General features: G+C 54.9%; 3 protein-coding genes and 1 pseudogene across 11 annotated transcripts; 1 reads left to right on the forward strand and 3 right to left on the reverse strand.

Annotated features, from left to right (window-relative positions):
* The first annotated feature begins 2,754 nt into the window (after positions 1-2,754).
* Positions 2,755-5,590, forward strand: Prxl2b (peroxiredoxin like 2B). Its single transcript, XM_021656401.2, has 7 exons — positions 2,755-3,001; positions 3,265-3,469; positions 3,789-3,840; positions 4,347-4,410; positions 4,507-4,582; positions 4,829-4,947; positions 5,418-5,590. The coding sequence occupies exons 1-7, from the start codon at positions 2,852-2,854 to the stop codon at positions 5,442-5,444; spliced, it is 693 nt and encodes a 230-aa protein (XP_021512076.1). The 5' UTR covers positions 2,755-2,851; the 3' UTR covers positions 5,445-5,590.
* Positions 5,591-6,470: 880 nt separating this feature from the next.
* On the reverse strand, positions 6,471-34,544 carry Mmel1 (membrane metalloendopeptidase like 1). 9 transcript variants are annotated; one of them, XM_060378931.1, is made up of 24 exons: positions 33,857-34,544; positions 31,655-31,814; positions 19,321-19,389; positions 18,646-18,705; positions 17,661-17,822; positions 17,318-17,398; positions 16,475-16,570; positions 15,879-15,997; positions 15,248-15,313; positions 13,953-14,087; positions 13,785-13,874; positions 12,339-12,475; positions 11,857-11,950; positions 10,849-10,977; positions 10,265-10,363; positions 9,901-9,984; positions 9,435-9,538; positions 9,113-9,171; positions 8,607-8,726; positions 8,036-8,169; positions 7,867-7,932; positions 7,354-7,449; positions 6,982-7,058; positions 6,471-6,887 (listed from the first exon to the last, which is right to left on the reverse strand). In XM_060378931.1, exons 2-24 carry the CDS (start codon positions 31,803-31,805, stop codon positions 6,788-6,790), a joined length of 2,328 nt encoding a protein of 775 aa, XP_060234914.1. In that variant the 5' UTR covers positions 31,806-31,814; positions 33,857-34,544; the 3' UTR covers positions 6,471-6,787. The 9 variants fall into 9 exon arrangements, with proteins under 9 accessions (XP_060234914.1, XP_060234915.1, XP_060234916.1 ...); XM_060378932.1 differs by lacking the exon at positions 33,857-34,544 and adding an exon at positions 31,965-32,236; XM_060378933.1 differs by lacking the exon at positions 33,857-34,544 and having other exon boundaries at positions 14,004-14,087; positions 31,655-32,241.
* Positions 34,545-34,689: 145 nt separating this feature from the next.
* Positions 34,690-49,850, reverse strand: Ttc34 (tetratricopeptide repeat domain 34). The gene is made up of 8 exons (XM_021655402.2): positions 48,409-49,850; positions 44,426-45,254; positions 42,717-42,942; positions 41,439-41,643; positions 40,448-40,614; positions 39,783-40,053; positions 38,964-39,178; positions 34,690-37,285 (listed from the first exon to the last, which is right to left on the reverse strand). Exons 1-8 carry the CDS (start codon positions 49,187-49,189, stop codon positions 36,758-36,760), a joined length of 3,222 nt encoding a protein of 1,073 aa, XP_021511077.2. The 5' UTR covers positions 49,190-49,850; the 3' UTR covers positions 34,690-36,757.
* Positions 49,851-65,591: 15,741 nt separating this feature from the next.
* LOC132653240 (peptidyl-prolyl cis-trans isomerase A-like) lies at positions 65,592-67,325 on the reverse strand (annotated as a pseudogene).
* Positions 67,326-67,993: the final 668 nt, after the last annotated feature.

Genomic DNA, 67,993 nt, shown 5'->3' on the forward strand with positions numbered 1-67,993 from the left:
ATGACTAAAAACAGACAAGGATTGTTTAACTCAGATAAGACTGGTAGATACTAGCCCTCAAGGCTGTCAGAGCTCTGCTGAATATGGAATTTAAGATGTTTAAACTTACCTATGACAGATAGAGATGCCCAGAACCAGCAATGACCCCCAATGTCTCCGATTAAAAAAATGGACTCAGTGACAAAGGGCTTCACCTGGATTATGGTAACCACCAACCCCTGAGCAGCACTACCCAATGCCTCACTCACTGCTGGGCCCACCCCGACTGTGGACAAGCAGGACACCAGAGGGTCACTTGCCCCACTCAGCCTAGACAAAGGTCAGCCTCTCCCATGCTCCTCCTCCACAGAAATGCCTCTCATTCTCTGGGCCTGATGGCTAAAGACTGGTGCCTCTCTCCCAGTGCCACCTCCCTCGCCTCCCTGTGGGACAGCCAGGAGGCGGCTCTCAGATTCTGCGGCAGTACCTGCCTGCATGCTGCTATGCTCACCGCCAGGCTGATATGGACGAACCTTTGAGACTGTAAGCACACCCGCCATCAAATGCTTTTTTCATAATAGTTGCCTTGGTCATGGTGCTGTCTTTTTACAGCCACTGAGCAGCGACTAAGACAAAATCTCCTTCTTCTACCCAGCTACTCTTCGAGGTCATAGCTCAGGGTTGTGCTTGCCCTGGTAACCCGTAAGGAACCTTTGCATCGCCCTGTTTGTGGGCAACACACACAGTCTTCTCCGGTCTGCTGTGCCACAAGGGATTACATTCCATGTAATTGTTAGGCTGGAGGTCTGGGGATGACGACGAGATCCCCACCAGAAGCCCACACTAGGAAAAGCCCTGAAAATAGCCCATGCAAAACACTGGACAGAGCCAGACATAAGACCACTCTAAAAACTCAGATAAGGCTATAACTGCAGTACCTCACCATCACTTCTCTGCCTCCCTCTGCTTCCTCACAAAAAAACTGCAGCCCAGCCCTAAGATCGGTCAGCTCACTCCAGAGCCGTTCTCAAATAAACCTGCCTTTTTACTCTCGGCTTGAACTGGTTTGTCAGTGCAGGAACCCAGCAGCAGTCATTCCCGTTCATGCCCAAACCCTCATATTTTCTGGTAACCGTAACAAGTGATAGTTAGCTTATTTCCAGGCTAGAAAATGCTTTGTGGAAGACATACGTTTCCCTGTCCCCAGAATCTACTGGGACATTGCTGGCCTCTGGCCAGTGGCATGTGGGCCAACAATGTGCCCGGGTTCCACTCTGCCAGGAGAAAGACGCACTCTAGAGTGCCATGGCTCCCTCAGCCTGGATCCCAGAATGAAGCAAGCACCAGGAGCAGAACCCACATGAGCAGGAGGTTAAACTTAGTTGCTGTGACCAGCTGAGGTTTGAGGTTGTTACTGTGGCACAGCCCAATGAAAGCCACCCGAGCTGGGTTAAAGTTAAACCCAGCTGTCCTCTGAGGTTGGCACTTCTCTGCTTCAATGTTCAGTTCGGCGTGTGTCTTGGCCCGTGTTCTACTGCTGTGAAGAGACAACAGAACACAGCAACTCTTATAAAAGGAAACACGTCATCGGGGCTGGCTTACAGTTTCAGAGTTTAGTCCATCATGGCAGGAAACAAGGCGGCATGCCGGCGGATGTGGTGCAGGAGACAGAGCTGAGGGTTCATCTTGATCTGCAGGTAGCAGAGCAAGGCCACACCTACTCCAACAGCACCACAACGTCTAACTGTAGAGAACACCTCGTGTCAATCAAAAGCTGATGGCTTCTCCACTTGTCTGTCGCTTTAACTGATTCAGCATCAAAGCCCTACTCTTGAGTGTTTTGCCTGCATATATGTCAGTGTGTCTGCCTGGTGCCTAAAGAGGCCATAAGAGGGCATCAGATGCCCTCAAACTGGAGTTGCAGAGGGTTGTGGGGAGGCTGGGAACCAAACTCTGGGTCCTCTGGAAGAGGAGCTAGTGCTCTAACTGCTGAACCACCTCTCCAGCCCCTCACCTGTACCCCTTTTGACATAGTGGCATGGTTCCTGACTTCCTGCCTGGATGGTCAGCCTCAGCTGGGAACCTTGTGGCCACTCTCTTCCTTTTCCAACCTCTGCATCTGTCTGTGGGCCTCAATATAGTGCCAATTCCAGGGGCAAAAGACTGCCCAAGTGGTAGCCAACTCCAGTCAAGCAGGGCCTGAACTTGGCACGAGGGAGCATCACAGGGCTTAGTGAAGAAAGGACAGGTAAGCAGATTCCCGGGCCCTCTGTTCTTCCAAGGGCCGACTGCTGGGAGCTGTTCTGTTCCTCTGGGTGGCTTTACTCTGAGTCCGTGGTTTAAGAGCTGACACGAACACTGCAGGGAATGGTAATTTATGACGGAAGTCAACAGATTTTGACACTCTGGGAATTTGCAAGGCAGGAACCCATGCTTGGAAAGGCTGCTCCTTCTCTCCCGTAGGTGCCGCTGTTCCTCACACTAGTGACTGAGTTTGGTTCGCAGCTTCAACTTTTGACGCAAACACCAACACTCCCCCCCCCCCCCCGCACTGGAAGGCACCACCCGACGCTAGCCGAGAGCCATGCAAACGCAATCCGCGCAAGCGCGTCGCTTGCAGAAGGCCGTTGAGCTTCACCTGCCTCGCCACTGGCCAACGAGCTTAGGCATATGCAAATAAAATCTCAGTACTTTCTCCGCTAAGTGGGTGAGAGGGGAGGGGGATCCGCCGCGAGGTGGGGAGGGAGGATGTGTATGTGATTAGTATCCGGGGCGGAGTCTGGGGCGGGACAAGCGCGTGGCCCCGAGATCCGCATCCCAGGAGGTGGTGCAGTCCCCCCGCCCAGGACTGGGGCGGGGTTATGGGCTGGGTATGGGCAGAGCGAAGAGGCCGCGCCGGACAGAGCGAACCTCCCTCGGCTCGAGTGTGGGTTCCCGAACCGAAGGGATCCAGGAGACCATGAGTGCGGTGGACCTTGGTCGCGTAGGAGCGTGTGTCTTAAAGCATGCAGTGACCGGGGAGGTGAGGCCTGGCCGACGCAGGTTGGAGAACGCCTCCTAGCACCGGGCCGGGTGCCCTGGCAGCTCACACGGGCTGGATGGATCGGAGGTCCTGAGGAGCCCCGTGGGTTTGCACGCTGGGCGTGGGTACAGCTGATGGTCCACAGATGGACCATCAGGAGGACCAGTTCGGCCATGAATCCTGGAGCAGCACGCTGCAGGACATGGGGCTGCCCAGCGTAGCGGGGTGCTGAGTCCACGTCCCCTGACCCATCCGTTTTGCAGGCGGTAGAGCTGAGGAGCCTGTGGCAGGACAAAGCTTGTGTGGTGGCCGGTCTGCGGCGCTTCGGCTGCATGGTGTGCCGTTGGATCGCCCAGGACCTCAGCAACCTCCGGGCCCTCCTGGACCAACACGACGTGCGCCTAGTAGGCGTGGGGCCTGAGGCCCTGGGCCTGCAGGAGTTTCTGGATGGTGGTTACTTCTCCGGAGGTTCGACTCTCCCCGGACTCGGCCTGGGCTGACCTCTCTGCCCAACCCTTGCCATCCCTTTCCAGGCCCAACAGGAACGAATTCATGTGTCAGCACCTTCAGCTCTCCCCTGCCCTGTCTCCAGCCTGTGCGCCGGCTGGCACTTAGACCTAGTGGCAAAGTCCCAATGAGTCCTGCCCTTCCGGTTTAAGCAGTGGTGACATTCAATCCGGCCTTGCTCCTCCTGCCTTGGGTGGGCTGAGCTGGGCACAGTAAGTGGAGGAGACAGAGTGCAGAATGTAGGAAGTCTGGGGCACATACCTGTGGCTTTCCTTTCTAGAACTCTATCTTGATGAGAGCAAGCAATTCTATAAGGAGCTGGGCTTCAAGCGGTAAGTGTGCCTGTGTGGGAGCATGGGTCTGGACAGGACAGAGTGGCCACTGGTCTCTTATGTATCTTTTTGCTGCCACCCTCGACTCTGCGTTTCAGTTTGTCCCGTGGAAACTGACTCTGGTGGCATGGACTCAGCTAGCCCTTCTGTGGGGTCTGCTCTTGGGTGTTGGTCCAACCCTCTGCAGTTTCATAAACAGGAGGGACCTTGCAGCCCATTTCAGCCCTCTGTTGCCACAGACTGCCTGTCATGATGGGCAGTGCCAGCTGAGCCAGATCCCTGGGCACACTCAGCTTGGAGCTCAGTCCCCGCAAGGTGGGGTGGGCTGCTCCACTACCTCTCCAGGGCCCCAGGCCAGCTGTATTCAGCCTGGGGGTTCCCAGGGCTTCTATATGTCCTCTTGGTTAGGGTGCTTGCTGAGCTGCCTGGGACTGGGGTAAGACAGAAGTGGGTATGGTCACTTCTGCACCACCAGAATCTAGACTAGGGATCCTATGTCTTTGTAGGTACAACAGCTTAAGCATCCTGCCAGCTGCCCTGGGGAAACCTGTGCGTGATGTAGCCTCCAAGGTCTGTGCTGGCCAACGCCATAGAAGATGAAATCGTGGTGGGAATTCCTGGGGACTTCCTTCAGGGACTGACCTGGGTCCTGTCCCATCTTCCTAGGCTAAGGCCATTGGCATCCAGGGGAATCTGTCCGGTGACCTACTGCAGAGTGGAGGGCTGCTGGTGGTCAGCAAAGGTGGGTCAGGGAAGGGCATAGGGCCCCATCTTGCTCATCTTGGTGGTCCTGGTCCATGTCCTCATAGCTCTTCCTCTGGGCTTGGGTGCCTGGGGGGTAGGGGTGGGCTGCTTGGCTTGGTTAGTGGATTACTCTCTCTCTCTCTGGTACATGGGGTAGGGTGGGCTGCTTGGCTTGGTTAGTGGATTACTCTCTCTCTGGTACATGGATGCAAGTTACAAGCAGACTCCCTGCCTGTGGCTACAGGTGGTGACAAAGTATTGCTACACTTCATCCAGAAGTCCCCAGGTGACTATGTTCTGCAGGAGAACATCTTGCAGGCCCTGGGCATCTCTGCAGAGGTTTGCTCCAGCAAGCCATCCCAGGTGAGCAGAGGCCTTGGGGAGCACTGCTTGTTACCCACCCCTAAGGATGTAAAATTCCCTTTGGGACAGTGGTTGGCATGGCCGGGAACTGAGCTACAGCCTTTTGGGATTTACAGTTTTCTCTGTTGCCAGCTTTGGGATGTAGCTGTGTCTCTAACTCTGCTTGTAGAGGGAAACAGGCTGAAAAGATGGGACAGCAGTGAGGCCAGTGGGCAGGCAAAGCAGGGCCCCACTGTGGGTAGGAACTGCAGGACAGAGACAAGGCTGTGGGTTGAAGGAGGCGGGGCTGTGTCCTGGGTGTCTCTGTCAGGCATCAGTGTGGATCTGGTGTCCTCTGCTCCCAGTAGAAGGGAGTGCTGTGTGGCTGAGGCCACTTCCCGTAGCTAGCCTTTCTCTATTTGTGTGGTGGGTGCCACTGCTCTTGGTCCCTGAGGAGTGTCTGGACTGACAGGGCCCTGTTGTCCCCACAGTGTGATGAAGAGGTGTGTGGGAGGTGACAGCGGCCTCTGAGGACCTGGAGGCATCCGCAACCTTGCATGGGTTTGGAATAGAAAGAATCACTGTGGAGCCTCATCCCGGCTGGGACACTGGACCTTGTTTGTCTTTGAACAGCATTGAGCCATTAAAGCGCAGGCCCTGGGCAGCGAGTGTCTTCACTGTTTCCACCCTTTGCGTCTTCTGCAGTCCCTACCACACTGTGCGTCCCTTCAGAAGGAGGGATGTCGAAGGTTCATCTTCCCAGAGGACAGACTTCAGGCCTTGGTTATGGGACCCTGGGGGCAACTGTGTCATTTCCCTCCAAGGTGACCTAACACTGTAGCCCTTTGCTTGAGGACATGGAGGCAGGCTGAGGAGAGAAGAATTTGGTAGGACTCTGCCATAGCCCCCAGATGGAACCCAGTTGTGGGGACTGGGAGGCAGGTGTCTGCTGTGTCTACGGCGGAAGCCAACTTAATGCGGGGCCGAGATGGCAGACGGAGACCGGGGAACCTTTTGCTGATGCTGTCCTGGGAGAAGCCTGGGTCAGGCTGATCATGTCTGTTTCCCCAGGTTCCTGAGGTCCAAGCGGAAGTCCAGACACCCTACCATTCCCTTTGCAAGGGATCTTCCCTCTAGGTGGGCTGTGGTGACCAGCTTAGCACCTTCCCCGGGTGACTGTAGTGTCCACCTTGAGGTCTCCCCTCTATCCAGTGACCATCTGTAAACAGTGGGTACTGCCCCCTTTGTATTCTAGACCATCTCCGGCTTCCGGATTCTACCTGTTCTTCCCATGTCCCAGGACCCCCTGCCAGGTACTGACATGTGTCCACAGGGGCAGGGTCTAGATCAGGTCCAGTCCTGGAAGCCCAGTCCACTGACCTGTGGTCCTGGAGGTGCTCTCTAGGGGCATCCTGGTCTCTTCAGGGCTCCTAGCGCCAGGGTTCCGGGAGGCTGGTCTTGAGTCCCTCCTCCCAGCAGCTGTGGCTCCTCCCCACCCCCCACTGGGCTTGCCTGGCCTTCCACCTGACCACCCACTGGGCTCCTTCATGACCAATGCAAAGTCTTCTTTGAAGCGTTTACTTAGCTCAAGTCTGAAGCTCCAGACATTTAGCCACAGGCTATGGAGAGGGCGGAAGACAGCCGACAGCTCCTGCAGGGCTCCTGACCCTCACTGGCCTGAAGGGGCACGGGACCACTCATCCCAGATGTGGGCGGGTGGCTGCACTCTGGGCTGGGCGCGGAGGGCTGGCTGGTGGGCGGCTCCGGTGGCCTTCAGGCGAGGACTTGCGTGTCTGCCAGCTGCACGTTTCACGAAGCCTCTGGGTGGCGGGGCGTGGGCCACAGCGTAGCCCAGCCTTGGTTACCAGATGCGACACCGCTTCTTGGGGTGCATGGGGCTGCCTCGTGGGCAGCGGAATGCCTCCGAGAAGGCTGCCAGGTTCTGTAGTGAGCCCAGCACCCTGTGGACCAGCAAGCCCGAGGAGGTCTGAGATATGGGGAGGGGCCCAAGCCAGGGGTGGGGTAAGTGTGCTTGCTTGAGTACTAGACACTTGCCTGTACTTCAGAGGGCTGTGGACATCTGTCTTGATGGATTGGGTGGCAAACTCAGGCCTGTAGGACCCACACCACACCTAGGGGTGCACGGGTGGCCTGGTTACCGGCCTGAGGGCTAGAGCTGTGTGCTTTGTAATAGGGAGGCCTCGCAGGCCCAAACTGTTAACGTAGGATGCAGACAGGGAGGCCAACAGGCTCCTTCCCTCCCTCTCCCTCTGTCTTCTCCCCAGCTGGCTCCCAATCACTAGCTTTATCTTTATGCAGTAAGCCCACAGGTTCCGGTTTTGGGGTGTAGCAAGCTCACGGTGCTCTTGGAGGCACCCCGTCATCGGCCCTCCAAACCTGTTAGATTAGATCCCCAATGGGGGTTACCTGGGCATAGTTGACAAAGAAAAGCTGGGCATAGGTCAGGTTCAGTCCTGGCAGTTGCTGATCTTTGCCACCTTCAGACAACCACTGTACGTAAGCCTGCGAGCACCAAATTGAAGCTGGGTCCAACCAGGCTTCCAGAGAGCTCCATGCCTAATGATCTGGTTCCAGGACCTGCCCTCAGTGGATGCCCGGCCTCCCAAGCTTAGGGCCGCTGTGTACAAGTCAGGTAATTCTTCTTCGACCCTCTGAGGGCCAATAGGGCTCTGTGGGACCCTTAACCAGATAGCTGCCACCTGGAATCCACCCATCTGGGCTCCTGGTACCCAGTCCTCTCTACTCCCAAGGCTGTATTGTGGACTGCTGAGGTCATGTCATTTCAACTGAGAGTGGGAAATGGGTGAGATGCCAGGTATATGGGTCACTGCTTCCTCCCCAATCTAAATTAGGACACAGCCCCAGCTTGGGCATCACCCTGACATGCTGAGATTACACCAGCTTCCTCCCAGGGCCCACCTTGTATGCCTGCCGCACCCCACCATTGTCAGCAATGTTCTCCCCGAGGGTGGCGAATCCGTTCACCTGCATAAGAGAGACAGGGTGGGGGCCAGCCTGGCCTAGGCCTCCTCTGTCCTTGGGGCTGGGGCTGGGCACAGGAGAACTGCTGTGCTGGGGACATGCTTACATGCTGGTGGTCTGCTAGGTCCCAGGTGAAGTTTCCATACTGATAGATCATGCACTCTGACTGCTTCCGGAAGTGATGGGCCGAGAAGTTGCTCCACCAGTCCAGCATGTTGCCGTTCTTGTCGAAGTTCCGACCTGCACAGGAACAGGGCATGCATGCTGTCCCCAGGCCGTGCTGTCACTGTCTGCTGCACCCCTCCTGCAAGGCCAGCTCAGCGCTTTGATGTCTGTTGAGTCACTTCTTCCAGCAGCCGGAGCTCAGCGGCACATGAGCCCAGAGTGCCATGCTGGGGGCCTGCTTGGGAGAGCATCCATGCCATCCCATCCTTGCCCGAAGTTAAGACCAGCTCAAATTCAGTTTCAAATTCAAACCCACATGAGGGGGCCCATGGCTACTCTCCTACAATCCCCCTGTCTGGACCACATGGGAAAGCCAGCCTAGGCATCAGAGATGGTGTCAGAGCGGCCCCTCCAGGGATAGAGACCAGGCAAGGCCTCTGTCCAACTAATCCATTAAACTGAGCGGGCGATCCTAGTGCAGTGGGTTTGGGCACGCCTATGTGCCCCTTTACCGTTGTCATCAAAGCCGTGTGTGATCTCATGCCCAATCACCATGCCGATGCCCCCAAAGTTCAAGGCCTGTGGCTGCTCCTTGCTGAAGAAGGGTGGCTGGAGAATCCCTGCTGGAAACACTGTCCCCCCAAATGGGTGACAAAGATGATCTGTGAGTAGGTACCTCTGTGTGCCAGGCTCAGGTAGGCACCTCCACTGGGCCTGTTGTGTAAGGCTGCGGCCTAGGAAGTTAGGACTCCCTGTTCAACGTACAGGCAAGCAAACGGGCTCAGGCACCAACATAGGGGTGCTGGGCTGAGAATCCATGCCCAGTCTCTTCCCATCTACTGCTGCCCTCTCAGAAATGTTCTCTGCTGGTTCCTCCGTGTCCCTCCCAACCTACAACCCCTGAGGTGGGCCATAGGGCAACATGAAAGAATCTGGAACCCACTCTCCTTTAGACGGAGTTTCCCTGAGCAAGGGTGAGGGGCTGTACTCCAGCACTAGAGAGTCAAGGTGGGCTTACCGATCTGGTTTCTGTTTGGGGAGTAGAATGCATTGACCACTGCAGCCCCGATGATCCAGCTGTGGTAAATACACTGGTCATTTGGAATCCACATCTGCCAGGACACGCCCTATGGTCCCTCTGCCCTGGCTGAGGAGGTCTGTGGCCCAGTGGCCAGCTAGTGCAACATTCTAAGCCAATCCCAAGGTCTGGTTCCTCTTTGAGGCCCCCAAAGCAGAGGATGCTGGGGAGGGGGAGGGCTTGGGTCTAGTGTCCTCTTCAGCTGGCAACAGGACACACTCATGCTGCTATGCCAGGTCAGCCATGTAGCCACTCTACTCACAGATTCTGGTCAACCTTTTCCCGAAGCTTCTTGAGGCTCCTCTGGGCACTGGCCTTGAGGTTCTGAAGCCCATTCTCAAAATAGAGGTCCTCGGAGAAAGTCAACTATGAGAAGAAAAGAGGCTGATGTGGCCTGCACTCAGGCAGAGTCCTCAAGAGGGTTAGAAGAAGGGCTGAGGGTGTGAGGGTCTCAAGACCCCCGGGTCAGCTGGCATGTGGCCCTTGGCTCCTGGAGGAGCTAAGGGGAAGGATATCCTGGCTCTGAACAGTTATGTGACTTTCAGAAAGCTTAGTTTCTTTGGGCCTCAGTTTCCCCATCTCTTAACAGAGGGAGGTTAGAGCCACTCCAGGGAGCAGGGTATGGCTAAGTGAACAATTAAGATGCCTTGCGTGGAGTGCCCCCTCCCCAGTGGTGGCTCAGAGTGGCGGGCCTGGGGGCGGGCAGGCAGGGCACTGAAGGTACGCACACCGGAGTACTCCTCATCCAAGCGTCTGTTGTGTTCTTCCAAAATATAGTCAGGGTAGCCGATCTGTTCCCGGATGTTCATGGCCTGGACAGAGGAAGGGCTGCTGGGGTCCTCAACCATGGGAGGTCTCTGGCCCCACATGCGGGCTCTGTTCTCCGCTGTGTGTGTAGGTGGGGTTCCGTATGAGTACTCCGGAGGCAAGGTGAGGTTTGTTACCAGGCCCAGAGGAGCTGGCATAGGTCCTAGCCGCAGACCATAGGGGCCCCTTATAACCCAGGCATGGCACCTGTTCCAGCACCCACCAGGACCACCACCAGAAGGACTGGAACTGCCCTGGGATAGCGCGCTGGTTGTGCTTGCCCACCTTTTCCTGGGCCTTCTTCTTAGATGTCTCGTCCATCCAGCTCAGCTCATCCAGGGTGTCCACGAACACGGACCTTACCTTGTCAATCAGCTCTCTGACCTGGGAGAGTGCATCCTTATGTCCTACAGGGCTTGGCTAGATTTCCAGGCTTGGTCTAGGATGGCTTTAGGAGGAGGTCAGTACTGCCCTGGGCCTGACCTCCTGGGAGAGTATAACACTGCTGTGGGTGACCATTCTGGCTCAGAGTTGGCGCCTCACAGGCGGTTTGGAAGCTTCCTCCCCCTGGGCTTAGAAGACATATGCCTGTCCCTTTCCCAGGAGCCTAAGAGGGTCCAGGGCTGGAGCTTATGGTAAGGAGCACCTGGGGCAGGGGTTCTCTTGGCCTCCCTCTGTTCTGGTGGGCACTGGTATTAATGCATATCCCTTTAGGAGACACTGGATTCTGGGAGGGAATAGGGATTGAACTGGCCATGAACGGGAGTCTCCGGGCGGGAGTGATGGGACTGGCATCCTTGCCAGGAGGCTGACCCAGGGTGAGCCTGAGAGCTGCCACGGACTGCCCATTTGAAGTCAAGGACACGCACCATGATCTTGCTGTTCCTGGAGAAGGCCTGCTTGATGTAGAGGGAGCCCACGGCGCTCTCCATGTTGCTGTTGACATAGCTGACACACTCCCTCCAGCGGACCTCTTCCACGGTTGTGCCATACAGCGCCTGGTGCGTTCCTTTACTCACTCACTCTAGCTCGTGTGCCAATGCCTACCTAGCTTTCCCAGGTCAAGTATGGGGCCCTGAGCTTGTGAGGCAGGCAGAGCTTTCCACCAGGGGCTTCAGGGTACAGTGGCGGGGAGGGGGGGTCTAGGGGGAGCCATGACACAGGATGACTGAGAGCATATGCTGGCCTTGGACATGAGAAATCCATTATGCTACTTTGAAGGGATTTGTCATTTCTCTGAAAAAGCCAGGGCCTCCATTCAGACTCTGTCCTCACCCCCTGGACCTGTTGGTTTGCCTGAACTCTTCCCAGAGCTTAGAGTTAGCACTCTGGAACAAACTCTTGGAAACATATACAACTTTGGCTACCAGCTCCCTAGATCCTGGTTTCCCTAGCTATAGTGGCAGTAAGCTTGTCCTCCTCTCTGTCCCCAGAGATGTGAAAGCACAAGATGTGTCCGCAGTCAGTCTTGGCCTCTGACCCCAAGCCGGGCCAGAGAGAACTCTGCATCCTGCTCCTCCTTCCTGAATTGTGCATGTCCTGCCCACAAAGAAGCCTTGTGGCCATTTCTCTTGTCCAACTACTTGCCTTTCCAGTCTCTGTAGCGGGCTATTTACCCCTGGATCTCCTGGCCTAGCCTCTTCCTGACTTCAAAGCCAGAGCTACTTCTATAGAGAGAGTTCCCTGTCCTCCCTGCTCCCTCCGCTGGGCCATACTTGGTCTTGACATCCCAGGCTGCTGCTTTGCTGGCTGCTGACGGTTAACTGCCCCAGGAGGGCAGGGGCCCTTGTCTACTGGGTTCCTGCCTCAGACCCCAGTGAGGAAACGAGTGGCTGACGACCTGCTGGGCAGGGGCTTCTTCTACAGGACGCACCCACCTTGCGGTAGCTCCCCCGTGCTTCTTTGAACCTCTGGCTCAGGCTGCTGATGCGGTCCAGCACCAGGCGCCATACCAGGTAGTTCTGTATGGTCCTGGGGGCAAAGGCGAGACGGGGCAGGCTGGAGGCGAGACGGGACAGGCTGGGGGCAGAGGCGAGACGGGGCAGGCTGGGGGCAGAGGCGAGACGGGACAGGCTGGGGGCAGAGGTGAGATGGGGCAGGCGAGTGGCTATGGCTTAGAGAGCAGGCGCCCTTGCCAACAGGCTCTAGACTCCAAGAAGCAGCCTGTGCATCCCTCATGCTTGACAGAACTCATATCACTAGGGTGAAGCACCATGGACACCAGAATTGAACCTGCGTGTCCCTCACCCCTGAGAAGTGCTTGATGGGTTCTCCTGAAAGCAGGATCTGTGTGTGTGTGTGTGTGTGTGTGTGTGTGTGTTGTGATGCTGAGGCCCTGTGGCAGTGACCCCTGGCTTACTGTGCCGAGTACACATCAATGATGCCCTCAAGGTTCTCCAGGTAAGGGATGCCATAGACCACCACCTCCTCGTCGGGGAGCAGCTGGACCTCGACAGAAGCCAGCACAGTTTGGATGAAGAGAGTCCAGTTAAAGCCCTGCAGAGAGGTGGGGAAGAAGCAAGAGGTGGGGGACCCGTGCATCAACAAAACCCAGTTGCCACTGAAGAACATTTGGGAAACAGGCGAGAAAGGGCTGCCGAGAAGAATGGGGACAAAGGGTGACATTTCCCCAGAGCCTGCGGGCCATGCGGAGTATTTGAAAAATTGAGTGTAGTTAGAAAAAGTGCTGGCCGAACATGACTTAGCAAAATCAAAAAATGTGATAGTCTTGCAGATACGACCTAAGTGGGACAGTTATTGTGTTTAAATGTTTTTAGTATTTATTCTGAGAATTGAGCTTAGGACCTTATGCATGCAAGGCGCTGCTCCACCACTAAACTCTACCAGCCCAGTAGTTATTTTCACTCTCAGTAAACAGTCCATGCTGCTCAGCTTAACGGCATATTTTAATTGCTTTGGAAAAAAAAAGTTTTGAGACACGGTCTTTAATCGGGATGGCCTTGAACTTCCTATGCAGCTGAGAATGCTCTTGAGCTTACTGTGTTTTTGTTGTTGTTGTTTTGTTTTTGTTTGTTAGTTTGGGTTTTTTTTGTTTTGTTTTGTTTTTGTTTTTTCAAGAAGGGGTTTCTCTGTGTAGCCCTGGTTGTCCTGGAACTCATTCTGGAGACCAGGCTGCCTCAAAAAGAGATCCACCTGCCTCTGCCTCCCAAGTGCCTGTCTTGAACTTACTGCTTAATTAAAAGTTTATTTTAATTTTTCTATGGGTGTGGTGTGCTTGTGTATCTGTGTGTGTGTCTATGGGTGCCCATGGAAACAGTAGAGAGCACTGGCTCCCTGGAGCTGGAGTTAAGGTGAGCTATGGATGGATGTGGGTGCTGGGAACTGAACTCTGATCCTCTGAAAGCACAGGTGCTTAACTGCTGAGTGTTCTCTCTGGCCATGACTTCAAATCCAGGGACATGGATGTGATGATCTGGGGCCAGGGCTCTCAGGTTCTCCTGTCCCATCCTTGGGCAGAGGTACGGATCCAGGTGCTTATCATGAGAGGCTGAAGGCCCAGTCACTTACTCTGACCTGGGCCCTGCCCCACCTGTGCCCTCCTCCCTCTAACCTGGGCCCTGCCCTACCCCTGTCCTCCCTCTGACATGGTCCTTTAGAACAGCTGTATCTTGCCCTGGAGGCAGCTTGTCCCAGGGCAACAATGGATGACCCGCTGCAACTTTTTTCCCTGTGCTCATTTAAATGTGCTTTTTGCCTGGGTGCCAGCCATGTGATTCCTTTAGACAGGGGTAGCTAGTTGGGAAATGAGGACCTAGATGGGGTGGGGCTGGGTGTCGGGTCTGACCTTCAGATTAAACCTGTCCTGCAGCTCCACCAGATCCATCCTGTGGTACAGGGCAGTGACGTCATGCCTGTTCTCCTGGGGGACTGTGGCCTGCATAGGGATCCCGGTCACACAGCGTGGCACTCAGCACCTAGCCCGACCAAGCCTCCCAGGGTGGCCCCACCTCACATTGGCCAGCTGGATCTCCAGGTCCAGCACCTGCGCCATCTCCTCACGCACCATGGTGTTGTCTCTGGGAAGCTTCAGGTCTTTGCGCAGCATGATGGCCACTGCCGTCATAAACTGCAGGTAGGCTTCCCGCACCTGGGCCAAAGGACGGTGGATGGTGGCTTTGGCCACTCTGCGGGGGTGGGTGTGACATGGAGTGGCCCCCGGAAGCTTGCCCATTAGTCTCCCCCTCGGGCTCCCGCACAGACAGCGCAGACTGGAGTGTGGACGTTGTCCACACCACACCCAGCCACTGGAGCCACCTTGCTCCCACTCCAGGGATAAACCTGCATGCTGGCCTCTGTGCCCTGTAGTCCGGGGTACTTCTCAAACTTGGTTATGGAGTCCTGTGCCCTGCCTGTGCCAGACAGCTTAGTTAGGACCACCCTGTGGGCTCAGCTCCTTTTCCCTGAGTGGCCCATCCCAGGCCTCTGGTGAGAGCAATTTTTCAGGTGCTCAATGACTCCCCAGCTACTGCTGCCAGGGTGAGGTTGGGCTGCCCCAGCCATGACTGGGCCATGGGGTGAGGAGATTGGCTCTTCAAGATGTTTGTCCCATCCATCTGGACATCCCTCCTCCCTCATGTCCATTCTTTCAGGGGCTTTCCTCACTCTGGTTGGAGCCGCAGAATACCCCATCTACTTGTGGCCAGCTCTGCCAGCTGCGAGATTGGACTGGTGGGGTCGGGGATTTTAGGGGGCAGGGCGTTCCAGGTCCCAATTTTCTGTGTCCTGCTACCCTCTCTCACCTCTCTTCTTTGACCACACCATCCTTCCCTCTGCTCCCAACCATTTGTCAAACCCCTAGCAGCTCAAGGCCCACTAACACGCCCAGACCTGCTGCATGGGTCATCCCTGCCTCCTGCCTTTCCCTACCCTGTTCCTGGACAGGTGTCCTTGCTGTCCCTGCCTTCTTTCTGTCCATCAGCTCTTCCTTTCATCATGGCCATCCCGGGCTACTCCCTAACTGGCGTCTCTCCACAGATGCAGGCTCAGGGCCTCTGCCCACCCTGTGCTGTGTTCTGGGCCTCCCAGACACTGGACCTGGTTCTGCATGGGTGGGTCAAGCGGAACGGGTTGCCTCTCTGGATGAGCTCACTCACCTCAGGACTGACACAAGTGTGGAAACTGGGTGTCCGTGTTTGTGGCCACATTTTCACAAGCGCTTACAGAGGCTGTCTGTGGGGAGCAAGGCTAGTGGCCCACGATATGTAAAGGGGTTGTATCTGACACGAGGCCTTAAGGCTCCTTGCTTACCTTGTGGTTTTTGCCTTCATTGAAATAGTACTCCCGGGATGGCATGCCCAAGGTGGGCTGGTCTATCTGGAAACACAGAGGGTGTGACTCCTGGCGGGTGGTGGGAAGCCCTGCGGCCTAGCTGGGGTGGGTAGTTGCCCCTTCCCCAGGACTGTGCCTGGTAGAACACCAGCTCCCTGTAGAAGGCACATGCTTCCAAACTCAAGCCTTCCTCTGACAGAGAGAGGAAGCTGCAGGTTGGGACTTGTAAGGAGGCCAGAGAGAGGCTGGATGGGGCACAGGTCTCCCACAGGAAGGACTCACATTGCTCTCAGCCTACCCAAAGTGGCCTCTGTGTGTGCTTCTCTGACCTTCCAGGTATGGCTCTTGGAGGCTTCCTGCCCAGATGCCAAAAACTTCACAATGGTTCAGAAGCGGGCTAAGCACAGGGCTGGCCTCTCAGAACTCGGTGGCAGCTGCGAGGCCCCTGGGCCCCTGCTTAGCACAGTTCACACTCCAGACTACTATGCTGTGGACATACGCTGGGCTCACGGACCCCCCGCTGCCATCCCAGTCTAGCTCCCTGCTCTGCTGCTAAGTCGAGTTCCGTGCGAGGGGCCCCGCCCCCACCCCGCCAGAGGGCAGTGCATACATAGATGACATGCCGGCTGGAGTTCTGGTCGTCATTCCAGATGAAGAGGTCGATGAGGACTCGCTTGTTGAACTGCGAGTTCAGCACAGCCAACTGCCGCTCCAGCTCCCATGTGAGGCCTGAGGAGCCAGCACCCACGCTGGAGACCAGCTAGCCCAGCTCCGGACAGGCAGCTGCCTCCGAAGCACAGCATTCAGGTGTGGGGAGCCCTGCCTTGCTTAGGTAGGGAACTCATGTGGGACCTCGGGGACCTCGGTACCATTCTCCATTCTCCTTAGGGACCGTTTTCCAAATGGCCCATAGGGAAATAGGTACTAAAGAAATCACCGTGCCCCTGTGTCAGAGGTCAGCCACTGTCTGAGGGCTGGAAAGGGACATGAAGACTGGAGTCTGGGATACTAGGAGGAACCAGCCACAGTGCACACCTGTCACAGCTGCCACTGACTCCCCAGTGTGGAGCCAAAGCTTTGGGGACCCTAAGTTGGCTCTGGGAAGAGTGAGCCTCTTGGGGCTTCCTAAGAGCAGGCAGTTAGCTTGTGGGCAGCTGTGGGGCTGACAGACCTCGCCCCGATGTCTCCACACTGGCCCGGACTTACCCACAGTCTCATTCCACTTGTCCATGGCCACAGGCCAGCCTCCTATCATATCTAAGATTCTCAGCAGAGGCCCAGAGTCTCTCTTCTCTATCACAGCTGAGAAGAGAAGGAAGGAGAGTGCTTCCTCAGACTCTGGGAGCTCAGGTGCCATGACACATGCCCAGAACATGCCCGCCTCACAGCCTCAGCTTTAGCCCAGGGGTGAAGCAAACAGTTCCCTTGGGTCAGCGACAATGGGGTCTTGGTAGCCGGTAGCAGGTGATAGAAATCGGAGCAAAATTAGAGAAGCTGCTAGTTATATATGAATGAAGTCCTGGCTACTTGGGCCAAACAGAGCAGGGCTCTGTGCAGCTGACAGTGGGCTAGCAGCAGAGGAAAGGGCTCTGGGTTCTCGTCACATACTGCTGCCATCTGCCTGGAGTACCCAGACTCTCGGGCTAGACATCCAGTTAAGGTGAGAATCCAGAGGAAGCTGCCTGTGGCTGGTAGGTACTGGCCATGAGACCTGAGGAGATAAAATAGCCCTGGACGTGCCCAGACAGGGGTTTCAATGACGATGCCCTCATAAGACAATGGGCCCAACAAGTGCCATTGTCAGGACACTGGACTCAACCTCAAAGCTCTAGGAGATGCTCAGGGAAAAGGCTGGCCCCTACCAGACAGCATCGATGCCCTTGGGCAGTTAACTACAGGCTGGGACAGGGTAGCTGGCGATGGGCCAGGCCAGATGAGGCGCAGCACGCAGACCCTGTTTATGTGCCCTGCGTGATGCTCACCCACAGCCTATGCTCAGTGTGTAGTAGGCTGGAGCTGACTGGGCTCTGCAGGGGCGGCTCTACTCACTTTCATTCATGCAGGAGCGGTACAGTGTCTTGGCTTTCTCCACAGCTGGCCGGTCCTTGACAGTGGACTCCTCCAACACCCCTGTGGGCACAGGAGAAAGCTGAACAGAAGTTGGGGTGACTGTTGGGTCTTGTCTTCTGCAACCCCTGGTCCTTTCTGGCCTTGGGCGGCCCCTCCCCCCAGGGCTCCCATTCCTCTGGCAGACAAAAGGCTTCATCGGGCTGCACAAAGACACTGCAGTCAGCCCGCTCAAGGTGTCATCCCACTCACCCTGCTACCTAGTGGGCTGGAGCCCACTGAGACACAGGGCCACCTTCCTGCCCTCAGCCGCAGCCGCTCTCACCTTTGAGGATGACCTCAAGCTCATCCCGAAGGATGTCAAAGACGCTGTATCGGGAGTTGGTCTCGGGGATCACGTGGTGCCGCAGCCAGCCTCCGCACGCGTACTGGTAGAAATTGTCACAGGGATTTTTTGACTGGTCCATGTTATTGAGGATTCTGGCAGCTGTTTACCCCCAGGGGGTGGAGGGAGGAGAGAAGACCCTGAATTGTGGACATCTCAACATTGTCTTTGAGTCTGAGACACAGTGTTGCCACTTTGGGGACAGTTTGAGATTTAATCTCAGGATCAACTTGCTGGCAGCTACCAACCTGCCCTTGAGTGAGCTGGTCACTCTCTCTGAGCCACAGTGTGACTAGAAACAGTGAGGGGATGGCCTGGGGGGGGGGGTTAAAGGACTAGGGCTGCCGTGTATAGACCACGGGACCTTGAGCCCGCCTGAGGACTTGATATTGGAAGAGAGCTCCTGCTCTTAGGAGGGGCCCAGCTGGTGACCTTGCCCTCTAAACTGGCATCAGGCTCCTGGCCTCTTCCATGGCCCTTCTGCCCCACGCAGTCCAGTGGCCTCTCACTCCTCAGGAACTCCGTCCCTTGGGGAAAAGCAGCTCCCCCATCTATTTCCTTGGGGCTTCTTTCTTATCAGATGGGATAGCTGTGTCCCGGCAGTATGTTGGTGACAGGGGCCCGAGCTTATGTGCTCAGTGCTCTGTTGCCCAGGGAGCCCACAAAATTCTGGCCTGCATATGCCGCTCTCTTGCAGCTGGAGATTTCACAGAACGCTGCAGGGTGGGGCTCCAGGGTCCACCCAGACAAGAAAACCATACTCTGCACGTCTCTCCAGGCTTTCTCCCGCCTGCTCCACCTTCTCCCCCTTTTGCCTCCTGCAGAGGGCAGTCTGTGGTACCCAATTTTCAGACAGTCTCAGCTTGGCTTCCAGCAGCCAGCAGCCGCTGAGCAGCACTATGGCCACCCCAGGGGAGGAGCTCACCTGCCACCACGCAGCCTGGGGTGGTGCAGATTCCAGCTCTGTGTGGTGACTCTCTGATGGCTGCAGGGACAGAAGCAGCAGTGTGAGGTGTGCAGAGGGGAAGGGGATGCACAAGGCTTGGGGGGGGGCAGGGGCTGGCCTTGGTGAGGTACAAACGGGGTGAGTGTGGCAGGGCATAGCAGGGACAGGAGAGGTGGGGTGGGTCTCCATCCTCCCCCACCCTCCATGGACACCTCCAGGATAGGTCTGAATCACAACCCTGGTCCTTGACAGCTGAACCTCAAAGTGTGAATTTTATTTTCTGCAGTGACCTGGGACCCCCTTTAAATTCCCTGTCTCTATGGGAGCCTTACTGTGGCCCAGGACCCTCGGAACTGAGGCTGCTTGTGCTCTCCTACCTTGCTGTCCTGCCAGACCTAAGGTTCATACCATCCCACCCTGTCCTTACCCTGTAGTTAATATAGCCAAAGATGGTATCGAGCTGGCCTCCTGGGTGGTACCCAGCCATTCCCAGACATTCCGCATACCACAAGCACTGGAGACTGGTGTTCCTGCCAGCATCCTCTCTTCCTCATCCCTCCTGTGCTCCCTGCCCATCCACATCACCCCACCCATGGCAGGCCCAGATGCCAAGCCCACCTCCTCAAGGTGGCTGGCAGGGAAGGCAAAGGCTACCTCGTTTTACAACCGTCCTCTCTTCCTGGGAGAAGCGCAGCCAGCTACTTAAGAGGGGCAGCTGCTTTCCTGGGGAGAAACACAGTGCTCAGCCCCTCACCCCCCCTCGGAACCTCAGGGATCACTGTGTGTCAGCGCTGGTGTCTGTGTTCAGCGATCAGGAGTGCAGTGGTCACCACACACCAGGGAGCTCTCCCCTTCCTCCTCCTCTCCCTCATACTTTCCTGCTAGGCTTTCGTGGGGGAGGGGAAGGGCCCTCTTATCTTGCTATTCCTATCTTTTTTGTCCTTCCCGAACTACCCAGGCTCTTCCCGTCTTCCTGGGCTGTGCCTACAGCAAGCTGCTCTTGAGGTCCCACTACAGGAATAAATAAGGTAATTTAGGGGAAATTGAATCCTTGCAGGCAGGGACTTCCCTAGTGGCGACCCCCCTTTCTGTATTCTCACTGCCTGCTGAAGGTTCAAGGCCACCCTCCTTGTCCCTGTCCCTCCAGTACATGTGGGGAGGGACACTGCTTAGAACAGAGGTCTTCAGGACCTGGAGGGGCATTCGAGAGAGCAAGTCAGGCCTGGCCATCTTCAGACCTGGTGTGTGGTGTTGAGACTCCCCACAGCCAGACACACAGACCTGTGGGGAGGAGGAAACAGGGCTGTGGACTCTTGGCCCCTGGCAGAAGGTGCTGGAGGTGCCAACGATGGCTGCTCCTTGGGGCTAGACAGTGTCAAGGGCCATTCGCTCAGCACAGGGGGTGTTACAAACCAAACCATATCAGCTGTGCTGCCAGTGTGGACCCGGTCTTTGAAGCGCCTACCCCTTTACCCCCAATCTGATGGTGCCATTGAGGGAAACCTTTCAAGGGAAATCTGAGCTCCACGGACAAGAAAGTTGACTCCTCCGGCCTGCAATGGAAGTGGTGGGGGTCAAGGGAAGGAGGCTGCAAGCAGTCAAGCAGCCTTGAGCTTTGGCTGCTTCAGGGGCGGTGTGTTCATCTCCAGAGCAGAGCCTGAGGGTGAAACCCTGGACCTTGGATCTCAGAGTCACACCTCCCTCGGGAGGACCCGTGACCAGGAGGAAATCGCATTTGCAGACTCCGCATCCACCTCTGGAGCTCCCCTTGGAGAGCTCAGAACACCACAAGGAAGACAAGGACACGGCAGCACAGAAGGGCAGGATCCCAGACAGTGAGCACCTCTTTCCACAGAGCAGTGACCAGGCCAGAGCACAGGAAGGGAGGCCATGTTGCAAGGCTGACTGTAGCCTGCTGGGTGCATGTGTGTGCGCTGCTGTGAGGAGTCAGGGTTCTGGGGAGTCTGCTGCACAGGATCTAACTCCCACCTGTGATTCTTGCTAAACATAAGTTTGTGGTGATGCCCACAGGCAGAGAAGGGAAACAGAACCTTCTACTTCCAGCCCCCCAGTGAAGCAGGTAAATATTCTTGACAATCAAGAAGGAACCCTGGGGTGAGGGGTACAGCTCAGTTGGTAGAATGCATGTCTAGATATGCACAAAGCCCTGGGCTCCATTCCTAGCACCACATAAACCATGTGTGGCTCTTAGGAGGTAGGAGCAGGAGAATCAGGAACTTAAGGCCACCCTTAATTGGACAGTGAATGTGAGGCCAGCTTCCTCTGGGCTATACGAAACCTTGTCTCAAAAGCTCCACAAACCTTGCATGGTGGCGCACACCTCTAAACCTAGCACTTGGGAGGCAGAAGCAGGTGGATCTCTATGAGTTTCAGGCCAACCAGGGCTATATAGTGAGACAGTGTCTCAAGAAACAAACAAATCAAATACCAGACCAACAGAGAGCCCCAAGTGGTCAAAAGGAACGCAATATTAGCAGTGGCGGTCTGCAGTGGCTGTAGTCACTGCGCTGAAGACTACCGCAGAGACGCGCAAAGCTTCCAGACGCACCAGGGGCTTCACCAGGCAAGCGGAAACCACAGGAAAGAGTGGGATGGAAAGGCAACACGAGAAGTGAGCTCACTGGGTGCGTTGGGGATACTCAGGACCACTCAGGAGACAGACATGGTAGGAGCAGGAGTTCAAGGCCAGCCTCTCTACATAACCAGTTTAAGGGTACAGGAGACCCTGTCTCAAAAAAAAAAAAAAAAAAGTGAGGAAACGATGTCACAGGCACGACAGCCGTTGAAGCACACAAAAGAAACATCAGTGTCACTATCCAACTCTAAACAAAAAAGGAAAGGAAAGGAGGAAAATGAATCGCGAGAAGAGCTGTCAAAGCCCAGAGTATGCCAACCACGGTGGCCCCACTTTAGGAAGCAGAAATGGAAAGACTGCAAGCTCGGGCTGGCCTGGGCCAGACAGGGAGACCGGACCTCCCAAAGAAGCGGAAGCAAGAAGCGTCCCGGAGCTGAAGCCACAGGCAGTGAATGGCTAGTGTGGACGGCATTCCAGGAAGGACGGAGCTCCCTCAGTGCTCGATGATGTGAGCTCTGGTAATGTCAATTCTATGCCAAAATCAAGTAATAGCCTTGAGGGTTGCAAGATGGCTCAGTGGTCAAGAATGTGCCCTGCAAATGTGGGGACTGGAGTTTGAATCCCTAGCAGCCAAGCAAAGGTTGGTAGGTCTGGCAGCCCACTGGTAACTGCAGTGCTTTGGAGCTGGGAACGTGGGGTCTCTGGAGCAAGCTGTTGAGTGAGAGTAACAACCTGTGAGCTCCGGGTTCAAGTGAGAGACCCTGCCTCAACACAGAGGGTGGAGAACGATTGCACGCACATGCACACATTACATACACATGTCCACACACACACACTACATGCATGCACATACCACACATCATACACACATGCACACATCATATATACATGCATACACACACTCATACATCATGCACAGACACACTTGCACACATCATACACACATGCACACACACATACACACAAGAAAAACTCATGCACACATCACATATATGCACTCATGCACAAATCACACACACTTATGCACACTATGTATGTACATTTATGCAAACATATATATGTGTACACACGCATTCCACACACATACATACATAATAGTCTTTGCAATCCCTCTGAAAGCTTGTTTTCCTAAAATTTTGTTTTTCAAAACATTAAAAATCCCTTGACTGGCAGATGTGGTGCCAGTAATCCCAGCACTCAGGAGGCAGAGGCAGGAGGATCTCTATGAGTTTGAGGCCAGTGTGGTCTACAGACTGAGTTTAGGACATCCAGGGCTACACAGAGAAACCTTGTCTTGAAAAACAAAACAAAAACAAAACTGGGAAGAGACTGGAGCGGTGGCTCAGTGGTTAAAAGCACACGCTGCTCTTACAGAGGATCCGAGTTCAGTTCCTGACTCTGGGTTCTCAATACCTCTTCTCTCCTCAGAGGGAGGCTGCACTTGTGTGCATATGCCCCCACAGAAACATAGTACATGCAAAGAGCTACAAATAATACATAAGAAATGTTTAAACGATGATGCAGAGAGTGACAGGGGACGATTCACATTGATCTCTGCCTCCACACCTGCATGCACATTCCCTGCACACACATACACACACATACACATACAGTGTGTCTATGAGAGAGAGAGAAGAATGAGGGTGAGAACTTAGGCTTCCCTGAGGTTGAGAAATCTTCTTGGAGGCTGGGGTGAGAGGTGGGGGGTGTTGGGAGGCAGATGTGGAGTGTGTGTGTGGTGTGGCCAAGGCTGTCTCAAGTGGAAGAATCTCAAGACACCGGATGGAAACAAAACACCTTCTCAGAGGAAACTTTCTGCTGACATCACACAGGAGGCCAAAGAAAGGCCCATGTGGATGTGAGTTTATGTTTATAGAAGAAGCCGTCCGTTAAGAAGAACAAAGAGCAGGCCCCAAGGAGCCCTCAAGCCACCTCTTTGCAATAAAGCCCTGAACACCCCGCTCTGCTGTTGCTCCCACTCAAGGGCAAGGGGTACTCTGCTCACCTCTTACCTGTAGTGAGTCCACGTGGCCTGCTTTAGCTGACAAAATGAGGTGGCTGTGACATGCTGCAGTCCTGAGCTAACGCCCCAGGTGGCCTAGGTGCTCTCATGAGAACTGCTCTCAGGACAGGAACGAGGTTAGTTAGGTCTCTGTGGCTGGCTGGGCTTCCCTGGGCAAGGTGAGCTAGAATGATGCTCTGTGGAGTTTACCAGGAAAGCCAGGGACAGAGACTATCACAGAAAAACTGACCACCAGAAAGGACAGACTGAATCTTATTTCATCAATTTATTGTTTCTGTGTTCACGTGTAGAGAATGCCCATGTGCACACGTGTGTGGAGCCCAGAGGTCAGTTTGTTTTGTGTTGTTTCTCAGGCCCTGCACACCCTGCCTTTTGAGGTGGGATTTCTCACTGGCAGGCGGGTCACCGGGTATGATAGGTTAGGCTGGCTAACAAGCCCCAGGAATCCTCCTGTCTGTCTCCTGGCAATGGTTTTTATCACACATGCACCACCATGGGACTGAACTCAGATCTTTGTTTGCACAGCACTTGACTGACTGAGCTCTCTTCACAGCCCTGACAGCAGAATTTTAGAAGTAAGTAGAGAAAATATAGGAGAGACGTGTGTGTGTGTGTGTGTGTGTGTGTGTGTGTGTGGTGTGTGTGTGTGAGAGAGAGAGTGTGTCAAGGCTTACACAAATCCAAGCAGAAGAAACACATGTGGTTTCTTAAATTTTTCACAGTAAAAACCCAGAGAAAGACAAGGAGAAAATTCCTCAGAGGAGAAAGGGGCGGAGGGTTCATCTGACAGACAATGGCAGTACGCTGAAAGGCCCCAAACAGCAGCAGTGCCCATCAGCACTCAGTCTTGCTCTCTAAAACACCAAGAATGTCTCAGCTCAGGTTTGCTGAGACAGGAAGACTGTTGTGACTGGGATGTGAAAACAGTAAAGTGAGCAAATTATTTTCACGTCCACATATGCTGACATCTTACCACTCACAGATGATTTCAAGGCGGCATCACTGGGGTGTGTGATCACCAGAGAGGCCTGACAATTCCCGAGTCCCAGTATGTGTTCACTGACCCCACTGTTTGAGGCTGAGGTCCTCCCAGGCTGGATAGCCATTCCGGGCTCCCTTAAGGTGCAGGACTCCCTCCCCTCAGCAGGGCCTCCTGCTCTCTGCCTGACTTCATCTGGAGAGTGTCTTTAGACACGGAGGCCCCTAACCACAGTTGACACATGGCCTCTGACTCAGCTCCCTGCCAGTTCTCCCCTCCCCAGGCCTGTACGTTAATTAAGTACTATGTTTCCCTTCACATGACAGGAATGTGCTGTTTAAGGCTAATCAAGCATCCTTGAAGTGCCTAGTTCCAACCAATCATGTCCACCTATCCTTGGAGCCCCCCACGCACTCCCCAAGACGTATACAGCCTTTGTTCTCTGGAATTAAAGTTGGACTAGCTCCCTGAGTGGTTCCCAGGGTGTGTGATCCCTGTACAGTGCTCGCCAGCCTTTTCAGGCTGTGCCCCTCCTGCCTCCATGGGCTGCTGGGAGACAGCCCCCAGGCAGGAGGAAAACCACAGCTCACCTTGTTTAAGCACTGAAGCTCTAACCTCCAGTATGGGTGTCTGCAGGTGTGTGAGTGTGCATGCATGCAAGTATGCATGTGTTCGGGTATGCGTGTGTGTGTGTGTGTGTTAGAGTTGTAGAATCAGGGTTGTTATAAGGTGAGAAACTTACTTGAACATGGTACAGTTAAAAGCAACAGTAACTATATATGGTCTTTGTTTGGGACATAAACACACAGCAGAAACCAAATACTTGATAGCAATAACATGTCAGCAGGACGTGTGTGTGTGTGTGTGTGTGTAGATAAACCACATTAAGTGAAGGCATTGGAGGAAACAGTGGAGATGTTTTCCTTTGCCTTTTATTAAGTTAAATATGCACCTGGAATTTACAACAGAAGCTCTATTTTTAACATCAAAACCTACGACCAAGTGTCACTTCCTTCTTCACAATGGCAACAATAACCTAATTTTTAAAAAAATCACTATATTTTTTCTGAACCTAATCCAAGATGAGGAAAATGACATCTAGGAGAGCCTGGGCCAAGTCTGGCGAGAGATGCAGATGCGGACACGGACGGCTTCATCCCTGACAGGCGAACACTCCTGGGAGAGATGTTTCAAACAAGGAGCAGGAAGAAACCAGCCACTTTCGAAATCAGCTATTCGCCCAGGGTGGGCTTGCTCCTGTTTGCAAAGCTGGGAGCCCTTGGCGTCAAGAGCATCCATGCACACCCTAGTCCTCTCCATAAATCTTGACCAGTTGCCTACAAGGGTATTGAGGGAAGATCTCAGAAGGGCCTAGGGAGCCTGCCTGAGAGAGGGTTTTATTGATCATCCAGCAGTGGGGCGTTTCAAGTAATGGAACCAAGTTAGCACGGCCTGAAACCTCTGAAAGCATCCAAAATAAGCCTTCCGCTCTTTAAAGTTACAGCGCTGGAAATCTGACCGACCCAAACACGGCCTTGACTTCAGCTTGAGGCCTGAGGGTGTGGTTTACTTGTGGGAAACTAAAGGCTGTTTACTTTTTAAGTTGATTTTGAAGAAAAGATGAGCGAGGCCAGGAAAATGATTTTAAAAGTTAGAGATGTACCTTGAACGACCGTTTCCACTACTTTTTTTTCTGTTGCTGTGACAGAATACCCTGACAAAAATCATCTTTGGAGGGAAAGGGTTCATTTTGGCTCCCAGTGCGGACTACCGCGGCGTGCAGGCAGGCGCGTGGGGCTGGCCCGCCAGCTAGCTCGCTTTTCCTCGGCGCACAGGAAACAGAGGTCGTGAGCAGGAAGCGGAGCGCGGCTGTAAAGCCCACCCCCAGCGAGGACCGCCTTCAGCAAGGGTCCGCCTCCTAAGGGTTCCGTAGCCTTTACAACAGCGCCACCGGGTGGTGGCACCAAGTGTCAGAGACCTGATCCTGTGCCAGGCGCTGTAAAGTCAAAGCACTGCCTGTCACGTCTTCCAGATAAACAACAGACTGTGTGAAAGGCACGGGTTGAAGACAGGTGTGGAGGTGTACCTCTGTAATCCCAGCACTTGCAAGGTAGGGACGAAAGGGTCAGAAGTTCAGGATCATCCTTGGTTATACAGTAAGCTGGAGGCCAACACGGACTACACGAGATCCTCTCTCTCTCTCTCTCTGTCTCTCTGCTTCTGTCTCTCTTTCATCAAATACACAAAAGGCACAGACTGGTTTTTGAAATGGTAAAGACAGGCCCTGCATAACAATCACTAGACAGTAAAAGGAGCCGTCTAGAAACTTATAAATGATGAAATCCAGGAATAAAAATATTGAAATAAAATCCAGACAACAGCAGGGAGTGAAAATGTAACTCGTTACTTTTCATAGTTCAGAGACCAGGGGCTGGAGAGATGCTCAGGAGTTAAAAGCACTCATTGGACCCCGAGTCCAGTTCCCAGCACCCACAAGACCGTTCACAGCCTCTTGTAACTCTAGTTTCCAGAGCTGACACCCCCCCCTTTTTTTTTTTTTTGCTTCTGAGGGTACTTTCACTCACATGTGGAACTATCCTTCCATATACACAAAATTAAAAATAAATATTTTAAAACACACCATAAAATACATAAACGACAAGGGTGGATTTACACCAACGCTGTGGAGATGGCTGTATTGGGATGTGGGGCTTGGTGTCTCACAAGCTAACATACCTTCATACAGGATGCAATGAGGAGATTGTTGGGGTCAGTGGCAAGACTGCCATCTTGTTATTAAAATGTCTTTAAAGATTTATTTAGTTATTATTTATACAATATTCTGTCTGCATGTACCCCTGCATGCCAGAAGAGGGCACTGGATCTCATTATAGATGGTTGTGAGCCACCATGTGGTTGCTGGGAATGGAACTCAGGACCTCTGGAAGAGCAGCCAGTGCTCTTAACCGCTGAGCCGTCTCTCCAGCCCTGGTTACTGTTGTTGATAACGAGTGATGTGATGGGCACTTTTTTCAAGGCATCCCTGTTGTTTTAAGTCTTCACTCCCTCATGTGAGCCTCCTTTCTGTTTTGCATGTCAGGAAACTGAGGCAGAGATATTGTGGAAGTTATCTGAGGTCACACAGCTGGGAGAGGAGCTGGACTACCCAGCTAAGCTGTGTAGCTGGGCACGGAGGTGCATACCACCTCAGGCCCTTCCTGTCCTCACTGAGTAACAGGGGAAGAGACCAAGGACACAGCCCAGGTCCAGGCTGGCAATATCTTCCTGCAAAGAGAGCTGCTGGCAGGCTCTGTGTCACCTACGCAGCTTCGCTGCTTGGCCAGGAACGGAGCACAAGTGTAAACAAGTGGGCAAGGCAGTGTGCCAGGAAGTTTATTTACAAAAACAGGCGGAGGCCATGGTTAGGCAGCCTGAGCAATGACTGTGGCTGCTTGTGAGGAGAATTCTGGATGAGCATGAATGAGGGCATAGTACTGAGCTATTTATGAAAATATTTTACTTTCAGAGCCAGCCAAGTGCCTCAAGGATAAAGACATTGTTGAGAAAGACTGGGACCTGAGTTTGATTCCCAGAACTCATGTAAGGGTGGAAGGAGAGAATCAACTCCAAAAGATGGCCTCTGACCTGATACCCATGCCACTCATACCCCTCCACATGCATACAGAATGAAAAGACTTTCAGCAAAAAAAGATTTGTCTGTAATTTTAAACTAGCAAATAATTAAAAGAAAAAACTAGGCAACTACCAAAAGGATTAAAAAAAGAAAAGACATTTTAAGCAAATTGAGGGGAGAATAGCTCTTTGAACAAAGGCAAGACAAGATGAAAATGCATCAGAAACACAAATGAATACTGTCGACAAACGACATTCTAGAGATCACGGGGAACGCCATTAAGGGATGTCCTCCCGGAAGACAAACTCAACGACATTCTAGAGATCACGGGGAACGCCATTAAGGGACGTCCTCCCAGAAGACAAACTCAACGACATTCTAGAGATCTCGGGGAACGCCATTAAGGGTGTCCTCCCGGAAGACAAACTCAACGACATTCTAGAGATCTCGGGGAACGCCATTAAGGGACGTCCTCCCGGAAGACAAACTCAACGACATTCTAGAGATCTCGGGGAACGCCATTAAGGGACGTCCTCCCGGAAGACAAACTCAACGACATTCTAGAGATCTCGGGGAACGCCATTAAGGGTGTCCTCCCGGAAGACAAACTCAACGACATTCTAGAGATCTCGGGGAACGCCATTAAGGGACGTCCTCCCAGAAGACAAACTCAACGACATTCTAGAGATCTCGGGGAACGCCATTAAGGGATGTCCTCCCAGAAGACAAACTCAAAACTCAGCCAGGTAGGACAGACAGTTCAGCTGTACACAGAAAGCTCTCCTAAAAGAGGACGGAAGAACTTGAATTCAGTTCTTGGATCCATCTGGGTGGCAGTGGCAGTGGTGGTGCACACCTTTAATCCCTCTCGTCACTCAGGAAAGTAGGTCTCTCTGAGTTCCAGGCCAGCCTGGTCTACAGAAGGAGTTCCAGGACAGCCAGGGGTACATAGAAAAACCCTATCTCAAAAACCAAAAACAAACAAAAAGCAAAAAACCACCACCAACAAAAACCAATTCTCTGGACCCACGTGGTAGAGTAGAAGTTTTTCCCTTCTACCACATGGGTCCAGAGAATTGGTCTTTCCAAACTGTCCTCTGACCTTCATGTCCATGCCATGCCCCCAGTAAATGTAACAGAAAATTGCAAAAAATTGTTTTGGTTTTATTATTTTATTTTTATGTGTATGGTTGTTTTTCTTGTATGAATGCTTGTGGGCCATGTGTGGAACTGTCTGAAACTAGAGTTACAGACAGTTGTGAGCCACCATGTTATTGCTGGGAACCAAACTCCTGTCCTCTGGAAGAACAGTGCTCTTAACCACTGAGCCATCTCTCCAGCCCAATATAAAAAGTTTGTTTGTTTTTAAAGGAACAGAATCCAGAGTAAGAGCTTTGCTAAGATAAAATCACTACATGATGTCATGTAGCTGGCTGATTCTGTGTGTATATCAAAATATAAAATTGCAGGAGCAAAGCGCTCATACACATGAAAATAAATAAATCACACACAATTACATAAATTTATGAAACTAAGTTTGTAGTTCATGGCTTTTTGAAAACTGGAGAGTGATTGAGGAAAACACCTTAGAATCCTCTCTCTCTCTCTCTTTTTTTTTTTTTTTTGGTGTGTATGGGTGTTTTGTCTCTGCGCATGTCTGTGCATCCTATGCACCCCTGGGGCCCATGGAGGACAGAAAGGGGTGCCAGATCCCCTAGAACTGGAGTTACAGACCGCTGTGAGCTGCCACATGGGTGCTGGGAATTGAGCCTGAATGTTCTGGAGAAGCAGCCAGTGCTCCGACCCGCTGAGACACCGCTCTAGCCCCGGTGGCTAAGTTTATGCTCACGGGCCAGTCTTAAACGGGTGAGATAATTAAGCCTTGACATCACTTCAGCATACTGACAAGTCTTTAGTGTAAGATTTTCACACACCTCCTTTTAATAGCCAGCTGAAGAGAGTGAAGGAAGCCAGCATTACAGCGGCCTTGACTGAGCTCACAGGTACTTGTAAGCAGTGTCCATTCTCAACAGGCAGCACTGGCGTCAGCCACAAGCACATCTGGCCTTTTGACCGTATTTTAAAAAACTGACTAGCCTAAGGCTAGTGTGATGATCTGTTTATCAGCCTGATAGGGATAGGGGCATCTTGTGCATGCTTGAGGGGAGTTAGCCAAACTAACTGGGTGTGCAGAGATGCCCACTGTGGGTAGGGACCCCAGGACTGCATAGCATGAGACAATGAATTGAGCACAACATGCATCATTCTCTTCTGATGGATTCACATCCCTGCTGCCTCGACTTCCCCAAACACACTCTCTCTTAGGTTGCTTTTGTCAGGGTATTTTGTTGCAGCAGCAGCAACAGACCTAAGATTAACCTCAGCCAAGCACCAGAGATTTCACCAGCTCCACCAGAGTTTCTGACAGTTGTGCAGCTGACCCAGAAGTCAGTAAAAATTAAAATAGTAACATAAGGTCACCTGGATACAAAAAATTAAAGAGTAAATGATAGCTCACAGATCAGACATAATATAAAAATCCTCAGAACAGAAACAACAGCAAAACATTTAAAAATGGACAAAACAAAAGCTTCCATCTCCTCAGTCCTTATTGGAGTTCTGGACTGAAGCTCTGGGGTCATTCCGGAGGTCAGAAGCCCTAGAGGGGGAGGAAGCAGAGACTGTGGAGCCCTGGCGGATCAAGGGGACCCTGCTGTCCCAGAAACCACAGAGCTTGAAGGGTAAAGGGAGAGATATGCAGGGAGAAGACGGACAGGGTGACAGGAGACCCCTGTCCCACCCTGCCCTGCCCCTGGTCCTGTACCTCATGGCTGGCTGTGAGGCCTTCAGGCCTGTTCTCTGGAGGTCTCAGGTGTTTTGAGACCAGTGACCTTCAAGCAGAGGTCCCTGGACCCCTGGACTCCACTGAGCGCACGGGCCCTGCCATCCCTGTTCTACCTGTTAGCCCCTTGCAGGGGAACTAAGCTGGCAGAGGCCACAATGGCCACTGGGCAGAAGCCACACTCTGTGTGGGCTCTTGAAGGCACTTAGGTAGGGGAGACCAACCTCATCCTTAGGGAGAATCCACTCGCGTTTCCCAGCTGTCCCTCGTCCTGCCTGAGGGAGCAGTCAGGCTCTGGTGGCTCCGGTTAGACCCAGACCCCAGTGAGTAGACTGTGTGAACCTTCCTTCCTCCTGTATGTTTATGGCCCCGCCTCTGGCTCAACGGGAGGAAGGGCTTGAAAGGTGCACAGCCGCTGGGTGTCTAGGTGCCGCATCCAAAGGGGAGCATCCGAGTCCCTCATGTGGTCCTTGAGGAAGGGGTCAAGGACCGTGTGTGGAGCGGTTCCTGAGACACCTTAGGTCTACCCCAAGGACGGCCCTGGCACACCTCCACTCTCAGGCTAGCCCCTTCCTTCCAGTTTGTCTGAATCAGAAGGGGGGCTGGCTCAGTGGGCGCGCGGGGGGGGGGGGGGAACCTGTCTGCGGTCTGCTGCAGCCAGGAGTCCCTGCGGAGGCAGAAGGGGCGGAGGCAGAGCCCGCAGAAGCTGCTGCGCCAGCGAGGCGAGCCGGACAGAGCTTTCTGGATGGGGTCGCTGGGGCCGTGCAGGTCAGTGTCCCTTCTGTGGCTCCCCTGGAGTCAGCAGAGTGTCCCTGGGAGGCAGTGGGGGCCCACTCCGCTCCTCTCAGAGGCATGCAAAGCTCTGGGCGGGGGTGGGTTGCGGGAAGGTGAGGGCGCAGGACGTCCTTACTCACCTCGGCTGTAGAGGACACCCAGGGCCACTAGGGCTCCCAGAAGCAGCAGCAGCAGCAGCAGCAGCAGCCCCCTCTCCAGGAAGGCTGAGCGCTTCTTCCCAGACCACTCTGCTCTCTCCACCATCCCCACTGGGCTCTCCGACTTCCCCATCAGCCGGTTCTGGGAGGAAAGAGCACAGCTGAGCACCCCAGGCCAGGGAGAAGCAGCCCCAACGTTCTGATCACACTAAAGCTGGCGCTCTGTCCCGGTCTCTGCCCTGGTCTTGGGGTCCTGATGCTAGGGCCAGGGACCCCCGTGTGGAAGAGAGACCTGGCCAGCTAGTCATGATGGCCAGTGCTTCCCAAAGTCAGTTTCCCTCTTGTTTCGTGATCTGACTGGTCCTGGACACTGGATCAGGAGTGTTAGAGGGCTGGCTCAGGCCCTGAGCTCCTTGCCTGTCCTTTGGCTGTTCCTGTTGGAATCCAGGAGTTTCAGGGAGTGGTGGGGGTGGGAACTCTGCAGAGCAAGAGGGCCTCAGTGGCTTAAAGCGCAGTCCCGTTATCTACTGCCCTGTGAGCATATCTGGGCGTCACCTTCACCTTGTCGTGGGGAAGACACCATCCTGAGCCAAGGAGAGGGAGACAGCAGTGGAGGACACAAGGTTGGTGACTGGGAAGGTTGGCTGCGGGACAGGGGCAGGTGACTGGGAAGGCTCCTGGATCCACGAGTGCTCCTCTGAGCCTCACTGGGGATCTCTGTACATCAACTTCCAAATGGCCCCGCCTGGGGAGGGCACCCAGGTGCCTCACATAGTTGTCACAGCTGTTTCTGGTAGGGTGCGGTGTGGGTGGGGCCCTGCGCTTCACTCCCTGGGTCCCCCTGTCTGTCTGCTGTTCCCTCCTGTGTGGGTACTCACATACCCAGAACTTCCCATACTTCTCTGGATGCTCAGACCATGGCTGTCTGGCGCTTTGCACCCTCACAAGGCCTCTGCTTTACATCAGACAGTCCCATTCCCAAGTTGTTGAAACCAGACTTTGGAGTCGTGCCTGACCTCACACTTTGCTTATCTTAGGCCTTTGGTTCTGCCACAGTCTGACCTTGCCCCCTCGACTCCCCCAGTTTGCTCCAAGCTGCCATCTCCTTGAGGCGTACTGTCTCCTTTCTCACCCAGAGGGGACCTGACCAAGAGGTCCCCTGTGCTTCCCACTGCTACGCCCCTAGATCCTCAAGCCCATTTGCCAGGATGCCCATTTCCCTGATTGAAGAAGGCCCCACTTTTCAGGGGCCTCCGTGACCTGGCTTTCAAGTTCACCTGAGCAAACCCTTAGCTCGCTCCTGTTCCATGCTACCCTAACACACGGTTCTATTCATTTCATCCCTATGAGAAAACCCGCTCCACCGGTGGACCCTTCTTCATGGGCAGTATCCACAGTTGGAAACCGAGTAGTGAATGAGTAAAGGAATGGGTGAGTGAAGGAATGAGTGTGCTTGCCAGCCCTGCGGGACAAGCCTGGGCCTGGCCTTTGCAGCTCATGTTCCAGCACCTGTTCTGACTCTAAGTGCATTAGCCAGTTCTCTTCTGCATTCTTCTGGCTCACATCATTCTGCCCTGCAAACTTCACTTCTTGGAGACAAGGCACACACACAATAAACACACATGCACACTCCAGTGCTCACACGCATTCTGAGCAAGTCTGAGAGCACACGGGCACACACACACATTTGAAGGCATGCATGCATGCATGAACTCACTCCTGAGCGCATGTGCACACACAGAGCCGGTGGCCTGGGGCAGGTGTGGGGTGATTGTGCTTGGGTAAGAGGGAATGGTGTCAGCGTGGCCAGGCCCTGAAGTGGGTCTTTATCCCCCTGCTGATGCTCCAGGGGACTCTGGAGAAGGCAGGGGCATTCCAGGTGGGTGCAAAGGGGCTCCTCAACAAGGTGTGGGTGACAACATGCTGAAATGCTCAGTGCCCTCTTCCCCAGTGAAACGATTGGGTTCCCAGAGGGTGTCATGACAAAGCTTAAATGTCAAGTGTGATGGTGCATGCCTGGAATCAGCATTTGGGAGGCCGAGGCTGGAGGACTGCTGTGAACTCAAGGTCAGCCTGGACTACAGAGTGAGACTGTGCCAAGCAAAACAAAACAAACCCCAACAACGGAATGAAAGGAGACACAGCCAGCGAAGCAGTGGGCAGGGCCCTCTCGGTGAGCCTCACCTGGCGGTCTCAGGGGCAGCAGCCACCACTGGGCAGGTCCTTAAAGGCTGGCTTGGGGTGTCTCAGAGCTGGGGTGAGCTGGCCAAGGTGGGCTCCCGGTGGAGTAGAGCAGCGGTCAGGCCGATCTGGCTGTAAGGTCACACGGAGCTGGTGTTCCAGCCCACCTTTGTGACAGCATGCGCTCCGTGGAGATGGTGACATACCCAGACATTCCATAGGCCTTGGTATGGGGGAGGGGCAGGTTGCTTTCTGGCACAGGTGACTGCTGACTGGGTGTTCTGACACCTCCCACAAGCCCCCTTTTCCTCTCATTTCTGTTTACTCTGTTCCAAAGGGACCTCCTGGGCAGGAAACCCTGTGCTCATTTGGCCAGAGGTGCTGGTAGGGTTTTTGCAGCAGGCTGGCAGAGCCGTACCTCCTTGGGGGTTCTTCCCTGCAGCGGGGGGGGGGGGGGGGAGGTGCTCTGGGGGACTTGCCAGTGTAAGGGAGGCTCCTGGTGATAGACAGGCAGGGCCGGAGAAAGTCTGACTGGGTGACCTATGGAGTGCTCCTGGCCGCCAAAGACATCTGGAAGGGCCAGGCGGCAGAGGCTGGGTCCCATGAAAACCGTCTCCTGATGGGGCTGCTGAAAGGTTGGGTCCGTGCTCTGACGGCTTCTGAGAGTGGCCCCCAGCCTTTGGGGAGGACAGTTTCCAGCTGCAGCTCAGAGCTGGGCTCACACCTTAGGTCCGTCATTTGGAATTTCGGGTGGGTTAGCAGCTACTTTCCTTTTGGTATGACAAGTAATAAATAGCATAACAAATAACAAAAGCAGTTTAAGGGAGAACTTAGTGTAGAGAGGTTTGAAGGTTTACTCTCCAGCAGTGGGGAAGGTGTAGGGGCCGAAGCATGAGACAGAGCACCTCATTGCATCTGCAGCCTGGAGACAGAGCCCGGGAGGCTGGTGCTCAGCCCACTCTTTCCTTTTTATTCAGTCTAGGCCCCAGCTTCCAATACGGCATCACCCATGTCCAGGGTGCTTCTTCCCTCTTTAGTTGACCTTTTTGGAAACACATCCAGAGGTGTTTTCTCCTGGGTGGTCCCACATCCAGGCAAACTGATACTGATTAACCAGAACAGATGGATTTGTCAAGCTGCACACCCAGTGCCAGGCGTCAGGTGTGGCCAAGCTTCACCTGCAAGGGGCTGGGTCAGGAGCAGGTCTGAGGTCAGGACACTGGTGAGATTGTGGGCAGGCCTGCATCCCCCTTTGTCCTCACATGTGGGTGGGCTGAAGTGTCTTGTGAAGCCACTGATGCCATTCTCTAGGGCTCCATCATCACAACCTACTTCCTCCCCACCTGCAAGACCCCTTGTTCTGGCACCATCCTGTTAGTACTGCAATCTGAAGACATGGATCATGGGAACACAGTCAGACCACGGCAAGGTGGCAGATAAGCAGCAGTGTGTTCACATGATGATGTGTCTGTGTGTGTCTGTGTGTCTCTGTGTGTGTGAGCATGGGCTAGGGGTGATGCCCCCTTGTGGCTGGAGAAGGACAGGCCTGGGAGGAGCTTTGCCAGCTTTAAGAACCTTCTTTCTTAGAGTGACAAGGACTGAGATGTCCTGGATTGGGTAAACATGACAGGATACCTTAGGCTGAAAGACCGCAGAAGCAAAAGACACAGGGCAGGGACAGCATGCCAGGTAATAACTGCCTGCCACCTTCCCCTTCCTGCCGGCCCACCTTCAGCCACTAGGATTCCTAGCCTTGACCTTGGTCCTGCTGGGTTGGCAAGTGTATGCAGTGGAACGCAAAGGTGGAGAGACAGATGAATGGTGGATGAAGGGGCGACCTGGCAGAGAGGAGCGTCAGGCTCTCCTACAGACCATGGTTGTAGGTGAAGGAAGGTGGGAACCGGGGTGTGCTCCACAGAAGCCTCTCTAGGCTCCTGCTCTTCCTGGACCTCCTGTGGAGTGTACTGACCCAAGCGGGGTGAGGCTTGGCAGGTCTCGGGGCAGAGGGCCCCTACTCTCAGAGGGTAACAAGGCAGCTGAGGAGGCGCATAGGAAGGGGCTGCGAATCCATAGTCACCTCATCTTTGCCTAGGGATAGGCGGGATCAGGAATCTCGTGTCTGAGCCTGGGGGTTGGTCTGTCGAGGTGAGACAGTGGGTTTCCATGGCACTACAGAGGAAGTGGCAGAGAGGGTAGCCCAGAACAAAAGGGAAGTGATCAGAATTCAGACACACTGCCCTCAGCTTCACAGGAAACCCAGGTTTGTCACTTCATGCAAGCAGCCCCGTCTGCTGCAGCGAGTGAAGTACTCTAGCCTGACCCTGTGACAGCTTTGGTGACAGAGGTCAGGATGGTGACAGAGAGTGAGATTGGATAGGAAGTCTGCCCACGGAAGGGAATTACAGTCTCAGCTCAGCCACACTACATCGCACGCTGACGACTCTTAACGAGCCCAGGCCAAGTGAGCGCCTGCGGCCTCTCATCTGTGTGAGGGAAGGAGCTTCCTGGGCTGTGCCTGCTGCCACAGGCACTGAGCTTCCTGGTGAGCCACCTTGCAAGCCCACTTCCACACATGCTGCCAGGGACCTAGATCTGGTGGAGGTGACTCAGGAGGCAAGCCAGGCCTGGTCTAAGCAGCTTCCTTCCCGGGGCAGGCTCTCGCTGTAGGCCCCAAGGTGCCAACCCTGATCTTGCCTGTGGCTGCTCCAAGGACAGAATGCTGAGGCTGCCCACTGCAGTAGGGCTGCAGGCCATCCAGGACAGCTGTTCTGTATAAGCAGGGAGCTTTTCCTCTTGTCCTGTAGCAAAGGACAGTGGAGGGTGGCCAGTGGACAGAACAGCTCTGGATCTGCGGAGTCGGCAGCCCCCAGGATGAGAAGTCAGGTGATGGCAGGTTAGCTGTGGTCAGTGCAGTCTGCAGCCAGATGACACTTCCTTTCGAGCCCTCGTCTTCAGCTTCCTTAGTCCACTGTGGCTGGGGTCCACCAGGAGGCCATTCTGGACGGCTGTCCAGGCCTCCTCGTAGCGCCGTTCCTCTAGACAGCGCTGCCCACGGATCAAAAGCACCCCGGCCGTGGTGGCTCTGCCTGGTTGCTCTGCCAGGCTGCTCTGAGCCTGGGCCGGTGTCAGGGCCAAGGCCTGGCAGAAAGCTTCTGCAGCGCCATCCTTGTCCCCCATGCTCAGCAGCAGGCGACCCTGGGAGCAGAGGTCTTCTGTCCGCCTTGGCGGGTCACCGTCCCCTTCACCCTGTTGCAGCACGCTGTCCAGGTCCCTGAGGGCCCGGTCATAGTCTTGCAGCTCGGTCAAGCAGGCCATGCGGAGACGCAGGTGATCGGGACGGCTGCCACCAGCCAGGACGGCCAAAGAACAGTAGCCCAGTGCCCGCCCCGGATGTCCTGAATCCAAGAGGTTCCTTGCTTCCTTGGCAGCGGCCTGCACAGGGACACAGGGAAGAGCACCGAGTTAGCCTCTCCTCACAGTCAGCCTGGTCTGTTGGCGTCTGGTCCCTGCCCTGTGCAGAAGGCCCATGCACTTCCAGGGGGCCCGGTCATGGGCAGGGGTGGGGACTCCAGGTCCCCAGGCAGCGCTGTTTCCTGAGGAGGCAGGTGTACACCCAAAAGTTGCTAAGTGTCACTGTCTCCTCTTCGCTGACCCTGGGCCACTGTGAAAGCAGGCAGCCTCATCCCCCATAAATTCACTACTCACACCGGTTCCACGGTACCTAAGACCGGCCTCTGGCATCCCTCTCTCCCCTTTTAAGTGTATCCGGTGTCACAGAGTACAACCTCTCTTAACCATAAACCTTTCTGAGGGGAAAGTCCAGAGCATCCCAGGGCGCGCTCTGCAGGGAACAAACAGCACAGGTCACTTGGTTAGGTCAGACGTTTTTGTAAGGAGGGCTGCGGTGTCCCGGGGAGTACAGGGACAGACCGGCTTTTCCTCACGGGGTGCAGTACCATCTCCCCGCACTAGCCTGAAGGCTGCGAGGCTCAGAGGTTCGCACAAGGGCACCTGCTCTTCTTGTTCCCTTCCGTGTGACCCGGCAAGAACCTCTCGCCCTCCCTACAGCACGGCCCACGTGGTGGCCAGGAACACATAGAAGAGGCTCTGCCGCCCAAGCTCTCCCGGGGCCAGCTCCACCCAGCTCCGGGAGGGGTACCAGGCGAGCAGGCGCAGTACAGGACTGTTCTTGGCAGGGAGAGTGCCACGTGGCAGGAAGCGAGGAAAGGCCATTTCCGGGCTGGCCTTTGTTGCTTGGCAACCGAACGCTGCCTTGCCAAATCCAGCCCCCGGGGTCTGGCTCCCTAGGCCTTGGGAGTCTTGCCCTTATGACCTTTTAAAAACTTCAGGATCCCACTCCCCACCCCCTCCAGCTTTGGGGACTCCTATCTGGCACCTCCCTTCCCCAATCCCCAGGCCCTGACCCTGTGTTAGCTTGGAGACTGTCACCTGCCTTCCGAGGATGCTCTGACACTATCTCCTTTTCTCAGCTCACAGGCCAGACTCAGCCCTCCTTCTCAGATGCCTTAGACCTTTAGAATTCTGTACTTGAGAATACTATTCTGTAGACTATAGACTTCAGCCTGGCCACTCCTGTCAGTTCAAGTTCCCCCAGCACCCTCATAGCCCTGTCCCCTTTTCAGGGCAGCAGGTCCTTCGCTTAGGAAGCTGTTACACTGTTGAGCAACCCTGCTGCTATGGCCTCTCTCTGATAGGCCCTTTCCACGTCACTTGACTGGCAGAATTCAGCAATGGAGAGAGGGAGGCATTAGGAGGGACACTTGTCTTGCCCCATGTCAGCTCTGGACCTTGGTCCCTCTGACCACTTGGCCTGAAGCCTGGACTTGTACACACTCTCCTGGCCTTGCCAGCCTGATCTGGTTCCTGGGCCTTGTGCCAGGATGAGGTGGCCCAGCCAAGTTACCTGTGGCTTACAGAACAAGTGAAGACCAGGGGCAGTGTTTCCAGAGAGCCTCCCTAGCCAGATCTGGGGCGTTTTACTCCCCCTTAACCCAGACCCAAAGATGCTAGCCAGTAGCTGGAAGGGCAGAGTGGCCTGGGCTTGCGGGACTGGGGCAAGGCCGGCATGGGGCTTGTGGGCACTGCATACCTTTGTGAGACTCTGCTGCTCTGGGGAGTCAAGGAGCCGCAGGAGGAAACTGAGGTCCCGAGCGTCTTTCTCTGCCAGGCGCTGCAAGTCACGGGCAGCCGCTGACACGCTGCCCTGTTTAAGCTGGAGCAGGCCTCGCCGGGCCTGGGCAGCCTCTGGTGATGGGGCGAGGTGTAGCACCTCTTGCACGTGGGTGCCAGCCTCCTGATACTTGCCTGTGGGGACCAGCGGAGGATGGTCAGAGAGTGTGGGTGTGGCTGGGCCCCAGGCATGCCCGGGAAGGGGAGGCAGCTAGCCCTAGGGAACCACTTTGGTCCCTCCCAAGCTGTCTGGGCTGGAGTCCAGCTGGTGGGTGCAGACTCAGCCCCAGTAGGAGCAGAGCGGTGGGGGCAGCCCCCTGAAGTCTTTGGAGGAAAAATGCCGATTACGGAGAGCATCCCTTCAAGCAAGGAGTAATAGGGAGACCCGCATGGCACACGTGGGTATACAGGCCCTTCTTGGGTCTTCCTTCTGCCAGCAAAGGGATGGATGAGACATGAAAAATCAGAGAGGAAAGCCAGGCAGTGGTGGTGCACACCTTAATCCCAGCCCCAGGAGGCAGAGGCAGGTGCATTTCTGAGTTCGAGGCCAGCCTGGCTTACAGAGAAAGTTCCAGGATAGCCAAGGCCACACAGAGAATCCCTGTCTCAAAAAATCAAGCCAACCAAACAAGTGAGAAAAAAACCCAGAGAGTTGCTACTCCACAGGCCCCACAGGGTTGTAGGTCACTGAGGATCGGAGGGAGGGACAGAGGCCCATGCCCGCTGCTCTTGCACATACCCAGCCCTGTGAGGATGTCTGTGAGAAACAGATGCCAACTAGGCTGTGCAGCACTGATTCTAACCAGCGCCTCTGCCATAGCGAGGAGGCCCTGGGTGTCCTCTTCTCTCAGGGGCACGCCAGCGTCCAGCAACTGACTCAGGAGGACCCGGCAGTGGCTATGGAGACCCTGGGTAAGGGTCAGCTGAACTTGTGGCCTCAGGGACTGGATCTCAGGGATCACAGTGCCTGGGTCGAGCTTCAGGGCGGAGACCATGTCATCCACAGCTTCCTGCAGGGAAGGAGAGCCTGTGGGTCAGAGTGGGCTCACTCCCATCATTCCATCCTCTTCTCAAGCTCTCTCCTTGAGTCTCAGAGGGTCTGCCCCACCCGGCTTCCCACCTTCCCTGATCTGACTCCTGGGTTCACTGAGGAGTTATTTAAGATCCACTAGTTGCCACAAAGGCTTGTGCACCTGCACACTGTGGTACCCAGAAGTGGATCTTTGGGCATGTGACTCATTCCCTGCGAGTGCTCGTGGGGAGAAGAACATGGAGTCCCGCTGCGCACCCTGATGGCTGGAAGGCCCGGCCTTGCTCAGCCTCCTTCAGTGGAGGCGGAGGAGAGCGCCCTGGCCTCTCGCACCCCTGCTTACTCAGCCCCAGGTGGGGAGGATGGGCTGGCACCTGCAGCTGGTCTAGGGCCAGATGCACGAGGGCACGTCCACACAGAGCCTGCACGTTCCTCGGTTCCTCCCGAAGCATGGAATTAAAGTCAAACATGGCGGTCTTCTTCTGGCCCAGGAGCCCGTAACAGCGGGCTCGGACGAGGAGGGACTCACTGGCCTCACTCCCTGAAGGAAGAAAGTGTGGTTAGGACACAGCTCAGGCTGAGCCTCTTGTCCAAGGTCTCCTCTAGTGCCCGACCTGGGTGGGCACAGGGACACAAGGTCCACCCCGGGGTACATCCACTCCACTGGGGTACCAAGACAAAGTCAGGCTGTCAGGATTACTGGCCACAGGGCAGGAGACCAAGTGGGGAGGGGTGCCTGGGAGGACTGGCAGATGGCTGGGTTGTCTTAGGAAGGTCTATGCCACTGTTTTGGGGGAAGAGAGCAGGCAGAGGTTGAGTAGGATAAGTTCCTTAGGCCAGGGTGAAAAAAGCATGCAGAAGGTAGTGTGTGAGGCTCAAGGTGGCAGCAATTCCCAGTGAACTCTGGGAGGTGGAGCCCGTCCCCAAAGAGGACGCCTCCACCACTCCCCTTCTGTGTCTGCCTAGTGTCCCACACAGGGAACCCCGTGCACCGTGGCCCTTGAGCACAGCACTCCAGCACACTTGGGGAAGGCTGCTGTAGCCCAGGAGGGATGTCTTGGCTAGGCATGGGGGCCAGGTTGTGGGGCCACTGTGAAGGGCTCAGGGAAGCCAAGGCCTTGCCTACACCTCAGAGCAGAACATGGGGGGAGGGCAGTCTGGGGGGCAGGGCAGGGTCTCGGCCCTGGCCCTTCTCAGGCCTTGCATGCTCACCGGTGGCCGGGGATTCCAGCACTGGGTCCCATCTTGTTCACACTGTGGATGCTCCATGGCACAGGCTAGTGCGGAGCAAGCTTGCCCTCGGCTCCCAGGTCCCCCACGCATCTGGCACAGGACTGAACCCCTGCGGCAGGTGGGAATGCCTACCTGCAGCAAAGATGGCCAAAGAGAGGTAGGCGACTGCTTCCCTGGTGCGGACCTCGCTGTCGGGCCCGCCTGGCCGTGCCCGCAGTATGCTCAGTGCCCGAGCGTGGCAGTGTTCTCGCAGCAGCTGCAGGTCCTCGTGACGGAAGACGTCCAGGGTGTGCTGGAGACAGGCAGTGTCTCCAGACCGAGCCACCACCTTTACTAGCTGTGGGCACAAAGCAGGGCATCGCTGACCTCCCCACTGGCCCCCTTTCCTCCTTTTGACGCCCTCTCCAGCACTTGCTGCCACTAGTAGGGCCTGGCTCTGTCTCCACGAGCCTGGGCTGGGGCAAGCTGTCTGTCCTGAGCACCGGAAGGTTTTCCAGGAATTGCAGCCCCAGCCATGTAAGCCTCTGAAGGTGTGTTTGTCCCTATCTACCGAGCTTGAAGAGGACAGGGAGGTGGGGGGTGAGGGAGCGCTTGGCGGCAGTGAAGGCCTAACCCTGCCGCATGACAAAGTGGGGGGTTCTCCTCTTCCTGAATCTTGGCCTCCTCTGTCACATGGCTGGAGATCCCACCCCAACATGCTGACCCAGGGAAGGCTTAAGTCGCAAGCTTGAGCAAGGGCCCTTCAGAACAGCAAGTGACAGGGACTCAAGAAGGTGTGCGCCAAAGCCAAGGTCTGCCCGGGCTCCAGCCGGGCGTCCTCAGGCAGACACAAGCTCCTCCCTCCATTACTCCAGCCTGGACAGACACAAACTGCTTGCCACAGGCCTGGTGCAGACTCCTGTGCCTGGCAAAGAAGGACTGGTTGCTTTCAGGGTGGTCTTTCTGCCAGGGCATCAGGATTTCAGCCAGGCCAGAGAATGAAGAGGCCAGGTGGTCCCTCAGCCTAGACTCTGAGGCCCGAAATCCCCCAGAAAACTGACCCATGGACCTTGGTGCAAACAGAAAGCCCACAGCACCTGAGCCAGGCCTTAAGCTCTGCCATTCTGGGAGCAGAGAGTTCTTAGAGGTTGGCAAGCAGGGCAAGCAGGGTCCTGTGAAGCCCAAGCTTCTCTCCCAGGCAGCGTTTCGTTCAAGTCCATTTCATCTAGGAGGATTGAGTAGGAGCTCAGCCTGTGAACTCTTGGCCACTTTCCATTATACCACAGCCAAAGGCTCTAGGAAGCATGTTCCAAGGTGTAGGCTGTAAGGAGCAAACCCGGGGCCACAGGGTGGTGGCACCCCTGCAGAGCGCGTGCCCGCTCTGACCTGCCCCAGCCCACCTGGTGCCCCAGCCCACCTGGGCCTCCTCACCTGGGTGGCCTCACAGCAGAAGCCCCTCCGCAGCTGAAGCAGGGCCAGCCGCACTAGTACAGGGGCCGCCTGGGGCCTCCGGGACAGGGCCACCAGCAGGGACTTGTGAGCGTCATCCAAGCGGCCCAACCGATACAGGGCGTCAGCTGCCAGGAGGCAGGAGGTCTCATCCTCCGCGTCCAGCTCCATGAGCAGCGTGGCCAGCTGGTACACACCGTAGGCATCACTGTGGAGAGGGTGGCTCAGCGTGGAAGGCCTTTTCCTTCATCCCCTCCACGCCTAAGAGCTCAGGCCTCAGCTGAGTCTTGCTCCCACCCATGCCGCAGTCTGAGTAGCCCCTTCCGCAGTGAGCTGCAGAGGGAGGACCATATCACCCCCCTCCAGAATCCTAACCTGCCCCTTCACTCCCCTCCCCCGCTCCTTCCACCACGCCACGGGGCAGGTGCTATACATGCTATACAGAAGTAAGGACCAAAGTCACCCAAGAACTCCAAGTTCAAGGAGCTGCCTCGGTTTCCTCTTTATAAACACAAAAAAGAGTTGACGGGTCGGCTTTGCTGGGCTCGTCACCAAGGAACATAACCGCCACAGCAGTGCACGCCAGGGCAGAGGAAGCTCCCGGGAGGTGTGGGGAGTGGCCTGAGGTGGTGGTGAGGGCAGCTAGGATGCACCCATCAGGCAGCAGTGTGTGGCGTGAGTCTGGGGAGGGCAGGGTGGGCCACACCTGAAATCAGAGACCCTGCCTTGGAGCTGCCCACTGAGCCAGAGCTACACCCGAGGCAAGGTGGCACAAATGTGCCTCGCAACGAAAGGAAGCGCAAAACTCAGCAAAAGCTTATTTTGAGACATTTTGTGTGCACAGTAAGAAACAATTAGAACAGCACATTGCAGGGGACTAACGTTCAAGGATCTTAGTTTTTCTATTTTAAAAGTTGGGGGGGGGTGCTGGAGAGATGGCTCAGTGGTTAAGGGCACCGGCTGTTTCCCTAGAGGACTGGGGTTCGAGTCTCAGCACCCACAGAGTGACCGAACTTGTAATTCCCAGGATCTGATGTCCTCTTCTGGCTTTTGCTGGCCCTGCCACACGTGGTACACAAACATACAAGCCAGCAAATAAAATAATTACAAAGTGAAAGAAAAACATTATTTTATTTTTAAAATTATGTGTGCGTGTACGTTTGTCGGGGCATGCGTGAGTGTGCGTGACTGTGTATGTGCATGAGCGCAGGTGCCCTCAGAGGCCAGAGGCATGGGATCCCCTGACTCTGGCGTTGTAGGCTGATGTGTGCCACACGTGCAGGTTGCTGGGACTGAGCTCAGGCTCTTAACTCGCTCTTAACTTTAAGCCCCCTTTTCCCAGCCCCCTGCCCTTTTTGGTTTTGGCTTTCTTGTTTGTTTGCTTTTCGTGTTTTTTGAGACAAAGTCTCACTTTGTATGTAGCCCAGGCTGGCCAGGAATTCACTGTGTAGCTCAGGCTGTCCGCCTGCATGAATCTCCCAAGTGCTGGGGTTGCAGGCGTGAGGCACCATCCTCAGCTTGCTCCTAGCATTATGGGAGGAGGCCCACAGGGTATCACTTTCTGGGGATCTCAGCCCTGGCTGCGGATCCCCACCTTTGCTTAGGGAAGCCAGGTAGCAGCTGAGCATGGCTCAGTTTTCTCTCAGACACCCCTCCCTAGCTCCCACCTCCGGCGCGGGGCAGGTTCTCACCCTTCCTGCGCCCGTGGAGCAGGGCGCGCCCCCTGCGCAGCCTTCCTCCAGCAGCCCGGCGAGCGCAGCAGCATCCTGCGGCCCTCCTCCCGCAGCACGGTCAGCAGCAGCCCGCGCTGGTTCCAGGGCACGTAGGCTTTGGCGACCAGCAGCGCCTCCTCGGGCCGCAGCCGGCAGGCGGTGACATAGTCCAGCGCGCCCAGGAAGCTGCTGCCCGCCAGCGCCCGCAGCAGCCCCCGGCCGCACAGCGCGCGCACGCAGCCCACGGTGTGCGGCGACCCGCGCTCCACCACCGCCTGGAAGTCCGCGCGCGCGCGTCGGGCGTCGCCCACGTGCAGCGCGCAGAAGCCGCGCAGTGCCAGCAGCGGCGCGCGGTCCCCCGCGAGGTCCCCAGCCCGCTCCCCGGGGCGCCTGGGCCGGAGGAGGCGCTCGCACTGCGCGCGAGCCCCCTCCACGTCCCCGGCCAGCAGCAGGCACTCCGCCAGGCGGGCTCCCAGCGCGGCTCGCCCGCGGGCGGGCGCCGCGCGCAGCAGGAACCGGAGCGCGTGGGTCACGGGAACCAGGAGCTCGCGGTCCGCATCCGCGCGCAGCTCCGGGCGGCCACGCACGGCCTCCAGGAAGCGGGCGAAGCCCACGTCCGCGGCCTCCTGCGCCCGCGCCAGCACGCGGCTGCGCTCCTCGGCGGACAGCAGGGCCTGGAACTGCCGCCGCGCGCCGGCGGGACTCTCGCCGAAGGCCTCCTGCAGGTCCAGCAGCGCGTCCCCGGCTGGGCCATCCAGGAGGAAGGTGGCGGCCGCGCGGGTGACCAGCAGGGCCGCCAGCTGCTCACCTGGAGAGAGAAACTGGCTTGGTTCTGCCTTCCCACAGCCCTTTCACTCAGCCTGGGGCATCTCCCCAAATTCTGCAGGTAACCCAGGGCTCCGGAACCACGAGGACGACCCCAGGCCGTGGGCGCCCGTGAGTGAGGCCGCGGCACCCGAGCCAGCACCACTGCTCCCGTGGCCACCCAGCACTGTTCTGCCAGGGTGGCTATTGTAGGCATCGCCTCTCGGCGCAAATAAAAACGTGTTTACATTTCTCTCTGCCCGACCCGCTTTAGTTTCCTTTCAGGGACGCAGCTCCACCCAGCCCACTCCGGGACCCAGGGGTTCTGACTCTGACTCTGCAGGGTCACCAGGCCTGGACGCATTCACTGTCCTGGCTTTTTGGGACCAACGCTTCCCTGCAGAAAACGGGTGGTAGAGGGCCCAGGAGGGAGGCGCTCGGCTCTCTGAAGCCCTTACCCTACGAGTGGGGGCCTCCAGTCTGCCCCCTTCTCACTGTTAGGAAGGGGGTTACAGTGATGGACACTCTCCAGGGCTGAGGATGGGTGGGAGAAGCACCCATCTGTGAGCCCAGCAAAGTAACAAGCAACCAGTTCGCACAACTGACGCGGAAACCCAGCACCAACAGGCAGGTCTCTCTGTGCAGTCCTGGTGGCCCAAACAGAATGTGAACAGAGGGTCGACCCTGGAAGCCGCAGGGCCCCCCGGCTGTGGACCCCCGGCTGTCTGTCTGGGGCCACACTCACGTTAGCTTTCTTAATTGTCCCAGGAAAGCTCTAACTATTTTTCTTTTTTTATATCAGATAATCTATTTTATTTCAAATTTTGCTGTCTCCCATCTCTATGATGCTGATTTTTTTTTAATTATTATCTCATTTCTCAACTAATTTTCATTTTTTTTGGGTGATGCTGGGAATCAAACCCAGTTCTGTGTACATGTTAGTTATAATCCCAGAGGGCAGTTTTAAGATTGTACACCAGACAGCGTTATATAGCGTTGAGCAACGCTATATGAAGACCCTGGATTTAGCTCTGTTCTTCAGATGAGGGCTGGGTTTTGTTTTGGTAACCAGTTGTCTGGACTCAAACTCCAAATTCTGTGTCTTCAGAGCCCAGCTCTCCTTTTAGTTCCTGCGGCGCCCACCTGCCGCTTTGCATGGACCATGTCGTCTCTCCTACGTGTGCTCAGTCCTGCAATGCGCCCCAGGTTTTCATGGCGGACCTCACGCCTCCACGGTGCCCTCAGGGCGCTCAGCTTTCCACTTTTTTCAGCCCTGAACTCTGACGCCTCTCAAGCGGGTAGAGCCAAGGTTTTCAGCTGTACCCAGGAGTGCAGACATGCCTAGAGGGACCCTCTAAGCTGCACCCTCACCTCATGCAGCGCCAGCTCTCTGCTTCCGGGCAGTCGCCACGCCACACTTTCAAATACTCACCTTCGTATCTCATCTAAATTAGGCGGCTGCTGCCTGCGGGGCAGGTGCCTGGCAGGACGGTCGCTGTTCCCCAGGGCCAGATCTGCCCATGGCTTCAGCAGTTTTGATAGCCTGGGACGTCTGAAGTGCTATCCCACTGTTTCCATTTTAATTTTTCTGGGGTTCATTAATTAATTTTCTTTCCAATCCAGCATGTAGAAAGAAAATACTTTTCCACTGTATTAATTTGCATCATCTTGTTACCATGGTGCTGACAATTTTTCACAGAAAATAGTTTCGTTTGCTACCTGTGTTTTCTGTTTGGGAAAAAGTTGTAGCCAATTCCATTTGTCTATCTAGCCATCCATCCATCATCTATGTATGTATGTATGTATGTATGTATGTAAGTATGTATCCATCTTACTGATATGTAGAAATTTCACAAATACTTTGCATACTGATTATTTTTCTGCCATTGTATATTTTGAAAACATTTTCCCGAGTACTGTTCTTCCATCTTTTATAGTTGTGAGGAAAAAAAATCTGTTTTAATTTTATAAAATGTATTATATTTTTTCATTGTCTGTGCTTTTATTTATTTATTATTACTTTTTTGAGGGGGACAGGGTTTCTCTGTGTAGCCCTGGCTGTCCTGGAACTCATTCTGTAGACCAGGCTAGCCTTTAACTCACGGAGACCTGCCTGCCTCTACCTCCTGAGTGCTGGGATTACAGGCGTGTGCCAACATGCCCAGCTACAAATGCAACATGATGTAATGCACTTTTGCATGCCGCGTACATCAGAGCCAAGACGTGGAGCCTCCAGTTCTCGCCACTCAATCCCTCCTTGTACCTTGCTGTGTCCAGGTTCCCAGGGACCTGGCACTCACAGGCGCTTTGTATCTCCTTACCACAGGCCAACAGCTTTGTGTGCTTACCCCTTGGTGGCCTGTAAGACCCTCTGGACAGCTGAGCACAGACTGAAATCCACAAAACCCGCACGCTGAGAAATCCTTCCCTCTTTATGACTTGATTACCTCAGGTGCTTTGTTATGTAAGGAAAAGCTGGTAGCATGGCCCCTCCCCAGCAAGTCTCCAAGGTCAACTCTTTAATCAGCCTTGGTCCTCCCTGACTATGTCCACAGACCTGCCACAGGGCATGTGGTAACACCTTAGGCTCATTATTCACTCTCTGCAGTGCTCGGTCCCCGGTCTGAGGGCCATGGTCTCCTGTCTGGAGTCAGGGACTCCTGACGTTGTCTCTCAGTCTAGACCATCCTAGCTTTCCAGGCTCCTCCCAGTCTCTCAGCCTCCCCCTTCCCAGCACCCATGCCTCCAGCCTTTGTCTGCCTTCCCACCCATCTCCTCCAGCTTTCCCCCAGGTCCCCCCCCCCCCCCCGGCTCCCAGATCACAGGCCATACACAATAGCAGAAGATGCATGCCCATGTCAGTTTGAAAACTCTCCTGTGGCTTTAAGAGCAAAATCCGAGCTCCTCCAGCCCCCAGCCTGCTGCCACCTCCTCTCCTTCCAGCCACCCTGACTATTTGGTGGTAAGGACATTTCTTCTCAAGGGCACTGGCATACGGTTTCTTCTGTGTGCACTCATTCACTCTCAGCTGAAAGGCCACCTCTTCTGAGAAGCCTTCCCTGACTAACAGCCAGATTTGCACCTTGCAGGTCTTGGCTGTGGCTGGAGTCTGTCACCATGGCTCTTGGGGGGATGTGGCTTGTGAGTCACTCTCTTACCTTGGGGTCCACTCCCGGTGGAGTCAGGCTGAAGGTCCCTGCTGCAGGCTGCCAGGCAATCCTCAAACCTGCCTCTGTGAAACAGAGCTTCGGGTGACATGACACCCATCCAGCTGCCCCTGGGGTCCAGGGCCTCCAGGAGCGCCTGGCAGTTGGTCTCTTGCTGGCTGGCACTACCTATTGTCTTCAGGTGTCCCGAGAGGTAGTCCTGGAGGGTGCCGAGCAGCCTGGGGAGGTAGGGCTGCTGGTGGCTGCGGATGAAGGCCACCGTTCGGTCTGCGCTGGAGGCAAAGCTCTCAAGATACGCAGCTGTGCCCTCGCCGGCCTGCTCCGCAGACAGGACCAAGGCCAGGGCACGCGTCAGCTGCAGCTCCAGGGCCTGCTCGGAGTGTGCGTCCAACAGGGTGCTGCAGCGCTGTACCACTTCCGTGTGGCGCCCGTGGGCCAGCAGCCCAGCCAAAAGGTACAGCACAGCGGCAGGGTGGTCCGGGCAAATGGCGCCGAGGAAGGCGGAGGCCAGTGGCCCGGTCAGGGAGACCACCGCCATGCCATCCCAGTGGATAGCAGGGATCTGGCTGTCCCCACGACACCAGGCCTCCAGGGTGGCCACCACCGGTGCCCCTGGAGCCTCAGCCAGGACAGCCCGCACATGCCGCGTGGCGGAAGGGGCGTGGCAGCTGAAGGCGGCCAGGTAGAAGGCAGTGGCTGAGGGCGGCTCCCCCCGGGCCAGGCGCTTGTCTCCCTCCTGGCAGAGGCAGGCCACTAGCTCCTGAGCCGCCATGCTGTCAGTCACTCCTGGCTCGTGGTTGGTCTTCACGGTACCTGCAGCAGGGGGATTGCAGTCAGTGTCCAACGTGCCACGTTCACCTGCCCTGTGGCCGCCCTTGAGCCTGGCCTCGGAGCAACCCCCAAGTTTCCTCCACTGAGTCCTCAGAATCTGGTGCAACCTGGCCACCAAAGAGGCATTTGTGGCATTCCCTAGGCCGGCAGTCCTCACAAGCTGGGCACGGGTTCTGTCAGGCTGGGTTTCAAGTTGCTCCTATCTCTTGAGCCTCAGTTTCCTCCTGTGTTGAATGGGATGGGTTGGCATCCAAGTGGGGCGCAACGGAGTGCTTAGGAGACCCGGGGCCTGGACAGGCTCTGGGACAACTACCTCCGTCTATCCTCAGGAAGGCAAATAACTGCAGCGTGTCAGAGCTCCAACCCGGCACACACCCTCGTCCACCTTGCTCACCTGAGTGATGCAGGCTGAGGGTGAGCTAGAGCCAAGAGGTACCTGACAGGTCTGGGGTGGTCTGGGGAGCGCCACTGCACAATCCAGTCAGCTCTGAGGAAGACTCCAGGACCAATGAGTCTCCTAACCCTGCCCTCTGACCCCAGGAACTACTCTTGGTGCTTTATTTCCTGGTCTTCAAGCACCTTCAGTGAAGGGCCTCGGCAACCCTCCCTGACAGGCAGGCACATGCACACATGCCTGCCCTCGCCTCTCACACTCACAAGCTGAGCCAGCCAGGGCTGCGCACGGAAAGGCTCCGATGACTCTCCTCCTTGGGCTGGGGTCAGGAGAGGTCGGTGCTGCCGCTGCCAGCCCAGGTGCTCTGAGCCCCCTTAGAGACGCTGGCCCAACACTGCAGACACAGAAGTAGGGGTGCCAGCCTCCGGTTTCCAGGGAGAGCGTCAACACCGATGCTGCCTGGCTGCTCAGCTATGCCCTCTAGGGGCCAGACACGCTCAGGCGGCACCTCCACAGCAGTGAGGAGGAGGGCTAGGGAAGCAGGCCAGGCTTCACAGGGAGGCCTTGGGGTTCAGAACCTGCGTCTTGGAGAGGGAGGCCCAGGCATGTACAGTCCTGGGTAAGCTGTCTCGAGGCTTGTGCTAGTCCCTGCCCACACATTCAGGCTTTGTTGCTGCACCCCAAGCTCAATCTTGGCTGCCCTGATGCCCTCTTATCCCCTCATCACTCCCATTCCTGCTCTGTTCCCTGCAGGTCCTGTCTGCTTTGGTGTCCTGTGATCTTCACACTTGCCCCAAGTCCTGGCTCCACAGCCTGTTCCTTGAACTGGGCAAGTGGGCTAGGATGTAGTTCTGTGCCCCAGCCTGTTTCCTGGGGTTGCCCTGGCTCTGGTAGCCCTCCTTGTTGGGAATGGCCAGGTCTAGACTGAGGAGGGGGCATAGGGTTCCACTTTAGAAGGAGGAAGTAGAGGCTGGAGCCTGAGAGTCAGTCCAGGCTCAGTCAGCTAGCTGCCTTATGGTGCATGCTGGTAACCAGCTTCACATGACTGCAGAGCAGGGGTCTGCTTTGGGCAGCCCCTGCCAACTCACCACCCCAAGGTGTCTGGCTATAGGTCAGCACTGGCCCCTCGGTGGGCTCCTGGGGCTGGAAGCAAGGCTTCTGGGGGGGGGTAGCTTTCTGGGATGTGGCCTACACCCCTTTGTGGAGGGAGCTATGGCACAGAGGGCCCAGGCTGGGCTCTGAGGATGCGGGGCAGGTGTGGTCAGCAAGGCCCAGTTCTCCTCATTGCCCACCTTCTCATCAGCTCCTTGACATTCACAAAGGCACAGAACTCTTGCAGTCAGTGGTGGTGAGGGCTTATTAAGAAATTTCCCATTATGTTACTTTGATTACTTTCATTTTAATTACCCTAATTAGGCAAGCTCTGTAATGGAGTGGGCCGTCCTGTGGGGCTGTTGGAAGGGCCTGGGGCACAGAGGGGACTGACTATGGCAATCACATTAGCCCTGATCTGTCCCCTGTGTCCTGCCTGGGTGTAGGGAGGCTGAGGGCCCGCAGGCACTGGCCAGATGGGCCATCTTCTGGTTGGGATTGAGCTATGGCTGCAACTCCCATCTGAGGGCAGCGTGCCTGGGTGCTGGGACCCTCCTGTCTGCGCTGTCGTCTAGATTGTGTTTACATCTCTGATCTCGTGGCAGACAAACACTGGATGCTGGAGCTGGGTAGAGAGCCCAAGGCCCGGGGACATGGGAACAGACTGCATGGCTTCACTCTCCCTGGCCCAAATGATTTCTGTGTCTCTGTGTGACTCAAATCTAGCTGGTGGTGAGCAGAATTCTGTCCCCATGCACTACATGGGACCTGCTGCCCTAGACACCCTGCTTTGTTGGGAATCCAGGATGTCTGAGCAGGAGTCGGCCTGCTGCACAGTGACAGCCTTAAACACCCTCGAGAATAGCCACACGGAGGTGACAGACTGACCGCTCCTCTGTGCCAGAGCTTTGTATCTGTGGCTGCAGTTGGCCCCAGCAGAACAGTCACTGCAGCTGCCAAGGCCTCCTGCGTGGATGCCCCTCACTGGGGAGCTCCGGGCTGGCGACCAGGTCTTCTCGGATGAGCAGGGACAGTGCAGAAGCCGAGAAAGCTGTCTGAGGCCAACCCTGTCGGGTGTGGGTCTCGTAGCTGTTGAGTTGCCATTCAGGGACAATGCTCACAGGCCCCACAGGTGCGCTCGGCTCTCAGCGGAAGCCTGGGAGTGACGTGGCTGTGGGACATCTTTATGGATTCTCTTCCCAGACCCTGGGTGTAATCCCAGGAGGGTGGGTGAGAAAGACCTGGAGCGTATCTCACAGGATTCATACATTTCACCCAGCTAGTGGCTAGTGGCCATCCTTTCCTGCAACCTGCCCCTCAGAAGTGTCCCTGGTCAGTCTTGTTTGCTCATCCCAGCCCCCCGGGGAATCTGAGCTGCTCTTTGCCGTTGACAAGGCTTCCCTGGGCACCTTAGTCAGTAGAGAACACTTCAGGCTTCACGAGACTTACCTGGGAGTTACCCAGAGGAGTTTCAGCCTGTCTTCTCTGTCGACAATGAGCAGAAAGTGTAAGCAAATGGCAGGTCCCTCCTGTCCTGTCCCGTCCCGTCCTGTCCTCTCCTCTCCCTCCTCATCTGTCTGGACCCTGCCACAGTGGAGCTCTGGGCAGGCCCTGCAGCTGGCAGGCATGCCCAGTCCACAGCTGCCAGGGAGCCAGCTCCTCTTGTTCCCCGGGGCTCTTGTTCCATCCTGGTATCAATAATGTAGTAGGATGGGTGTTCCCATTTTCCCAGCCACCTGCCCAGCTGCTGCTTCTGGGTGCTTCTGTCTCTCCCCAGGGATGGAGCCATGCCTGTGCCCTGTAGGTGGGTGAGACCAAGAGCTGGATGCCTGGATGGGGAAAGCTCCCCAGGATGTATGCCCAGCTTTCATGGAGGCTTCCAGGCTCGGCTGGCATACAGCTCAGCTACCGACAGGGCTGTGTTTGTGGAGGAGAGGCCATGGCCCTCAGCTAGGCACCCCATCTTCCCAGTGAGAACAGGCTTATGAGGCCAAGCCCTGGGCCCAGGCCCTTAAAGGGCACACTTGGCTCAGAAGTGTCCTGGCTGAAGCCTTGGACTTCTGGGCATCTGGCCATAGGAGCTGGGCTGGAGTGAGGGACATGTTTTTGTTTTAATCCCAGGTGTGGGATGAGGGGCTGATTCAGTTTGTCCACAGCAGCAGACTATTTGCCTCATGTGGCCTCTGAGAGGGGCCTTGCCAGCTGTAGATAGTTGAAATCTGAGTATTCTTGAGAGGGAATAAAAGCCAGGAGAGAGAAATAAATGCCCAGAGAGAGAAAGGAGTGCCCAGAAAGAAGAAGGCTCTGGGGCTTCCCCCCTGCTGCTCCTGGTTGCTGTTGATACAGTGGGTTAGAAGTTGGAGGTCTCCTGAAAAGAAGATTGGACTTGCCTCAAGGAACCCGACAACGCTAGCCAGCAGGAAGTAGCTAAGTAAAACCACGCCACTTCTCCCCACTAACTTTTCTCTCCTACCTGCATGCTAATTAGTAGGGTGTTGGAAAGGATTGGGGCGGAGGAGGGAAGTGGAGGCGTAAGAAACGTAATTATGATAGCGTTAAAAAAGCAATGGCAGCAGAGACCTCTTGAGCCGTGCCTTCCACACATCTCCTCGGCTCCGCCCACGTTGCCTCGTCGCCGTCAAAGCTTAACGCAGTTGCTCTCCGCCCATCTCAGCACCTGTGCACTGCAGCCCACCTGTTCCGGTTGAAGCGCAGCCCAAAGTCCGCTTAGATCCCAACCTAGGGATCTGCCCTGTCTCTTTTCAGCCGTCTCAGCATCTGAATCACTCGGGCCACTGGTCCCTTGTAGGGCCAGACCCTACAAGGCTCCTGCTCCCCCATAAGCCACTCCAGAGCCTTCACCTCACTTCCCCCCCACCCCCGCACTGTTGGCCATCCCCATGTAGACAGACCCTCTCACACGAGCGAACTTCCCCGGTTCTCTCTGCCACCGTTGGCATCAGCCCTGGGCTCACTTAGGTGTTGTTGGCTTCCTCCCTGAGATTCAGGTTGAGGGTCTCAACCGCTCAATTGAGGTCAGGGGTAGGTTACCGTAACCCAGAAGGTGCCCAGCAGGAAGCCAGGAAGGAATTGAGCAAGGGGCCTGGTGAGGGAGAGAAGAGGAAGGAAGGGACGGATGGGACAGTACAGGCTCCATCTAAGATCTTCATGTGGCACTATGCAGGGGACATCCTGGTCTGCTAAAGTTCAGACGTGAGACACACACATCTCCCCACACTCAGCCCTGTAAGCAAGCACTGCCCACTGTTGCTGGGCAGAGTGGACTCTGGAGCACTATCCCCAAGAAGTACTCCCGCCCCAAGAACTGCCCAGCTTTCTCCTTTGCCTCCTCTTTCTCCTGAAACTCTGTCACCAGCAGGGGGCGGGGGTGGGGCACCCGGAGAGATTGATGACCTGTACCGGAGCGGCTCTGCAGTCTGTGTACACAGCCTAGATTGGCTTGAACTAACGAAGTTTATCAACCAGGCCACCAGGAACCATTAATCACACACAAAAATAACAGAGGGAAATGACTTTTCAAAATGCCGTGGGTATAATGATCATCTTGCCCGTTCTGCTAACTGCTGCCATTTGTGTCTGAGATACTTAAGTATGCAAACAGTAATTAACGTGGTAATGAACGGGGGCTCAGAGCCTCCCCTCCCCAAGCTCATTTGCATGTTAATTATCATCAGCAACCAGGGAAACAAGTTATAAACAGCCTAATTAGCAGCCGGATCATTTTTACAAGAAATCGCGTGCACTTTGACACGAGAGCAAGCGTGAGATTAATGATGCCAGGCAGAGCTGCCCCACTGCGGGGCATCCTCCCTGCCAAGGCCTTCGGAGTTTGGGTGACAGGGAGTAGGGTGGACCGGAAGCACTCAGATCACAAGATAGGGCAAGGACAGGGTGGGGAGCTGGTTGGGAGATACCCTGATCCTGTTAAAGCAGCAAGGGAGCCTGTCCTGAAACTTGGCGCCACAGCCAGGGGGCAGGAGGTGCCAGCCTGTCCCAAGGACGAGCTGGGTTCATGGTGGTAGGAGATGGGGTGGTCCCCAGACGAGCTGTCCAGGGTCCAGGGTCACTAAATGACTCCTTAGGGTTCTTGCTCATGACGGCACAGGTGACTGGACATCACAGGAAGTAGCCCTTCCTGCCCTGACAGGCAGGACGTTTGCTGAAGCTTGACTGGGCTGGCTTATTTTTCCTCACAAGGAACCCTAAGCCAAGCAGGCGGTGTTCATCAGCAGAAGTGGCTATGTGTACCTTAGACTCTGGGCACCAGCCTTGGCCCGTACAGCAGCCTTGTGGAGGGAGTGAGAGAGACCCTGCGCCACCTCTTTCCCGTCACAATGTGTCCCTTCCCCCAGCGTCTTTACTTGAGTTTCTGCTAGGTGCTCTTCCGTGAGGAAATCTTCCTGGCTACCCCCCAAATCTACCCATCACTCCGGCCCATCATGTCTTTTCTCAGGCTCTTGCCTGTTCACAGTTTTGCGCCTTTCTGATGCCTCCTTGGCACAGGGTAGGCCCAGAGAATGGTGTTGCTGGTACTTCAGCACCATCCTGCGTTCTCCCAAGAGGGGCTGCCAGGCCTTTTCTGGAAGGCTCCTCTTACAATGTTTCCATTTTTGAGCCTTGTGGTCTCTGCGAACACTTTGGGACAGCACCACATCTGGGGCTGAGCTCTGTGTCTGAGAGTAGGGCCCTCCCCCATCACACAGTGTGGAAGCCCTTCCTACTTCCCCCCTCAGTTCCACGGACCCCCGGTCTTACCTAGGTGCCACCTGATTAGCAGGGAGACTGTCCCTACCTTCTTGGCTCTTGTTGTGGCTACTGAAAGGCTGTGTCTATGCCTGTAGGGAAGCCACCATCCCTTGGCATGAGGACTCTTGGGTCACGAACCACAATTTGTCCTTTTCACACCAGCTGCTGCTCGGTGCCTCAAAGATCAGTTCTCTGAGGGACAAGGAAGTTGGCAGCTGGCTCTGGTTCCCGCTACCCCCCATCTCCTGGCTTCATCACACTTCTGGGCAGGTAGTGGTTCCAAAGTTCCCTCCTGGTGGGTGTTTTCTGTGACAACAAGGCAAGGTGGCTTCTGGTGGTCTCTCTGAGAGCCCCAGGCAGGTATGGTGGCCTGGGAAAGTGACAACCCTGATGTCATCTGGTCAGGTTATCAGGCTACCATCTGGCTGACTTGGATGAGGTGCAGGGGGAGGTGAGGGTTGGGCAGATGGTCATAGTGGTCTTGTTAGGAAGGACAGTGGCTGGGTCACTATTGGCTACCTGCTTTGGAAACATGACAGGAAAACCCAGCGATTTGGGAGCTCAGGATGTGCTTTCTATGACTTCTCTAGAAGCTATAGGGTGTTTCCTGATGAAAACTCTCATGGTGGAAGGAGTGGTGGGTAGAGCTGCAGTGGGCATGGTGTCCAGCCTTCTAATTTCCCAGGAAGAAATCAGGGTTCTATGGCAAAGGGAAGAACCCCCAATAACTGAGCAGATAGCGAGGAGGGGCCCCAAGACCCCTGGGCAGAAGCCGCCTCACTGACCCCTTGCTGCAGTTGTGTGCTTATGATGTCAGATGAAGTAGGAACCTCCCAAGCTGGCCTGCGCTTCCTAGTGGTTGCCTATCCCTTCTTTCCGGTTGCCCATCAGAGCTGACTCATCATAGCTGAGGAGTCCTAGTGATGTTTAGGCCCCGCAAGGACAGGTTCCCACTGCAGGAGCAAGAGGGCAGTCTGAAACAGGTGAAGGACTCAGGCCCCTGCAGAGTGAGCCAGAGGTGGTGGGCACAGGGGGTGGGGTGTGAGGTTGAGGGGTCTGTGTTTTGGTCCAGGCTCAGCTGACCTTCCTCTGACCTCCATGTCTCTGCTTTCCCTTCAACCCCAGTTTAAGCCCTGGTTTGATCTCTCTGGGATGCTCCTACTACCTGTCTACTTTGGCAGGATGGACGGGCATCTGGGTACATAGCTCATGGTGAGCCGCAGGTGTCGCAGAGTGTGAATGACACGCCTGGGACCTGGTTCTGGTTCCTCAGCCAATCGCTGCTTGTGTGTGTGTGTGGCTGCAGGTCCAGATCCAGGAGGGTCAGCAGGTCTGTGTCCTGGAGCTTTTAGCATGTGGCCACCTTTGCTCAGCACTGAGAAAACGTCACCCTCCTCTGTTCTGCAGTGCGGGGTGACCCTTGTTCTCTGAACACTATCTTAAGTCCAGAGGGCCATGTGTTCCTCAGGAACTAGGTCTGAGCTGGTGCCCATCTGCCCCCTTTCAGCTGGTTAGAGAGCCCCATAGGACACAACTGGGCTCTCAGTGATGGACAGGCAGGTGAGCTCCATGGCCAGGGATCTTGGATGTAGCTTGTTGCCATAGCTATTCACTCTAGCCTATGACCCAGGTCAATCCCAGCCTCCTACCCAGGGTGAGTATGTGAGACCAGGAAGAGTGGACCTTTGAGCATCTTGGGACATCAGGAGAAGCCTCCACCAGCTTTTGCTGCCATCATAGGACCTTAGTGACTGAAGACAGCATTGTTTCGGATGGCATTCCCTGAGATGGCTGGAGAGCCGAGCCTTTCCAGGCTCTGCTGGGTCATCTGGTGTCAGCTCAGTCTGAAGCCAGCGGCCATGTTGAGGGTGCTATTCTCCCCCAGGCCTGCACTCAGAGGCCAGCTCTTTTTATGGTTTAAGAGTCTTGATATAAAAAGCCTCAGATCATGAGAAAGGTCACTTGGACCCACAGCACATCACCCTGGGGAGTAACTGTCCCTGTCCCCTTGGAGAATGGGAATGGAGCCCAGAATTGGCACACTGAGGTAGAGCTGTTGGTTCCAGTTTGGCTGTTCAGACATAGTCTCCGTACTTGGCTTTGTGACTAGCCAGGGTGCTGAGGAGGCCTCTGCTCTGTCCAGGCGATCAGCCCGTGACTGTTGCCACTTACTAATGCAATAGTTCAAGAAGAGTTAAATTTTCATCTGAGCAGCATAGCGTGGCTTTCCTAGGGGTGTGAAAAGTGATGGCATCTTAAGGGAACTTGAATGTTTTCTTTGTCAGTTGAAGTCATTAGTACTTGGGAAGGTTTGTTTTATTGAGGTAACAGAAATCCTCAAGGAGAAAACTACATTGCATTTATAAATATCTAAAGTGTTTAAAGGAGTTCCCTAGCCCTACCCCTGAAAAAATAATGACTGAAACTTTGAAATTAGTTAAAGAGCCAGGTGGTGATAGTGTAACACCTTTAACCCCAACACTCAGCAGAGATAGGCAGAGAACTCTCAGTTCAAGGCCAGCCTGGTGTACAGAGTGAGTTCCAGGACAGCCAGGACTACATAGAGAAAACCAATAAAACAAAATAGATGAATAAAATAAAAATAAAAATAATGAAATAAGGAAGGTAGTAAAAGAACAGGGTGATGCAGAGATGGCTCAGTCCCTAAGAGCAAAGACTCATAGATGGCTCATGACTGTGACTCAGGAGATCTGATGCCCTCTTCCAGCCTCTCCAGGGGATCTGATGCCCTCTTCCAGCCTCTGTGGACTCTTGTATGTACCCTCATACATGCAATTAGAAACAGTAAAAATAAATCTTTAAGAAACAAACAAAAAAGGAGAGAGCGAGCAAAATAGAGAGAAAGAGAGAAAGAAAAGCGAGGGAGGGGAGAGAGGGAGGACAGGGAAGCTCCTGTGCTGCCAGGGCTTAGGGGAGGATTTTTCACTTCATGGGAACAAAGACTCTTGGGGGGGTCTCAATGGCAGTACTGGGTACAGTGGGACACCAGGGGCAAGGAGCCAGGCAGGACCTCACGGGCCCCAAGTATTGAAGTACTGGGGTAGGTGGTGTTGGGAACCTCCCTGTAAGCTGGCTGATGTCACAGCTGAACTGAAGGCACAGGTGAGTTTCCTGAGCTGTGGCCTCTGTCTGGACAGCAGTGAGACCGTGTCTAACCCTGTGGGGTTCAGAGCTCCAGAGGCCCTGCCTGGGCCTCCATGCCTCCAATGTCTTCTAGAGATCTGGTGGGTTTGGGCGTGTCTGGGTATTGGGGGATCCAGGCCCTGAGCTGAGCATATAGGCTCCTGTCAGTGAAGTTTGATGCTCCTCGAGGAGGGATGGGTGAGTGAGTGCAGGGAGTCAGGGTGGAGCTCAGGGTCCCGGAGCAGGCATCTTATAAAAGGTGGCACTCTGAAGCTGGTGTCGCTGCTCTGGAGTGCCCCAGCCCAGGTCACACACCTACCTATCCTGCCCTTGGCCCCCTGGGGTGGAGGGCAGTGTCCAATCTCCCCTTACTCCACCCTCCCTGGGGTCTGGCGTCTGCTCCGCAGACAGCACCTCATGGGCGCGCTAGACGGGGTGGGCTGGCAACTGAAGCTTGATGTCTCTCTTCTCAGCTTTTCTGTCTAGGCAGAACTATCATCCCTTCCACCCCGTGGACCTTCCGTCTGAGGGTGAGCAGTGGGAGACGGCGCGCTCCCCCACGTAGCGCTTGGGGTGAAGCAGTCTCCATGTAGACGGTGGTCTTTACCGGCACCTGTCTACTCTCAGACGAAACAATGAAATTCAGACGAAATTCTATTCATGCCTCCAGACTGTGGGAAGGTGGCACCGAGCGTCCATCTGTGCCGCTCGAAGAAGAGAGGGTCACTTGGAGGGATTTGCGGTTTTTGTTTTTTGTTTTGGGCTGGAGTCCTTCGTGCTCATTGCTCAGAGTTGCCAGCAGAGGGCAGCCATGCTCCATATCCTGGGCTGCCCTTGGCGCTGTAAGCCATCTCTCCCTCCCCAATGTCAGAAGAGTGGGAAGAGGTCCCCATCCCACAAAACACGCTGCGGAGGCTCAGGAGGGGATTCTGGGCTTGGTTTCACAGGATCTCCATAGATGGGATCCTGTGATGGGGTATGTGATCCCTCTGGACCAGGCCTACTCTGCAGTGCCTACAAATGGTTGTACAGGGTTGTGTGGGTGGGGGCAGAGGGCACAGGGGGCAGTGGGAGGGGCAAAGGCTCACTTGGCTTGCTTAGCCTAATGCTCAAAGGGGTGGTGGCCTGGGGATCAAGTTGGCGACTTCTATCCCACTGCCTCTTCTGACTTTTGTCACCCTCAGAATAGATTTCCTAGGTCTGGAAGAAAACTGCCCCTTGTTACCCCTGTCCCGGCAGAAGAACATGTTGGAGACATGCTTGGGATGGAGTGTGCTGGTCCCATCATGGCCCCATTACTGGCTGTGAATAGCTGCTTCTGGCTGGGGATCCAGAAGGGACCAAGACCATGGCTGCACATTGCCGTGGAAAGGTGGAGCCTGTCCCCACTCCCAGGGCAGAAGAGCCGTGTGAAATGTGAATATGACAGATATTTGGGGTTAGAGGTTTCTAGTTAGGTCTAGTTAGGTTTCTAGTTGGGGTCAGGTTTCTAGTTAGGATGGTGCCTTTAGGAGTTTGGGGTCCCCGTCAATCAAAAGTTTAGTATCCTTCCTAAAGGAGAGGTGGTTGAGGCCTGAGGAGTTGTTTACAAATTGCACAAATGGCATTTCAGAGGAAAAGTTCTCCTGTGGCCCCAGGGAAAGCAAGGCAGCCCCCTCTAAACGTCCAGGCTGAAACAAACGGGCCTTCAAGCAGACCTAGACATGAGCAGAAAACCAAGTCCTCTCGCCTCCAGGGTGAGGCTGGGACAGTGTCCATGGGAGGCAACACAGCTAGTTCAGTGGCTTTAGACTGGTGGCTCCACTGTTGGGAATCCAAGCAAAGGATGTGAGCCTAAACCCTTAGGCTCTGGGGATGAACAGAGCTGCTCACTGTTTGAAGTGTCTGGGCTCAGAAAAAACACCAACAAAACCAAGGGTCAGCCCTGGAAAGGGGGCTAACAGGTGAAAGGTGGCATGAAGCAAAATTTTACTCTAAAACATGAACCCAAGCAGACATGCTCATCTGTTCCGCGGATCAGAATGCCGGGCAGTGCAGCTTGAAAGCAGCACTGATTTATTATCTCACGCTCTGGAGGTCGGGCTCCTGAAATGGAGGCGAGGAAGGGCACATCCTCTTTCATGGCGTCTAGCACAGAAACCATTTTTTGCCCTTCCAGTGTGCAGAGGCCAGCTACATCCTCTACCCCGGGCAGCAGTGCAGCCAGGGTCTTCCGGGCCTTCATCTCCACTCCAGCGCAGCAGCTTTTCTGTCCTCTCTCCTTCTCTTCTCTCCCTTCTCTCTCTCCTTTCTTGCTCTGTCAAGGGTTATTTATTTATTTTTGTTTTACATGTATGATGGGTCTTTGCTTGTGCATTTGCCTGTGCATCACATGTGTCCCTGGTGCCTGAGGAGGTCAGAAGAAGGTGTTAGGTCTCTGGGAACTGCAGTTGCAAATGCTGTGGTTAGGAGCCCCTGTGTGGGATCTGGGAACCGAACCCTGGTTCTCTGTGAGAGTAAATGCTCTTACTCACTGAGCCAGTTTTCCAGCTCCACCTTTGTTGTTTCTGGAGATGCCATCCTCCTGCTTCAGCCTCCTGAGAGCCGGGATGCTAGGCCTGAGCATCTGTCCCCACTTGTCAGTGCTGATCCTCCTGCCTCTCTCTAGTAGGGTCTTGTGATGTCTCTGCCCCCATCCATATAATCCAGAACATTTTCCTACGTCAAGACTCTTCGCTTAGCTCCATTTGCAATGACTCTGTGAAGGTTAATTTTGTGTTTGGCCAGGGCACCAGCCATTTGGAGGAAGTTCCTTCGAGTGTCTGTGAGGGACATGGGACAAACGCTTGAGCCTGGGGACTGGCTGCCTACAGTGAGGTGGGTCACATGCGGTCAGCTGATGTCACCACCCCAAATAACAGGGCGCATGGGCCTTCAAGTGTGGGCTTGTCCTCAGGTCTGGAGGTGGCTGGCTTTCAGGCTGAAGCTACACCTGAGGCTCTCCTGGGCCCCAGCATGCAAAGCCTGCCACCTCCTCACAGTTGCTCCTTGTCCCGAAGCCTGTGGGTTCCACCTCTCTGTGGAGCCATGAGCTAGCAAGTTGGCCACTTGTTTTCAGTTCTGGGACCAGGACATCAGTGTCGTGGGCACCATCATCCCACTGACCACACCCAGGCAAGTCCCTCAGGACAGGTTTCAGCCCCATAAGAAAATTTCGGAGCAGAACAGGGGGGCCACAGCCAGCCTGTGGAGTGGGGATCAGGGACAGTTCCCTTCCTCAACACTTCTGTGTTTTTTTTTTATCCTGGTGGAAAATGCTAATGTAGTAATAAAAACTGGTTAGTTTTTATTGTCAACTTGACCCAGGCTAGTGCCACACGGGAAGAGAGAACCTCAACTGAGGAACTTCCCGGTTCAGGCACCTCTTTGGGGCATTTTCTTGATTACTAATCAGTGTAGGAGGCGCACCGTGGGCAGGTCTAGTCCTCAGCGGGTGGTCCTGGCTAGCGAGCTGGGCAGAAGCAACAGGGTGAGCTAGTAAGCAGTGTCCCTTCACGGTCCCTGCCTCTGGGTTCTTGGCTTGGCTTCCCTCTTTGATGGACTCTGACCCGTAAGATGAGATGAACCCCTTCGTCCCCAGGCTGCTTTGGTGATGGCGTTTGTCCCAGCAATAGAAAGCAAAGCAAGGTGTAGCAAATGTGTGGGGGCCGCTGGGTGGGAAGTGCTGCATGCGCCTGCCTGGCATTCTCATCTGCGTGTGAGCACAGGCTGTGTGGTCCCTACATCTCGTGCCTAGATGCTCTGATGTGTCCTGAGGGTTGCTCCTCTCCCTCAGGGAGCAAAGGGAGTAGGAGGCTGGGGTGGGCATGCTGCCTCAGGCTCCAGAGCAGGAGCACAGCTACTATCCCGTCACCGCCATCAGCCCTGGGCAGTTTGGTCCCTGTCTAGAGGCTTCTGGGCCAGCTTAGACCCTCCTGGGGGGACCAATTCATCAGTGTGGCCATCTCCTTCAGATCAGGGCCTTAGGGGCTGAGATCTGCTGGGCTGGACCCAGCTCGCCATCAGGGTCAGATGTGAGTACTGGAGGAAGGGATAGAGCCAAGGGAGGAGCCTGATGTCCAAGTCAGCCATAAGATACAAAGCTCTAAGACCGCCTCTAAAGGAAGCAGTTACTGAGTGCTGAGGAAGCCATGCCTGGCAGGCAGGAAGAGCTAGCTGTTGGTGAAGCTGGTATCAGGCATCAGTTCAAATAGGGAGGCTCTGCTGCAGAGTGTCCTCTCCAAGCTCTAGCAGATGAAGGGCACGCGTGCTCTGATGTTGGTTTGGGGATATGGGAGCAGGCAGGGCTGTGTCCTCACAGTCCTCAGTGAGTCTATGATCAAGGTGTTGTCCTGCCTTGTGGTGGCACTTCTCCCTATGTCCTCATATGGCCTCCCACTGTGTGTGCTCTGTCAACTCTTTTTCTCAGAGGACACTGGTCACTTGGTCACCTGATGACCTTATTTTTTCTTCATGAACTCTTTCAAGATCACACCCCTGAATATAGTCACATTCTGAGGTGCCAGGGGTCAGAATGGACATACTCTCTGTGGGAGACCTTGATGAAAACAGGGTTCCTCTGCAGGCTCTGACAGGCCAGCTGGGTGTGGTCAGCGCAAAGGCCCCTTCCAGAGTTTCCTGCCTTAAAGGGCCAAGAGCTGTGGAATTTTGCTCAGGACGTCATGGGACAAGCTTGGGTTGTCTCATGGCCTGGGGCAAGTTTTCCTCTGTTGGCTTCCTGTCTTCCTGGTGGAGATGTCCTCTTGTCTGTGGTGATGGGTGGCTTAAGAACTGTGAATTTTATAAAATGACTAGCCTATGGAAAGGAGCCAAGGTAGCCTGGTGTTACCACCGTCGTAGCGGCCACCATTTCTTTGAGTTGCTCGTGAAATACACCGGGGTAGATGCTTATCAGACTAGGCTGTGGCTACAGCGTAGATCTCACACTCTGGGGAACAGACTGGGCAAGAGCTCACTGACCCCCTATGTAGCCCATTCTTGCACTGTAGGGTTCTCTAACCTCGTGGCCACCACAGAAGCCTGGACTTGCCTCTCTATCTAGCCACCACAGGAGCCTGGACTTGCCTCTCTACCCAGCCGGTGTTGTAGAGCCTGTTCTATCCCTGTTTTCGTCCTGCAGAATCAACCTCTTTTTTTTACATTTTTTTAAATTTATTTTTTATATCAATTACAGTTTATTCGCTTTGTATCCCAGCTGTAGCCCCCTCCCTCATTCCCTCCCAATCTCACCCTCCCTCCCTCATCTCCTCCCATGCCCCTCTCCAAGTCCACTGATAGGCTAAAATAAATTGTAGTATCTGTTCTTATCAGAATCAACTTCTAATCCCAGTGAACCCAGAGCCCTTGACACTGGGCAGAGTCAACTTAATGGTTGTCTCTCTGGCACAGGCAGTGCAGACTGGCTGTGTGGAAAGCCACTGGGCTAGAAGATCCAGGTTCTTCTTCCTCAAGGAGCTATGGGGAAGGGGCAAAGGGAAGGGTTGAGGCATAGCTGTCCATCTCTGAGTTCTTGTAGGAAAACTAGAGAATTAGTGAGATGGTAGGTAGGATGGGACAGTCACTGGCCCCAGTTGGCCTCCTGTCCAGACAGGAGCCCTGGCTGACGTGTGGGATGATGAGGTGAGGGCTGGATCCACACTAGAGCAGTTCCCGGTACCCACCCCAGCACTGGGCCATGCACGGTGCTGGTGGGAGGTGTCTGGCTCTGAGATGTCTCATGCTCTCCCACCTTGAGACTTGGAGTGTCCCTGGAGTGCTGGCTTCTCCATGTCATATGGTCGTTGTCAACATTGCTATCTCCAAATGGTCCACATGGCTGCCTCTGGCTCTAGTCTCACCAGGGTCCATCAGGAGCCAGATGTGGCCAACCTGCCAGGGGCAGAGGCCCAGAGACCTGCCTGGGGAAGAAAACAGCAATGACCCTGAGCTCCTGAGCTGGCTTTTGTCACTTAAGTGGTGTCAGGTGTGGGTTCCAGCTCGTGGAGTGGGCCTTAAATCTGCTCATGAAGCGTCTGTTCTCCCATAATATTCGTGCCTTGACTGCACCGGGGTATCGTGCAGGCAGACCTGTGTGGTCTCAGGTTGTAACTGGGTAATGTTGACGATCGCTTCCCTCCTCTGGCAGCTTCAGAATATCTTGTCAGATATTGGCACCGTGAACTCCAGTCAGCAGGGGTGAAGCTTCTACTTGGGCACCAGTTCTTTTTCTCCACGTTCAGTGGCAAAAGCAAGCTGTGTCTTCAGCAACGGAGCCTCACCCACAAGTTGTGGAGGACACCAACAGCCTCGGCAACATCCTGGGTGCTTTGGCCAACAACTCAGCAAGATGTCACCCGGTCTGGGCCTGGAGGCTGCACTTGGTGGAGTGTGATGGCCCTCTAGACTCAGGATCTCTTCAGATCGTAAGAGCAGAGGTGGCGTTGACTCCAGGGAAACAGAGCAAAGCTCACACCAGACAATATTCGTCACTGAGGAGAAGTGAGCACAAAGTCCCACCCCTAGCTAAGAAGCTATTTGCAATTGATACCTGATGGGAATGGGAAAATCGGTTATCTCCAACAAAGTGTTACTGGCATAGCAGCCACAGTCCAGGGTAGGCCCTGTGCCCAGGAGTAGTTGGTCAACACAAAACAAATCCTATTCTTTTCTTTGTGTGTATGTGAATGTGTTGGTTTTGTTTGTTTGTTTTTTGTCTTATTTGTTTGTTTTGATCTTTTTGTTTTATTTATTTTGAGAGAGAGAGAGGATGAACTTGGGTGGGTAGGGAGGTGGGAAAGAACTTGGAGGAGTAGAGGGAGCAGAAAGAGTCTGATTAAATTGTTCTGTATATTAATTTTTATTTACTTTTTATTTATTCATAATAGTAACTTAAGTCTGAAATCCAGCTGGTCTTGTAGGGGAGTGAGGAAACTGTGGAACCCAAAGAATTTCAGTGAGAGCAGAGATTACAGGCCACTGTGAGCAGGTGGGGCGGGGCGCTCTCCTGAGCTATAGAAGGAATGGTCTGGTAGGTAAGAAGCCCACAAGTCAGAAGAGTTAGAGCTGTCCACAGTCGGCAATGGTGATCTTGCCAGTCTTGACATCCCCGGACCCAAAACGCTCCATGGCTTCCACAATGCTCACGTCGTCTTTCACCTTCCCAAAGACCACATGCTTGCCATCCAGCCACTAGTCTTGGAGGTACAGATAAACTGGGAGCCGTTTGTGTTTGGTCCAGCATTTGCCGTGGACAAGATGCCAGGACCCATATGCTTCAGGATGAAGTTCTCATCCTCAGACTTCTCCCTGTAGACGGACCTGCTGCCAGTGTCGTTATGGCGTGTAAGTCACCACCCTGGCACATGAATCCTGGGATAATGCTGTGAACGCAGGAACCCTTCTATCCTTTCTCTCCAGTGCTCAGATCACGAAAGTTTCTGTCTTTGGAACTTTGTCTGCAAACAGCTCGAAGGAGACGCAGCCCAAGGGCTCACCATCCGCAGCAATGTCGAAGAGCACAGTGGGGTTGGCTATGGCTGCAGCAAAAGATGACAAGGGACAGCAGCGTCTGCAAAGCCTGTATGTTAAGTTTTATTTCTTTTATTAAAAGGGCAGCTTCTGGTGACTATGATCAGCTGGAAGGGTAAGGATCTATTCCCAGTGAGGCTCCTGGCTTTGGGAGGAAGGGGTGAGTGGCAAATTCTCAGCACTCTGCATCTTGGCCACCAGAGAAACCTTAGACAGACAACAGGCCATGGTAGCCCGTTGCTTCCTGAGGAACATTTGGGACGTACATGTACTAGCAAGTGCACCCTTGCTGATCTGATTTATCACATGCAGCAGCTTTGTTTGTGGGGACCGTGGCTCGCAGACGTTTTCCCTGCCAGGAAACCTGTGGTGGCTCTTCGGAGTCCTGCCTCAGGAGTTGGTTCTGAATCAGGCTCTGCTCCTGGAAGTTCCTGCAGAGGCCAGAGAAGGGAGGATGGAGGAAGGGAGGAAGAAGGAAAGGAAGGAAGGAGAGAGGGGAAAAGGGAGGAGGGAAGAACAAGGAGGCTCTAGGGTCAGCTTTCCCAATTCTTTGGGCCATTTTTTTCAGCAAGCATTTTCTGAGCACCTCCAGGGGCCTGCCCTGGGTGAAACTCTCCCTATGGATCTGCTTTCTACAGTCTCCTCCAGGCCTGGGTATGGCTATGTCCTGCTCACCTTATTCCTCAGTGTGATGAGCAGCCCTACAATATCATGCCTGTGTGGGACGAGGCGTCTCAGCTGAGTGGGTGCTATATGGTGGCCTCTGCGAGAGCTCAGGGCCAGTGCTCAGGGTTCCTGAAAGGTTTCAGGGGGACAATGGCACCCTAGTTTCTCTCGTCAGGGCGCTCTCCTGCAGGGCAGTTAGACACATCAAGATCATTCTGGGAGCGTCAGGCCATATCCCTGATTCTGGTCTCTTCCCCTCATACTGGTGTCCTGGGGAGGGCACAGGGCCCTCAGCATAGCTGCTCATCTCCCCCATGCACTCCCCATCACCTCCTGGGCTCCGTGGCTCAGGTCCCTGGGGTCACACGAGGTCTCCAGCTTGGGAGATGGAGACCTAGGTCCGGGGCTACTACCCTTTCAAGGTCTCCACAGAGCTAGCACGGGCCTGACCACAGCTCTGGTTCGGCATGTTGGTCACAAGCCCAGAGGACCAGTGTTTGCTGGTAACAGGAGACTCTGGCAGTTCTTCCCGGGTACCCGCCTGGGGGTCCCCTACTCCTGCGGAGAGGGCCGTGGCACCAGTTTGCCAAACAGCCAGGGAGGTACAGGTTGGCCCGTGGCTGGAGTGCAGTCCAAATTTGGGTGGGAGTCCGAGTTGGATTGAGAGATGCCCGTGCGTAGCAGCCATTAACTACCAGGTAACAGATTTGATTAATTTTGTGCCTGGAGGTTTTTTAGGCCCCCCCTTTTCCTAAAGAAATCAGAGAAAACAAAATATTTTTCTAATTAAATAAATCTACGGTGCTTGCTAATGGAGCCCGTCTGTGGGCTTGTGACAGGGCAGGGGGAGCTGTGGAATAATGATTTTATTTTTTCATTAAATAGAATTATAGGCAGTTACTCAAAGCAGCGCTGAGCCTAATTGAAAGAAACCCATTTCTTCTTAATTTACTTTCACGGTTTTGGATGATAAAAGAGTGTGTTCGTTGGAAAATTAAATAAAAAACACAACACAAGGAAAGGGCCCTGTTTAGGTGAGTTATTTTCTCCCCTGTCCCCAGGCTCAGGTGAGGAAAGAAAGACACAGACTGTGGGGGCCCTTCTGGGGCCAGCAGCAGCAGGGGATCCCGAGTCTTC

The sequence above is a fragment of the Meriones unguiculatus genome, chromosome 3 (genome assembly GCF_030254825.1).
Source record: "Meriones unguiculatus strain TT.TT164.6M chromosome 3, Bangor_MerUng_6.1, whole genome shotgun sequence".
Classification (NCBI taxonomy): domain Eukaryota; kingdom Metazoa; phylum Chordata; class Mammalia; order Rodentia; family Muridae; genus Meriones; species Meriones unguiculatus.

Excerpts from the sequence above, each read along its gene's own strand:
- Mmel1 (XM_060378931.1), bottom strand. The coding sequence starts at position 31,805 with ATGGGGAAGTCGGAGAGCCCAGTGGGGATGGTGGAGAGAGCAGAGTGG. Across the intron at positions 19,390-31,654 it reads GGGTGTCCTCTACAGCCGAG|GAAAGCAGCTGCCCCTCTTA; the intron begins GTGAGTAAGGAC and ends GTTTCTCCCCAG. Across the intron at positions 16,571-17,317 it reads CCGCTCCTGCATGAATGAAA|CTGTGATAGAGAAGAGAGAC; the intron begins GTGAGTAGAGCC and ends TTCTCTTCTCAG.
- Prxl2b (XM_021656401.2), top strand. The coding sequence starts at position 2,852 with ATGGGCAGAGCGAAGAGGCCGCGCCGGACAGAGCGAACCTCCCTCGGC. Across the intron at positions 3,841-4,346 it reads AAGGAGCTGGGCTTCAAGCG|GTACAACAGCTTAAGCATCC; the intron begins GTAAGTGTGCCT and ends ATGTCTTTGTAG. Across the intron at positions 4,411-4,506 it reads TGCGTGATGTAGCCTCCAAG|GCTAAGGCCATTGGCATCCA; the intron begins GTCTGTGCTGGC and ends CCATCTTCCTAG.
- Ttc34 (XM_021655402.2), bottom strand. The coding sequence starts at position 49,189 with ATGGCGGCTCAGGAGCTAGTGGCCTGCCTCTGCCAGGAGGGAGACAAG. Across the intron at positions 40,615-41,438 it reads TTTGGCCATCTTTGCTGCAG|GGAGTGAGGCCAGTGAGTCC; the intron begins GTAGGCATTCCC and ends TTCTTCCTTCAG. Across the intron at positions 37,286-38,963 it reads AGCAGCAGAGTCTCACAAAG|GCCGCTGCCAAGGAAGCAAG; the intron begins GTATGCAGTGCC and ends GTCCCTGTGCAG.